The sequence below is a fragment of the Equus caballus genome, chromosome 5, assembly GCF_041296265.1.
Source record: "Equus caballus isolate H_3958 breed thoroughbred chromosome 5, TB-T2T, whole genome shotgun sequence".
In the NCBI taxonomy this organism is placed as follows: domain Eukaryota; kingdom Metazoa; phylum Chordata; class Mammalia; order Perissodactyla; family Equidae; genus Equus; species Equus caballus.
Genome location: NC_091688.1, coordinates 66,664,879 through 66,736,967, shown reverse-complemented (window position 1 = coordinate 66,736,967; position 72,089 = coordinate 66,664,879). Strand labels below are relative to the sequence as shown.

Here is a 72,089-nt window from a genome sequence, read left to right as displayed (position 1 = left end):
TGTGCACACACCAGTGAAACATAACCCTTGAGGATTAGTTACCATTCAGCATCAAAAGCTACATTTTAGGTTCCCCCTGGGGCAGATGGAAAACTCTGGATCCCTATTACTCAAACTCAAACTAAGGGAATCTTAAAAGCAGAAACTCAGATCCTCTCTCTGCCTCCTCACCATACCACCATCTTTACTCTGCTGGACACTCTCCTTTCCCTGTTGTCATAGCGTGTTCCTGAGTAGCGCTCTTCATTCACCTCCACAGAGATCCCTGTGGGGACTGGGACACCACACCCTCACTTTTGATTTCCATGACCCAATCTAGCATTCCTTTCCCATTAGAATGTTGTCTCTAGAAAATAAAATAGAGTGCCCATGTTCCAGAACACATGCCTATCTTCCCTTTCCTTCAGTTTCTCAGCCAACAGCTCTGCCTTTCACCCTTGATGTTGGACAAGAAATTGTGTCTTGTCTTATTCTTCCTGCTCAAGTGGAATTCATCCTTCCCTCTTTCCTGGGACCATACTGTCACTACAATTTCCAAACCTGATTCAAAAGGAAGAAGAATAAAAAGTATACTTTTTCAGTCAGTAGTTTTAGATTATCTTAATTATACTTAATTCATTTTCCAACTTATCCCCCACCCATCGTGCTGCCTCTGACATGACAATTTGAATACTATTAAATTTTAGATGACACCTGTATAGCAATTTTAAATTTTTCTGACTTCAGGGAGAAAACACACAAGTGTGTTTTCTAGATAGTTGTACTCGAGTCCAATGGTTTGAATTATTTAACCATTTTAATGCAAATATTTGTGAAATAAATACTTTATCATCTTTTCCTCATAAACAGATTATTAAATGTAATCTAGTTGGTTTTTTCCAGAAGATTGCTATTAAAATAAGCAGTTGCATAATAATATAGTATGGTAATATCCCAGAAACCTTTGAAAATATGTGTCAGCCTTTGTTCCTACAGTTAATGGCTATGTATTCCTACACATTTGACGTATTTGTTTTAAGCCTCTTCTTGATATTGTCAATGTCCCTGTCTATTAAATACTTTCTACTTGATAGTAAGCAGCAAAAGCAGGATTCAGAACCTTGGCTACTTGACTCAAAACCTTGTGTTTTTCTAACTATAACTGTATGTCTAAGGACCATAAAAGTTCTAAAATTATCTTATTCTAGAATCAAGATGCAACAATTTTCATGCTAGTGCATTGTAAAACGGGTTCTAGTACCTGTTGAGTGTGCTTTATTTGGATGTTATTCCAGATAAAGCAGACTTCCATATAAATATCTTCCAGATCAGTAAGGTGAGAGTTTATGTATACTATTTATGAAGGTAAATAAAGTTCATTAAATATCAAAAATTCTTATAAAAAAAGTGTTACATCAATTGCTATAATAGAAACCTTTCTGGAAAGTCATGAAATCAAGTTTGAAACTCCTCTTCTTGATGGAATCTTATTCAATTAAGTAGATATTTTATAGATGAGAGAGTAAGTAATTGAGAGGAAAGAGCCAGAAAGGTCATATAAACATCAAAATGCTACATTGAGATTCCACATGGACCATGTCACTAATTTGAACTCAGACTATTCCATTCTTTTGGAGGAAAAAATTGAAGTCTTCCTTCCTGACTAAGGTAAGTGCCCCTTCACTGTGCACATTCCGTTTCATTACCATGATTTTTAAAAATATTTATCACAATATTTAGCAAATAGAATTCTAATGATTTACTTAAATGATTTTTTCCCCTTCTTTATCTGTGAGTTGTTGAAGGCAGGACTATTTCTTTCATGTTTGTTTATCTAGTTTCTGGTAAATTTCTGGACCTAGACCATTATGCACTGAATTATTTCAATTCAGTTTATTTACAGAATATTTAAACCTTCATAAGATCTAGTGTTATTTTCTGTATAAAGAGAATTTTGAACTAATAGCATTTAAATATTATCTTTATTTCTGTCAAATACATATGTACTCCCATTATTGCCAATGAATTTGAGGTAGACCAATAGTATAAATCAATATAAGTGAATCTAGTTTCCATTCTTATTGCGTAAGTTTCTGCTCACCTCCCCACACTAATTCCACATGGTTAAGAATAAATTCTCTCTAATGTTCTAAGCGGAAATAACAAAGAGTAAATTCTTATATTTTTCTAAGTTTATTTTTTGAACAGGCCATTTGCTACAGTACTTAATAAATGAGACTATGCTTAGAGTTTTTCATCTTATATGTCATAACATAGGTCCAAAAAGAAAGTAAAATTAACATCCCAAGCACAATAATCAATATACAGCCCTGCTCCTAAAATTCTTGTTTAGATTGAATTAACACTTTTGAATGATTCCCTTTCCTTTGCCTGTGGAAGTATTTGTCTGATTGTTATTCCAACCCTCAAAATGTGGTGCCAATCGCTCTCTCCAATCTTAAATCTCTGAGCTTCCTTTCACACAATTTATAACCCAGGCAAATTCTTCGAATATTTTTCCCCACACATGCCCTGAGCTGTGCTTTAGATACAGGCTAGCACATAGAAGAAGACAACGGGGTTTGGAATTGTATTGTACCAGCTTCAAATCCTAGTCCAGCGAATTATTAGTGAAAAACTTCTGTGCTTTAGTTTTCCCATCTATAAAATGGAGGAAATCTTATTTCTCCAAAAAGAAATCTCCAACCGTTAACAGTCACTCTCCATTGCCCCCTCTCCCCAGGCCTGGGAACAACTAACTCTACTTTCTGTCTCTATAGATTTGCCTTTTTTGCACATTTCATATAAATGGAATTATACAATACATGGCCTTTTGCACTGATGCAATGAGACTTCCACGCTTTGCTAAGGGCTTTGTGTGTGTGTTATGGAACAACTTCGACACTCTAGCAATTTGCACCTTTGCCTTACCTCTCACTTCCTGATTGTCCAGGACCTCAAAATTAACCAGTCATAGGAGATGGGGCCTTCTCAATCCTATCCTTTGTGTACACACGCTCCTGCACCTGAGAATGTCCTTCTAGATCCCCAGAAATATGTCATAGCTTTTCAGAGCCACTATGGATATGTCATTTCACCAATTTTGCTTTTACGTTTTTTTCCAAATTTCTTGTTTGTATAACTGATATCGCCTCCATAGGCAGCTACAGTGTTACACCATTGCTGCTGATTTTTTTTTTTTTTTTTTTTAGCAAACCTCTAGGCATAAGGCTTTTCTCACTGAGTGGGCTCTGAGTCAGATCAAATAAAGATAAGCTCCGGAGTGGACCTCCTCCAGAGAGCTAATATACAGGTCAAATCGTAACAATTCTCTGGCGTTGGAGCTTTTTGAGGAACTTCAAACTCATTCTGCGTCCTCCAGTGACTGCTGATTTTCAAAGCTTGCTTGGTTGCATGATTGATGGTTTTCAAGTCTACCCTGGAGCTGAGGGGAAGAGGATGGGAAAAGGACAGGTTAAAATGCTGCAAAACTCGCTGTCCTTCCCAAGATTCAGTTACTTTCCTTGAGAAAATACTCCTCAGCTTATCGCAATCCTTTGGTGAATTACCAGGGTTCAAAATAAGTTGATATTCACAACTTTTGACAGTGTTTTCATTCCTTTTATGGGAAAGTGGATCTTTGGATGTCCTCACTGTGCCATTCCAAAAAGTAAAATGGGTTTTATCAGAAAAGAAGAAAAATATATCTGAAGTGTAAAACTGACATCAAAATTTTTGAAAGAAAAAAATTAATTTTACATTGGTAGATGATAAATATAAATAAAAAATAAGTCATGACGTGGGTTTTTGGAGATTAATTAGTGGTTTGAAGGGGCAAATAAAAGAATTTTCAAACTGCATTGCGCAGGCGGGGATGGGCAGTTGGTGCGTTCTAGTAACGGTGCACATCGTTTTTCTCTTTTAATTATTTTTCTCGGACTCTAAAGTATATCCCCTCATGGGTATATTTTAACCCTACGTGGTTATGTCTATACTGAGCCAAACACGTAAATGAAGATGAATTGGTTTATTTGTTCATAGAAAAGGAACACATGCCTGGGTTAATCTTTCAGTTTTAATACAACTGATCACAGAAAGCAAATCAGAACAGCACAGAGGGCCATAATGGTTTTGAGATAGTGCTATTGAACAATCAGGTTTATCACTTTTCAGGGTTGTTCATTAATTGTCTGACCTACAATACTGATGCACTATTTAAAAATTTTCTATTGAAATTTTTACCTAATAAATCTCTGGATGCCTCAGAAGAGATAAATGAATGCTTTTCTAAGAGGACTGTTTGAAATTGTACTTGTATGTGAAAGCTTTTTAGCACTGAAGTACTGTCTTTAGCCATCATATACACTAGTCATCTTGCGTGACCCTCATCACTTGCCCTGCCACTATTCAATTAACCTGTCATCCAACGCTCCAACAAAGGACACAGAGCGTTACACATCATAAACGGCTCTCAAGTGAGCTCTCTCAGCTGTGGTAAATACACTCTGTAGGCCCAGTGCAGAAGGGGAACGCACAAAGATACAGTTCCACTATACCTTTGTGTTTGGTTAAATTCCTCTCAGTCCAATTCACCGTGCTCCTCAACACGCAACAATCCCTCTGAAGGCAAAACAAATGACTACACCAAATGAATATTAGACTTCGGTATGCCGTATACCAGTCACATTTGTTCTCTTATTCCAGGGAAGCCTCTAAATGGTTACTAAGTTAAGCTATACCAATTATTTATCCACCCTTTCTGTACAACGCTTGTTCTCAAATCTTTTTTTGCTACTACCAACAGGGATCTTACATATAACTTTCTAAATACAAACCATGTCCGTTTTCCTACTCTCGGTGAATATGTTTGTCTAGATAAATGTTTTAATGCTCAGGTAATGTCGTCAGCATTTTGTTTCTTTTTATTTGAAATTTATTCCTCAACTTTACATAAGTGAAGGGACTGGGTACAAAAGTTATGTGTGACAGCCACACGTTAAAGCAAAGCCTTTAATTTGCTGAGTTAGGGGTAATTCAAGATCATCTTCTCATTGGGAATTCTGCTTGGGTAATATATTTAAAAAGCCGTCTTTTTCTTTTTTTTAAGTTTGAAGAGCTACTTTCTGCTTCATTGTTTTGCTTATGTAAATATAATTAATTCATTAACTCTTGCCGGGAAGCAATGTGACTGATATTAAGTGATTTTTCTACAAGGGATTTCAGAGATCATTTTTTTACTTTCCAATTAAGAGCCAATTTACAGCTAATCATGGAGCCATCTGTGTGCATCTCAGTGTCCTTCAATCTGAAAAATGAGGAGTTTGTACCTCATATGAGAAGGAGTAACACAGCCCATCCTTCCCTTGGGGAGGAAGCTTTGGAATCTGATAAATTTAGAATTTGAATCCTGATTAACGGTTACTATTTGTATGACCCTTACTGAATTATTTTACCTTTGTGAGCCTCAATTTCCTCATCTGAAATAGGGGGGTGATTTTTTTTTTAATTTTAAAATTATTTTACTATATATTTTTCTGCTTCTTAAGACTCTCTCACTTTCTTGTACAAAATCTCACTCACAGTCTCACTCTTGCTCACACACTTACACACACATATGCAATGTAAAGCAAATTAATAGAATAAACTATATTGGGACAAAAAATATATCTTCTTTACCTGAAAATAAGGTCCTACTTATTCAATTATTAGAATTTATAGAAAGCCTATTGTAAACTGAGTGTACAAAATAAAATAAAGTGAGTAATTAGTTGCTTTCAGATGCTTGTTGAGAAGACATCAAATTTTCAGGGATTTTGATTTTGTTTCTTATCTGTTACATTTACTATTGTTACACACACTGTCAGGGTGGAAGATCACTGAGGAATATTAATCTATGAACTACAAGCACCTACCTTTAGTTAACTCTTAGGTAAACCATGAGGAAAGTCAGGTCTAGGAAGGACTGACAGTGAAATAAGGGTTTTGTTTCTTTTGTTGTTGTTATTGTTTTAGTATTATATATTTCCTGCTGGCTATACAACTTTATGTTATCAGTTTTTATACTGTGACTTGAGAATTTAGCTCTCTTTGACAATAGCTCAGAAGAAAATTTATACAAATCGCTATTTTTACAAGTCCCTTAGCTTTAACCGTCAAGGACCCAGAGCTCCTGCACAGTGGATTCTCAGTATATAGTTGTAGAAATGCTGAGCAAATGAATGAATAAGTGAAAAATGCATCTATGACATCAAGTTCCCAATAAAACATCCAAAGCAGCTGTTCACTGAGAACAGAAACTTCATATACTCTCTGTTTCCATTCTTTGAAATTCGAAACTCGTTTAAGACTCTCTATTCTTAGTAAGACCTCTGCTAGTCATGAGTTGGTTCATATATTGAAAATACATTGCAGTTTAATTAAATGTTTAAAAATCAACAGGAAAACACAAGATGATTTTGTTTACCTAAAAGACAAACTAGTAGAATTTTATTTTTTTAAACCAACAAACTCATAGTTAAAGGCTTTTGACTTTAATATCCAAATAAATTACATTGAGGTCCTTTATTATGTAGATTCTGATTTAATAGGTCTTGGATGGGGCCTGAAATTTTTCATTCTGACCAGGTTCTAGATAATATTAGTTCTGCTAATCTGTGACCGCACTTAGAGTAGTAAGGAGCAACTCAGTCTCAGACAGAAATTGTAGTTTAACTGGAGAGGAGGGTCAAGCAAGCCCAAGATTAAGCAAGGAGGAGATAGTGTGTTATCTAGATTAAGGCGTGCTGAGCAAGGTGAGGTCAAGAATATCATGGAAGCAGGAGGACTAAGGCTCTAAGTGAGTTGGATTAAGGCAGAACAACTACACCTCCAGAAAACTAGTAACAATGTGGGGACTCGGAAAAACCAGGAAATAAGAAAACCTATTGTATGAGGCAGACAGAAGGTGAGCACTTGGCCCTAGGGAATATAGTTTCCCCAGAGAATCAACAGAATGAAACAATGTTATTATTAATTCATGATTTTTATTATTAACATTATTATTAGTTTGTTTTAATCTGGAGACTTTCGGGTCTAAATGGATTCATCTCCAAAATCAGTGGTTTTTTTCAGTCTTAAAGAACCATGCGCGATAATGAAGAGCTTTATCTCCCCAAAGTCAGAATCTATCTTCAAATATTCTAAACTTCTTCGCTGGCTGTGTTGATTTATTCATCCATTGAACATTTAGTGAAAACCACCACTTAATACTAAATGTTTTTCATAATCTGAAATTTTTAGCTAGTCTGTGAGCATCTTTTTGTCAAGAATTAGGGGATTTGCTTATTTTCTTTGTTTCATTTATATATAGTTTAGCACCTGGCACACAATTTAAAAATTTGTTTCTTTATAAAATGTTCTACAATTCAAATCAACAGTGAAAGTGTAACTCTCTCATTCCTTATTCAAAATTAATGATTATATGTTTTCTATCTTTAAATGTGCTTCAGAACATATTGTAATATCAAGAAAACTGTCTTTTGTTCTTTTTCAAGCTCAACCCTTAGGAAATCCTAGAATTAAAAAATCATCATCTGCAATCATCAAGACCACTTGTACTTATTGAAAGCCTTGTGAATAATAAACCCGCTTGTGAGCAAGACCTATCTTGATCACTCAGAGTAAACAAAGTTACTAGGTTTTTTTCCCATTGTGCAAATTGTCCTAAAATGCAAAGTTATGGCCTTCTTTCTAAACTGTTTTTCATCACTATATGAAAATGTTTTTCTAATGACATCATCAAATGCCATAATACCTAGTTCTGAATATGGAAAGCTTAGGCTCAAAATTATTGGTTAATATATGTTTCTTTATAAAATTTTACATTTACTATCATCTTCACCTATCGTTTTCGGCAATTCAAAAACCTCTGAAAAGACTAAGGTAAAGCAACTACAACAAATCATCGATGTAAGAAATGGTTAAGATGAGAAGATACATCTGTGTGCTAATCTCAGGAGAAGAATATTTAGGCACCTTAGGTTTAAACAATAAATGTGTTATAGAAAATCTTTGGAGAAAGTATCTGTTACCAAAACATACTGTTTGGGGAATTACCACCACAATTTACCAACTATTCTCCCAGTAGGAGATTTTACTGCTTTTAAAATGGGAAAATAAGATAACACTTTACAGTATATACATACGAAACTAAATAAGTAATTAGAATCTAATTTGTGTACAATAAGGAAGTCATACAGTAATGCCATAAGATTAGCCTCAAAGTTTTAAATTCTTTCTTTTTTTTCTTTTCATTTGCTAATTCCTGTTGGATATAGTAAGTATGAGGAGGATAAAAGTAAGATATATCGAGTATAATGAAATAGTCAGCTATATCATGCCAGGATAATTAACTCCTAAGCCAAGTAAAGAAAATATATACTCCAAGGTAAAAATGAATCTATAGATTAGAAAATTGATTTTGTTCTTCTTGGGAAGATATTCTTTCAAATATTTTTAGTTTAGTAGTCTTTACCACATAACTTAAAAAGATGGATTTTAATTTTTATCAAACTATCCTTAGGATATTCGATGCATACTAGGTCATCAAAGACTTGGAAAAACAAAGTCAATATGTATGTTTCAAAATCAGTAAATTGCAAGCTAATTTGGTTATCACTTGTATTTTATGTGCTTATTTCTTCCAGCACTTCATTAATCCTTTTCAATTGGAGAATAAGAGATTTCCAAGTGATAGATTGAGAATTAATGCTTTTAGAAAATAAGAAGAGGCTTTCTACTGAAAACCAAAAGACACAATTTTAAGAAAGTGGAGGTGCCAGCCAATAAGGCCATAAGCCCTGGACAGTGGTGTGGAGATCAAAGCAGTCACTGTCAGTGGAGTAGTAGAGACTGAAGTCAAACTGCACATGCTATGGGAGAAATAAGTGGTTTGGAAGCAGAAAAAGCAAATCTAAAAAACTGCCCTTAGAATATCAGAAATATAAAAGGTACCCAAGAACAATTGTCAGAATTTGATTGTAGAGGGAAAGGTATAAAATGAGAGCTTGAGGGGGAAGAGAAGTTGCTTATAGCTTGTGTAGGGAGAGGAGAGACTTACAGTTTTCCAATGAGCCATTAACAGAGAGGGAGGGAAGAAAAAAAGGAGAGAGTAATTAAAGGTAATACCAGTGAGAGTGAGAAAAATTGGGGCGAAGAAATAATATAGAGAAAGTTGGAGACAGAAGCTGGAGAGAAAACAAAGCATTTATACTATACCACGTGTCCATTTATTTGTGTTTCCTACTGTGGAAGACATTGCAAAAATGGCTCCAATTCCCCACCTCATCCTGTACCCACATCATGTAAATATGATTTTACAGCACTTTTCATCGAGAAGTGGAGTCTACTTACCCATCCTTTGAATACTGGCCTTATGGCTTGTTTAGTTAGTAGAATGAGGCTGTTGTGAAAGTGTGACAGTTCCAAGCCTTGTTCTCAAAAAGCCTTGCACACGTCCTCTTCCTGTCTCTCTCCTTTGCCTTTACCATGAGGACATACCGAGGGTAGCCTTTTCTTGAGTGTCTGCTTAGACTATTTAAACCAGCCCAGGCTAGTCTGCTGGAGGATGAGACATGATATAATGCAGAAACAAGTTGTCCTACCTGAGGTGATTTCAGAGCAGCCATTTGTTAGGTTGCTTGTCTGGTAACTACAAACACATTGGAGATACCAACTCAGATGAGCTGGTCTTGGCTCAGATTGGCAAAGCCACCCTGCTGATCTGTAGAGTAATGAACAAAGATAAATGTTCAGTGTGGTCTGCCAACAAGGGTTTGGAGGTTGGTTGTTATGCAGCATTGCTGTTGCTTTAGATAATTGATACATTCACTCAAGACCAATATATCTTTGAAACAGAGACAGTATATTGTTTATAGTTATAGCCCCAGGATCTATCATAGACCCTGAAATAATAAATGGATCTTAAAAATTATTTGTTTTATTAATGCATAGATGTTGGGTGGATGAATGAATGATGAATGAATATTTTAAAAAATTAGTAAATATCAGAAATTTCCTTCTGCGTATCGAGTAAAGATAGACTATGATTTTATAATATCTTAAATGTTAGTATTAGGAGTTGAGATACTACATATAAGATCAGGGGGAATGTTTTTATGTTTCCATTTTTTATACAGGTGTAACTTGATAAAAACATCTGTGTTATTTTAAGATTCTTACAGCAATTTAAAAAGAGCTTTCACATTTTATTGTCCTTTGATTTCATGGTAAATTTGTGTGTCAGGTAAGTATTTGAATGAATATTTTGAGGATGTTAAAAAGGTATTTCAGGGAGATAAAACTAATTACTCAGGGCTAAGTATTCTATCATATATTTTAATCTTCTCATCATACTACAAAGACTGTTTTCAGAAAATAACTTGGTAGAATGAGAGATATAGGACAATTTTAATGTGAGACATTGATTAATATTTAAAAAACAATGTGCTAAAGCAACATCCTCCCATAGGAATCTTGCATAGGAAAAACAGTGATTACATGGTAGATAATAACATGTAAATTGTCTTGTTTACTAAGTTAACTGCAGTTGATGCAAATATCATTCTATTCCTCGCCTTAGATACTGCAAATGACTAAGAACAAAGAAAAACCATGCAGTCAAATCCAATATATCCAACAGGAAAAACAGCTAATTAGTGAAGGTTTTGTTATTTTATAAAAACCTCCTAGAAACATTTTGGACATTGATATTTTGCATTCCTTTTTCTAGAATTTTATGATGTTATTAAAATCTCACTGATTTGGTATTTTTTGATATTTTTTGTTTCTTTCTTAAACAATCAATACAGTAAACAAAAGAGAAAAAGTCAATACATATAAGTGGTATAATAAAAATAAGACTTGAAAGTATGAATGTGACTGTGCCTAAATAATAATAAAATCTTGTGAAAACTGTCTCACAGCAGTAGTTTATTGAAACTTGTTACATATATTTGATTCATGTAAAGACCAACAAAGAAACTGACAAGTTACTTTTGCTCTCTGTCACCTCCGTCTTCTGTGTCCATCTTATTTTTACCACTTATCTTCCAAAGGAGCCATGAAAGCCACCCAGAATCTATGGACCAGTAATATATAAATCTATGAAGATAGTCTGATAATCTCATTGCAAGTCTCTTCAGTGATTGTTGTCATGATTATGTATTTCTCAGCAGGCATCACAGAAGTGTATAATAAACATGAACTGCAAAATTAGTTACGCTCTTACTATTTCCCTTTCTCAACTACCTGATCACCTCCACTGAAATACATTTCTTCCTAGATAGATTTTTGAAATTTATAACATATTTAGTTTCCCATGTTCCCCCCCACACACACCAGATTTTCTAAGATATCTATTACTGACAACTCCTTGGTTCTTTCTGTTCTGTAAAAGAAGATTATGCCCACCTACTTCTGGGAAAAACTTCAATTAAGAAAGGATCCTGGCTCCTCCAGTTTAATTTAAAACATAAGAATAAAATTTTGGTGAAAGAGTAGCACTCAGTAGGATGGGTAATGTAGGTGACTGACAACTTTAAGATGTGAAAAAAATGGAAGCACACATACTGCAAGACATTTCTTTCATATGTTTAATCATTCATCCATGTCACAAATTTTTAAAAAATGGCTACTCGAAGGAGATAGATTGTTATGAGATGAAGATGAACTAAGAGACTATGTTGGCTTATGGAGCATGGAATTCAGTGGAGGTTGTAAGTAAGTATAGAGGAAATAAAAATATGTGGTAAGCTTTTAATGGTGGACAGTCCCATGTAATTAGCATATATTTCAAGTGATTCAAGGAACTTTATATATATAGTATCCATAATATATATGAAACTTTACTGCATTTTGGAGAAGAAAGAACTTTACTGCATTTTAGGAGAGGACACAAATATGGGAAAAAAAAGGGAAAATTATAAATTAAAATGTATTTTATTATCTACATTAAATATCCTCATCCTTGATATTCCTGATCCAACTTCATAGGGAAATTACCTGTAATAGGTGTTCTTACATTTGCTCAAAATTAAAGGCTAGATTACAAAAAATAAATCATACATTTTGGTCTAACTTTTAAAAAGCACATTTAAACACAAAATTATTGTTTTGGGGCTCTCCTAAAATCATTAGATTTTATTCTAAACTCTTATCTTAAGAAAGCCTCTTAAACACAAATAACTGGCTAGATAGGTAGATGATAAATATACTCTAGTCTAAAGGAAGCATCTTATCCACATATAATTGACATATGTTGTAGTTGAGGAGCCTATCTAAACATCTGTAGGGGAGGAAGACATTTCCTCTACCTGCTCTAGGTTCTTACGGCTGGACAATGAATTAAATTCACATGAGACAGAATAACAGGAGAAAATTAGACAAAGCTTTATAACACGTATACATGAGAGAGACTCAGGCAAACTGAGTAACTCCCAAAATGGTGGAAGCTCTTACCTTCAATACCATCCTCAGCTAAAGACAAGGTGGACTTTTGGGGTGGGAGGAGTCAGTTGTGGGAGATTACCAGAAAAGCACAGGAAACAAGAGTGAGGTTATTATGCAGATTTAACTCCTTGCCTTCGCATTGATACGAGTTTCTAGAGACAAGGTCAATCCTCCCTTCTTCCTGGTACAGAGAGGGAGACACATTTACTAGTGGATATTTCCTGTACAAATGTAAATGTCTCTTTACAAAGGGTTAAATTCTACTTTTCAGAGTTTCCTTCATGTCTGTAGTTTTTAAAAGTAACCAGCCCAAAATAATCCTCATGCCAAAGAGGTGTATCTGGGGGTGGCCAATTCCAGTCCACCACACATCTCTTTCCTGAGCAGGAGTATGGTACAAAGTGACAACTAGGACAAAAAAGTATTCAGAAAAATGGAAGTTGAAGTACCAGCTTTAGTATTCATAAAAGCTTGATAGGAGAACAAGGCTGATGTGGCTTCTATTGAATCTGAGGATTTAGACATAAGGATTACTGAGCAGTTTCCACATATGTGAACTGTAATAGTAAAACAAAGTGTGAAGAGCTTAAAATAAGTATTTTATGATTGCTAAGAGTGGAAAGGTAGAGCTGTAGATTCTAAATTCCTCAATAACCATTTAAACCTATATAGCTTCCTGAGTAGAAATAACAGGTGAGGCAGTGCCCCAAGTTACGCAAACTGTGTTTAAGGGCACAGTCCTCCAAACGGTCAAGTCTGCCAGGACCCCAATTGTAAGGAGTTAGGTCTAAATACAAAGTTAGAGGGAAGGGTCCACACAAGACCACCCTCACTTCGAACACCAACTACAAGTTTCAGAATCTCTCAAAACCACCCTCAGGTTTGATAATTCACTAGAAATACTCACCAAACTAACTGAAAGCTGTTCTAATGATACTGATTATAGAGAAAGGATGCAGAAAATCAGCAGAGGACGAGATGCATAGGGCAGAGTCTGAGAAGGTACCAAACGTGAATCTTCCATTGTCCTCAGGATGCTTTACCTACCCTCTTGAAATTGAAGTATGACTATATGCACATAATATTGCCACTTGGGAAACGCGTCAGAGTTTTGAGTCCAGCGTTTTTTATTAAGGCTTCATTACAAATTAGATATGATTGATAGATTTGTGGCCCAGGTGGTTGAACTCAGTCTTTAGGTGGACTCATATGATGTGACCCAAAGTCCCTACCTAAATCCAATTCTTGTTCCTTTTTTCACACTGCCATCCAAAGATTATGGGGTGTGCCTGGCCACATCCTGAGTCATCTTGTTAGCATAAAATATCAGGTATGATCATAGGGGCCCACATGAATATCAAAGACACTCCTATCATGGGGGAAATTTCAAAGATTTAGGGATTATCTTCTAGGAGCCAGGGACAAAGGAGAGGCCTCTCTTTGGGTGAGGCCAAATTTCTCAGTACACAGGCAGTAAGATAAGAATGCTTAAGGAATCATTCTTCTAAAAAAAAATAGAAGTGTTCCACACCCTAACACCACCACAACCCTGCCAATGATACTAGTTATTTTTCATCACATATACACACACAAAGCAATTACATTGCTAAATTCTAAGCCTATGACCTCATATCATAGTAATGCATTAACAATAAAGTAATCATAGCAATTGTACACAGAGTAATAGAAAAGCTATTTGCAGTTATAAAACTGACCCATAACACGATAAAAAAGAGACAAATCTCCTTCATATTGTAAGAGGGAAATAAATACAAACCATAGGAGCCAGCCCCATGGCCGAGTGGGTTAAGTTTGTGAGCTCCACTTCAGTGGCCCGAGGTTTTGCAGGTTCGGATCCTGGATGTGGACATGGCACTGCTCATCAGGCCTTGTTGAGGCAGTGTCCCACATGCCACAACCAAAGGACCCACATCTAAAATATGCAACTATATACTTGGGGGATTTGGGGAGAAAAAGCATAAAAAAAAAAAGATTGGCAACAGTTGTTAGCTCAGGTGCCAATCTTTAAAAAAAAAAAAATACAAACCATACAGCAAAACAAATATCAAAATAAATACCTATGTACCTAAAAAGACTTATCTAGGTGGATGGTTAAACAAATGTTGGTGGGGTTGTTTTTTTCTGAGTGATAGACTTTTAGCAGATTTTTCTTTTTTCATAATCCCTTTTTGTATTACCTGAATTTTCTGCAGAAGGCATGAATGTCTTTGTAAACAAATTAAATGCGTAGATTGTCTGTTAATGGATGATATATGCTTAAAGGCCTCTTATACTTATGACTTGTGGATTTGTTTGCAAGAAACTGCAGCCATCATTCTTTCCTTGCAAGAATTTTCTATTTATGCATCGTATTGGAGATTTAAATATTCCTAGTTAACTTAGAAATAGTGGGTGTTCCTTTACAGGCTCGGTCTCTATGGTTAGTCAAGGATATCTTGTCTTCTTCTTCATTTACTAAGTCATCTCACAGACGTTTACAGATAGCCCTAAATGCCCAGTACTTGATTGGTTCGAAGGACACAATAGTAGATGAGATATGCTCCCAATCCTCAAGAAATTCAAAGACTAATGAGACAATTCTCAGAGTGTATCATCTCTCTTTCACAGAAGGTAGTTATTTCATGAACTAAGTTAGTTCATCGCAGGGTCCTGAGCTTTCGAACCCTGAGTCTGAATGCTAAGAGCCTCTGAATCTTAAGTGTAGTAGAAAACTTGAACCTTAAGTATCTCTTTGCCCTGCTTATGGTAGATAATTTGTAGATTTACCAGAGGCCTGGTTTAGGGTTCTAATGCCTGGGTGACTTCATCTCTGTGGACAACATCTGCATCAGAGGACTGGGGAAAGTGGAGTAGTAACATTTAGTAGGCTTGAAATAATTTCTGTTAGTTTGTATTTGTCTGAAACCATCTTTATTACAACTTTATTTTTGAAGGATATGTTTGCTATGTACTGTAAGCAAGCAGTGATTTTCTTTCAGCGTGTTAAAGTTATTCAATTGTGTTCAGGCTTCCATTTTCTGTTGTAAAGTCACCTGTAAGTCTTATTTTTGTACCTTTGCAGATAGTGTAACTTTTGTTTTTCCCTTTGGTTACTTTAAGATTTCATTTTCGTCTTTGATGTTTGGCAGTTTTATAATGATAGGCTTAGATGTGGTTGTCTAAATATGCCTCTCAGGATTCACTGACCTGGTCTTGAATCTTGAGTTGACATGTTTCTTCAGTTTTAGAAAATACTTAACAATATCTTTTTCATATTGCTTATGCTCCATTGTGTTTCCTTGCTTCATATGGGCCTCCAATTATGTATTAGCTTCTTAAATTTTGTCCCACATTCTTCTTATGTTCTTTTCCATCTATTTTTTCTCCATGTTTCAATTACTGCATGTTCTATTAAAATATCTTTTAGTTCACTAATCCTGTCTTCAGCTTTATCTAATCTGTATTAAACTCATTCAAACTGTTCTTAAATTCATATTTTTTTCAGTTCTACATTATTTGCTTATTTTTGTGAATTCAAAGTCTTTGTTACTTTCGTCCACTTGTCTATATATTTTTCGATTTTGTAAACATACTAATCCTTTCAGAGTCCTCTTACCCACCTTAAATAGCCGGCTCACGTTTGTGCATGCTTCTAGTCTATTTTTTCTTTTTACGTATTGTGCATATGATCTAGTATTCTCACATGCCTGGAAATTTTTATTAAATGACAAACGTTTTTGTTAATAAAAAAGTATTGGCTTCAGATAATATTCTCTTACCCAAATGCCAGACCTCCTGTTCTATCTGTGTCTGTTTCAGTCCTTCACATAAACTCTGCCAGATGTATCTTTCTGAAATGTTACCTTTGTTAGATTGTTTCCCCATTTTCAAAACTTGATTGCTCTCTTGTGCCTGCAGAATCAAGTTCAAATGCTGTAGGTTTTGAATCAATTAAGACATTTTCAGCATAGCACAAAAAAAAAATCTGATTTTTCTGTCTTAAAATATGAGGTATTTATTATTTCACATAACCAAAAGTCATGTGACGTTTGTCCCAGAGCTGGCTGATTCCAGGAACTCAACAGTGTTATCAAGGATATGAGTTTCATCCATCTCCCCAGAGTCCTTCAAAGTGTGTTGACTTTTTTCATGGCTAGTTCCTTCATTGTCATGCATGTGCTCCACAATCCAGGAGCAGGTGCTAATATTCCTAGTGGGGAAAAAATGGATTATTTCCTCTTATGATCTTTCTTTAGTGGGGGAGGAGACGTTTCCCAGAAGGCCCACAAAGGCAAAGTGCTAGGGCTCATGGAAGTCAAAATGGGGGCCCGAATGAGATTACCATAACTAATTTAGGCTAATTAGAATATAATCCCAAATCACATGGGAGTGGGATAGACTCAACCTCTTAAAATGGAAATTCTGCTAATATGAAAAAGGTGGATAATGTCTTTAGCACAAGAACACATTTTTTTTCAAAGCCAATTCCATAAAACCATCCACATTGTAGTCCCAAGCAACTATCAACAATCCATCCCTTATCTCCTCCTCCGCCACTTCCTCCTCATCTTTTTCTTTTCCTTCCCTGAAGAGTGACTCTCAGTGGTTAGAGGAGCTGGGGAGGGAGGGCAGGTCTGTGTCTCTAAGAAGGGTATAGTTTCTCTCATAGAAAAACTGTATGGAGGAGGGTTCAGTATGTACTTTTAGAAATCATTTAATGCAATGTATGAAATAATCAATCTTGTAAGATGAGTTACAAAAAATAAAGCCTGACACTATGTCTATTCTGGTGAACATATAGAGTAAATGTGTCAATTTAAAGAGAGATAATAGGAAAATTGGTTTTGATATATTAAATTTTGCTATATAGATAAGTGGTTAGAATGCAAACATCCCTAATGTTAAGGTGTATTTGCACTGTGAATATACATTACTGTAGATATTTCCTAGGAAAATTATCCTTATACTTTACTGGAAAATTAACCATATTGCTAATCCTTCATGCATGCCAAATTATTTCATTTTAAAAATTGTAATATGTAGTGGCTTTAACGTAAATAAACAGATTTTATATATATGGAGGTCCCAGATGCATATATATTGAATATTAAAACAATGCATAGATAGTACATATTTAAAGAAAAAGTCACATTTATAAAAAGAAAACATAGTACCTAACGTTTAACATGGACTGAGTCTAGGGAAACTTCCTTCTAACGTAGACCCTCCTTATAACAAATGTTTTGGACATTGTCCCGTAGATTCTTCAGTTTCCTCTCCTGTGAAATGAGGAGTGTTTTAAAGTCTCCCTCCATTTCTGATAGTTAAAAATAGAAACCAAATATATAGATGAAGAGATTAAGATACAGTCTTTCCTCTTTTAAAAAAAAGCAGAATCTTTCTGCCTGTTTTCCTTCCTCCAGCTCGTGGTAAAATATTCGCACTTATTTAACTTAGCATCAGATACTTTCTTTAGTCAAAGTCAATTGCTTAATAAGGTTGCCTTTAATCTCTCTAAAGCTAATTTAGCGTTCTTTTTCCTTTTTAAAATATATCCTATCTGACAACTTCTATCTCTCATTTTAATGCACACTCAGTTAGTCAGCCAGAGATCAGTGCCTTATTCCTGGCCATTTGGCAGCCCTTATCACCTGTGAGTATCTTTCTGTCTCTTCCTTACCATGCAATTACATAGTCGTTAGTGGTTTCGATTCTCTCTCTTCTTCTCAGAGCTGTACTGGCTCTAGCGTATCAGTGTGACAAGTTGCCATATTCTTTTGATGTTGACCAATAGCATGAGAAAGTTAATTCATTTAAGATCGATTCAATGAATCAAGTACTTTTCAAATCATGGTGTATATTTCAACAATAAAAAATGTTAAATCACCAAAACGCATGCAATTTTATCAATATAAAATTTAGAAAGAAAAAAGAGTTTGGTTTTTATTGAAAGAAATGATGCCATATGATTTAAGGATCTCCTTTTCACTCACTGGGAATAAGCTAGCCTAGCACAGTACTTGAATAATTCATGAGAGAGGAATAAAAGATTTATCAATAAAAACAGGGTCAAGTTCCCAATGTGGAGCTTTAAAATATAAGTATATGCTAGAACAGCATCAGAGGAGAGTTATATATTTGAATGCTCAATTTCAGTGCAGGTCTTTGTTAATAACTTAATATGGGAAATTCCCACCTTACCATAAAGCCTCTGATATTTCAGAATCACTGATTTTCAAATATTACTCTTGGGGAAAATCCTTTCATGCCTCTGAAATCATTTTCCACTATATTGGTTTTTAAGAACCACACAAGTATCCTTAGCATAATAAAAGAAGTGTTTTCTCCCCACAGAGTTACTTGTACAGCCTCATGTAGCATGGCATTGCAAAAGAGACTATCGCACAGATTTCTCGTCATCTGCATGTGATATTGTGTTTGATTCATGTATGTGTGGCTATAGTATATTTATACCACATATTCTCACATTTGATGCAGCTATAGGTGAACGCTAAAGCAAGAGCATGTGGGTGCGATTACACCGCAGGCGGACATTTATCAGGAGTGGAGGAGGAACTGTCAGCTAATGTCCCTGCATACAGCCGTCACAACCACCCTGACAGGTTGCTGCCAAGCAGACAGGGGCATTCCAGAGATAGCACGACTGCCAAAAGCAAGACAAATGCTCTTAGAATTGGTAATAAATCATATCAGCTGTCTCAATCTTCTCCTTAGTGTATTGATTATAATTAAAATAAACTAATTAGTTAGAATGATAATCATGATGCACATAGATGTTGAGCTCACAGATGAGAGGGAATTGGCACCGTGGATTCTCAGGGCAATGTTTAACAATGATAAGGTTGAACTGAATTTGGAAACCTCCCCTTTTAAGCAGATAGAGAAATTATTACAGATTTTTTTACACAAGTATTCTGACCATAACAATTTCCTACTTAAAGGTTTTTTTTTTTTGCTTTAAAATCCCTCCTCCCAGGAAATCTACCCTACAGGAGGGTATAATATGATGTAAATTTGTTGGTCAATTTTAATCACATTGCCCTAAGTGTGCCATAAACTGTCACAATACAGGCTATTTAAAAATTATTATTAATTTTATTAATAATAGTCAACATATGTATATGGATTTATAAGGTATATACCTGATAATATACTTTAAAAAGGATTATATTGGTTCTTAAAAATCACACAATGCTTTTACCACAGTAATTTTTCTTCCACATTCGACAGTTTATTGTTTATGGATACCCATAATGAAAGGCAATCCCTGAGACTAGGATTTGCTGAAGTCCCTAGAAGAATTTACTGTTAGTCTTAGCTATGATATCAGTGTCCTAACCACGGTGCAGAATTCTCTCGGAAGATATTGTGCAGTTTACTAAAAGTGAAACTGTATTCTTGGAAACAGGATACAATCATCAATGTTTATTTAGACTTCAGATTTCAATGAATACCAAAATAAATGGCAATATAGTATCACTTTGTATGACCCAGTATTTAAAAACTGGATATTTTTTCTCCTTGGGAATTTTTCTCATTAACTTACACCTTATTAGGAATGACAGATATACAAAAGAAATAGTAAATTTAAAAGAAATTCCACAATCTATCTTTCAGAGAACTGTTTTTTAAGGAACGGTGGATTGAGAAACAATGAGTCAAGTTCTCATTGTAAATAGTATTTCATGAGTTATAGCTACAAATGTTGAGACTTATAATCTTAGAATTTTTATGTATTGCTGGTACACTGTCAGCAATGAAAGAATAACAATGTTAAAAATTGCTTGACTGTAGTCAGAAATGATTTCTGAATTTAGTAGGATCTGATAATAGATATGAAAAATTCATAACTTCAACTGAGCAGTGAACTTTTGTTTATTATACCCAAGTGTATATATCTGCATTGAATTAAACTATGATGTTGCATAGACATGTATAAATTGCTGAGTTATCACTCTCCATTTTCTTAATATAAATCTGATAATAATAGCTAATACTGTACAAATATTGTGTACTAAGGACTGTGTGTGGTCTTTATTTACATATATTCTTTTTATCCCTCATGTTAACCCTATCTATAACATAGATGTTATCCCTGATATACTTGGAATGGTGTGTCTTGCCCAAAATAAAAGAGTAGCAGTGAATTCAAGAGAGAACAGGCCTTGTAAACAGAGTCTTTGGTCATAAACATAAAAGCAAAGATTATAATACATTAAGGTTTATAGAATGATATAGCCTATTATACCATTAATCCCCAAATGTAATCAAGAACAAAGCTACAGTCCTTGAATGATGAAAGCTAGGATTCACAGATGGTTTGGGGTGAAAATAGTTTTTATTAAATACATCAGCAATTGACCTAAGGGCTTCCTTATAATTAAACACCTGCTCACCTTACTACTATTACATACATGAGCTCTTGAGATTAAAACCATAACAACATTAGACTTCCTTGAAGTACTTTACTTTAAAATATAAATTCTTGAAAATGTTTAAGTAAACATAAATTTGTAAAGGGTCTCATTCAATTCAGCACGCATATATTAAGTATTTTTAATGCATAATGCACAGAACTGATCTATTACAGTAAAAATATGCATAAATAAAATAAAATCCCTGCCTCACTACCCTCAATGCAGTGGGAGAGGTGAATGAGAAAGCGCAAGACAATTTGATAAATATTGAGATAGAGGTATGGCCAGGGTACCACTGAAGCAGAAAATATGGCCCAATTTTGGACCTTCCTGTTTCAGCCAGGTTTGAGCAGAGAAGCTTAACCACTAGGAGATGATATAAAACCACAAGATAAGGTGGTCTGGAAGGAAAAATGGATGCGAGGTAGGGGAAGCAAGGGAAAATTAGAACCTGCAAGGGTGAGTTGACATCTACTGCAATGGACCGTGATGTCAGTGTCTCACCACCTCCAGACTCCAAACACTGATAATGAAGGTGATCTGTATGAAAAGTTGGTGCCATTGGATTCTCAGTTAAATAGGCACCTGTCTAAGATGTCACTGAGGCTGAAGAAGGAGGACTGGTCAGAGCTGGGAAGAATTGCAGTCCTGGCTGTTGCCTTGAACCAACAAAATGAGCCAGCAGGTAAGCGAGAAAGTCTGCGAGCAGTATTAGCTGTGGGCGATGTACCAATGAGCTCTGTGTAAAAAAGCATTCCTACCTGTTTCTTTTCTGCCTTCTATCTCTCATACAATTAAAAAAAAAAAAGTCTCTTGTGGCTTATCATAATTACAAACAAAGAAAAGGAATTCTGGGAAAGGTAATTCCAGTTTAGCTAATTAATACCATGAAAATCCACCCCACTGCCTGAATATTCAAGGGATGTTAGATATCAGAGATGGGACACCTGAATGAGTAAAGAAGACATTCACAAATTGAAAAGAGCTCAATCATGTTTGAACAATGTTTACCATTGTAGTAGAAATGTGTTAGGTGCCCATAGAGATACACAAAATATTCTTAACTTTTCTGACTTCTAACAAGTTTACTTTTATTTAGTACAATGTGGTCTCATAAAATGTGAAAAGGACAAAGTTTCTTTTCCTGGAGATGTTTATTTACAAATATCAAGAGAACGTATACTTTGATGTTCATGTAGATTTAAAACAGATGAATGAATACTCAAGATGAGGATGGTAAGATGTCAGGTATATAATAGTGGGCATTCAGTATTTTTTAATTGAAATAAAAATACTGTTAAAATAACTGTTTACATTTATGACGTAACAGAAAAGGAATCCTTTAGAAACATATATTTCTTTGAAAAAGTAACCATGTCAATATGAATTTTACAATGAAAAGCATAACTAAAGGGCATTGCTTTTGTGGAAATGTATTTCTTTTACATATGCAAGTCTTAAAATTGTATGTTCACAAACAAATAACACCCAGTTATAAAAAATAAAAATAAATTATTCACTACTGAAATGAGAAAAAAAGAAGTGTAACTAGTATGCTAAGAAAAGAGAGAAACTGAAATCATGTAAAATACCCAATTAAAACCACAAAAGGCAGAAAAAGAGTGGAAGACAAAATAGAAACAACAACAACAAGGAAAACAAATAGAAAACTAACAAATATGGTAGATATTAACCTGTCTATATCAATAATCTCTTTGAGCATCAATGGTCTAAATGTACTGATGAAAAGACAGAGATTCTCAGAATGGATCAGAATGGAAGAAACAAGAACCAACTATATGTTGTCTTCAAGAAAGCCACTTTAGGGCCAGCCTGGTGGCTCAGCAGTTAAAACTCTAAAACTCCTAGCAGATAACATAAGAGAAAATCTAGATGAACTTGAGTTCATTGATCACTTTAGATAAAACACAAAAGGCATAATCCATGGAAGAAAGAATTGATAAACTGGACTTGATTAAAATTAAAAACATCTGCTCTACCAAAGACACTATGTAGATAATGAATAGACAAGCCACAGATTGGGAGTAAAATATTTGCAAAAGATATACCTGATAAACAGTTGTTATCCAAAATATACAAAGAACTCTTAAGACTCAGAAATAAGAACACAAAAAACCTGATCAAAAAATGGGCCAAAGACCTTAACAGACACCTGGCCAAAGAGGATGTACAGATGGCAAATAAACATATAAAAAGATGCTCCACATTATATGTCTCTGAGTAGGTGAAAGGATAAATAAACTGTGGTACATCCAAATAATGAAAAATTCAGGGCTATCAAGCCATGAAAATATATAGAGGAATCTTAAGTGGATATTACTAAGTGAAATAAGCCAATCTGAAAAGTCTGCATACTGTATCACATCACCTATATGACACTCTGGAAAAGGCAAAACTATTGAGACAGTAAATAGATCAGTGGCTGCTAAGGGTTATAGGCTAGGGAAGGAAGAATAGGCACAGCACAGGGAATTTTTAGGGCAGCGAAACTACTCTAAATGATACTATAATTGTGCATGCATGACACTATACCTTTGTCCAAACATATGGAATATACAACACCAAGTGAAACCTAATATGAACTATGATAATGATGTGTTGATGTTGGTTCATCATTTGTCACAAATGTACCTCTCTCATAGGAGATTTTGATAATTGGGGAGGCTGTCCGTGTGTGGGGACAGGAGGTGTATGGGAAATTTCCTACTTCCCCCTCAATTTTGCTGTGAACATAAAACTACTCTAGGAAATAAAATCCATCTAAATAAATAAATAATTCTTTGGAGAGAGAGGTTTACACACCAGCTCCCGACTTAGAAGAATGGGCATTATAGCAGAGGGAGTAAGAGCTCATGCTGAGAAAGTGAACTGGCCTGCATTCACACCCTGACTCTCTACTGTGTATGCTGGTTTAGTTTACTTAATATCACTGTCTCAGGTTTTTTTCCTGTGTAAATAGGAGTATTGATATTATCTAGGTCACATAGTTTTTGTTCTTTTAGAGAATCTAAATAAAATATTTCATATAAATGAAATCTGTTGAGTGTTCACCAGTTACTAAGCACTGTGGAATTCTTTCAACAAGTTTAAGTGTGTAGGCTGTAGAACCTGGGGGAAGGTTAGTTTTGTTTAGATCGCTTGTTTCCTATCATCCCTCCACCCACTTTCCTATCACAAATGTTCCAAATGATGTTCCTCCAACTTTATTTTTGTGATGCACACCGATTGCTTAAATATAACACAACTTGTTTCAGCCTGTTATTTCCGTTGATGTGAAAATCACATCAATAACGACATCCAGACCCAGGGGTGGCATCATTGTTCTTCACAGCATTTTGACCAATCTTCTATTTTGTTAATTTATTTTCTTCTACAAACTCCCTGCAAGTGGACATTCTCCAGGTTACTGCTGCTGACACCATTCTTTACACATTTGGCCTTGGAGGGTCTCATCTGCACCCTTGGGCTCAAAAGCCCCTATTTGTAGCTAACTACCAAATCTACAGACGATGGATTTACATGGATAAATACATAGTTAGATAATATATGATATAAATATATATTACATATATGTATATAAGTATCTATAATTCTTTATAGCTGTATCTATAACCATATCTATCCCTACAATCTATACCCCTTTCTCTTAAACAAGAGATCTTCTTTTTCAAATAACTGCTCATTCTTAAAATATACACGTGCAATACTAAATTATATATATAAATATATAAAACCATGTATCCACCACATAAAATCTCATATGTTTTCTATTGCTATAATCCTAGATTTTACAAACCTTGATAAACTGTAGTACCCACCAGAATGATTGATTGTATCATATGGATAACAATAATTGAAACTTTACTGGATACTTGCATAGAGTAAACTCAGCTTTTTCTAAATTCTCCAAGTTTGTCTGGTGAGTCTCAGGCAGTATCTTCCTCATGCTCAAGACCCCTCTTGTCATGTTCTCTCACTCTGGCAGTTTCCTGTCCAAGAATCTACTTTAGCGGGGTAGAGGGGGTCTTCTTTCCACCCACATTACTTTAAGAATCGTGATTTTTATGCCAAGGGTTTTCTCTCTCAACTCTCCTTTGAGATCTCAAAGTGGCTCCTTGGCTCCTCAGTCTTCACTATAAAGAGGTCATTTTGGAATGCGGACAATCTGCCGACCACACTTGATGCCACTTTTTTTGTCAGTAGGACCCCAGAGCAGTGATGTTGTGGCTTCAAGGAAAAGTACTTCAGCATTTATTTGGAAGACTTCTCTCTGTAAGTTTTAGATGTAAGCCAGGGGCGTACCTGGAAAGAAAATCTTAAAAATACGCAGTCACTTCTCATCGTTCACAGTATTTATGTTCTGTAAAGTTGTGGCAAACACGGAATTAGCGAGTCCTGAGCTATTGCTCCTGGGGAAATACAGGATCAGGTGCTTGAAACAGCTGGTTCACATTTTTGTCAACTGAAATGCCATTTGTAGTATATAGAATCCTTTGGCAACGTTCTTATAAAACAAGCTAGTCTCCTCACCATTGAAAATCTGCTCTTCAACATAAGTCTTTTCCTATATAACACTTAGCAGGTATTTTAAAGATTCTTCCACAGTGTCCTGATCTGCAGAATCTGCCTTGCCTGCAAATTCAGCAGTTCCCATGCCATAGCTCCTGTGGAAACATGGGATCCAGCCAGTACTAGACAGGAAGAGTTTAACATTGACCTGATCCTGGGTAACATGACTGTAAATTTCTTTGGCTTTCAGCCTCCCAAGAGTGTTATGCATTCTGCTTCTTTTTGTCGGTCTTCCTTTCCTGGATGTACAGCATTGTTGATTCATTAACAGTGAACTCACAGCTAACAGCACTGTAACTCATGCCTGAATGAAGTTTATCTAACACACATGTATTCTCCTTAAGGCACATCCCAGTCTTCCCGCACTTAGGAACACTAGACACCACTTCAGTACTATACTTAGGAGGCATTTTAAACAGCAAAATTCCCAACAAAAAGCACAAAAATGCAAAAAATGTGGCAATAAATACATCAATGGAAGGGACACTTTATTACATTATGAAACTTGAAACAAGAAAGCAGAGCACAATCTCATTCAACCTGAAGTGGAAACAAGTGAACTGAGTGACACAAATCTTTCTCTCTTGTGAGTATGTCTGCAAATGACAGCAACAGCACCTGTGAATATTGCTTTTGGGGTTTCAAATACATTTTAGTGAGTTGGCTAATTTGCACATATAGAATCTGTGAATAGTGAGAACCAACTGTATTATGCTGTTCCCTGTATTCTGATTCTGGAGTATTTGATGAGCTTGAATATATTTTGTGAGTTCCAGGAGAAAAAGAAATATCAATATGTAACATATCAAATACTAATCTATCCATTCCATATCCATCATTGACACTGTCATTGAGTATAAATTCTGTTTTTGATTGTGACTTTTTGTGTAAATCTTTTTCATTCAAAGAGATATTTAGGAAATCTCAGATGATTAAATATGATGAAATATCTAATTTGGAAGATTTGTGGGTTTTGTTTCTTATAGCTTGTTTATTTTACAAATATATGAAATATTTAAAGGCTCATAGAATAATTCTATAAATTTTGCTTATTTATGTTCTTTTATAATATATTATAAAAAATATTTTTCAAACAATCCATGTGTTTGAATTTCAGAGCTAATAGGAGATGGTAAACAATGTTCTCCACAACAAAGATGTGCTATGCAACACTCCTGGGAAAGAATGCTGTTACTATTAAAATCGCCATATCTTTCCAGAACTCTACAATCCTCATTCTGAAACCAGTTTTCCTTTGGTAAATGAATCTTCAATGCACTGGTAAGATTTCTTGTATTAAAATGCACTAAAAAAGGGAAAAATGGAAAATGAGAATTAACCTTATGGCAAAGTAAATTCCATAAGTATTTTTTTCATCTTTAACTACGACTTCTTCGAATTACTTAAGGAATTGTTTTCTATGCACATCTTCCTGAGTAAAAGTCCATTGGAATAGCACCGAGACTCAAGAATCAGCATTTTCCCAAAAGTGTTTTGCAGAACTTTAGTGCCTTTGAAATGTTCAGTATTACTTTCCGTGGGCCTTCTGTAGTCAAATAAAGGTGGGCAGCTCTGCACACGACATCCTTCTTGGATACTCAAAATAAATCTTAAATATCTCAAAATGTCTTAGGTTCAACTTATTTTGCTTTGTTGAAGCCAGTGTTTCCCAAGTTTATTTGAACAAAAATACATATTTAAGAAAGTGTGAGTAATGCTCAGTCACAAGTTACGTTACGGAGTCGGACTGCCTGGCTCTGAATCCTGGTTTGCTTACCAGCACTGTAAACCAGGGCAAATTATTTAACTTCCTTTTAGATCAGTTTCTTCACGTATAAAATGAAGTAACAGCAATACCTACCTTCTAGAGTTTTGTGAGCATTCAATAAGAACAGTGCCAGCAAATATTAAACTCTCTCAAAGCATTAGTTATTATAAAAAGGAAAACAGCTTTCTGTAGAAGACAATTTGGGGAACATCATCAAAAAGAGCATGCAATACATTTAATACTTCTTTTTTGATTTAATTTTCTTTCAAAATTGAATTACAGAAATTTAGTCCTGGAGCTTAGATACCATTTTCCTTTGTAGACGAAGAAAGTAAATCTTGGAAAGACCAAATGACTAGCCCAAAGTCATACAACTCATTTGTGGCACAATTAGGTTAAGAAATCAGGTCTTCTAATTGCTAATTGAATGGTATTCTCTCTGCACTTGGCTGTCTCTCATATGCTCAGATTTCACATATCGATTCTCTTTCAATCTACGGGAAAAGACACTATACAAAGGGAAAGGTGTTAGGAAATCAATTTCCTATTACATTAGTCATTAATGCTATTGAATATCAGGCTTTTTTCATCACCAGTCACTCTTTATCATTGAAACACTTCAAGGTTATGGTCCACTATGACCTAAAGATTTTTTTCTGCTCCAAATTCTAGACCACTAAGCTTTATGTTCTACCAGTTTGTACTTCTTCCTACAGTACACTATTCATTAATTATTCTTTTAAATATATTTTGTTAGCATGTTATTTTTTTCTTAAGCAGGATCAATTCTAATTTTAAACTTATTTCAGAAGGGCATAAGCATCTCCTGTTTTCAGCATCTATATTTGGTAATTTTTTCCAGTATTTGACTAAATAATATGCTATATAATACGGATAATCATTAGATTATTTTGGGTTAATGTTAATCCAGCCATAGCAATGGTTTTCATGTAACATTTAAATCAGTCAATTATATGACTGATTCTTCAAAAAATGTAGATTTTATTAATTCAGTGTTGAGTATCTCATATAATTTGGTATGATAAATTTTGCAGAAGTCAGTATATGTTAAAATACACAAAAGACACCTACAACTTCACTAGAAAATGATGAATATGCCAATAGAAACACAGACAAATCAAGAAATTTTTTTTTAGAAATCCAATAAGCATGTTTAAATTATGCACTTTCTAAAGTAAGAAAAGCAAATTAAAGCCAAATCAGATTCAATGGGATAATTAATGCATGTGAGGAAGTAGCCATTTCCATGAATGGCTTAAAAAATCCATTCGTATGAACTGCTTGGCACAAATTTTCTGAAGGCCATTTGGGCATTCTTCCAAAGGCTTTCCAAAGAGTGAAAGGAAAGACATAGCTACAAGAGTGCATCTCACAAAGTTGTTTATAAAAATCCAGATTTAAAAGTTACCAACCTTCCAACATTAAAAATATTGATTAAATACATCGTGGCACATAGAACACATCAAAATGCTATAAAAACACAGGAAGATGGAGGATATTACAGAAATCTGCTGAACGATTCAAGTTTCATTTTACATGTATAAAAATGCTTGATTAGGTTATATAGCCTGTGGTGTTAACAATCCCAGTCTCTGGGTAGTGGGATTTTGAGTGCTTTTATTTTATTATTTTTTGGTTCTTAAGCATGTATTACTTTCGTGATTAAAGTGTGTCTATTTAAAATTATAACACCATGGGGGCCAGCCTGGTAGCCTAGCGGTTAAGTTCATGCTTTCCACTTTGGCCACCCAGGGTTCGTGGGTTGGGATCCCAGGCGCAGTCCTACACACCACTCATCAAGTGATGCTGTGGTGGCGTCCCACATATAAAATAGAGGAAGATTGGCACAGATGTTAGCTCAGGGACAATCTTTCTCAAGCAAAAGGAGGAGGATTGGCTCAGGGTCAATCTTCCTCACAAAAATAATCCACAAAACAAAAATTATAACGTCATAATAAATTTATACTGTACTACTTACTCATATGGAGAAATCAGAGGCATGAAAATCAAGCCATTGTTAATTTTTAATTCTTTCAAAAGTATGATTAAAAATTAGAGTTTGAAAATATGATTTTTCTATGAAAATATAAGAGAAAGACATAGGGATGTGGTCAGAATTTGTTTCAAACTATTTTTAAAATATATAATTATGAAATTAGAATTCAGAATAATTTTTATCTAAGTTAATATCTTCATTATCAGTTTCACTATCATCTTAAATGATTAATAAATAATACAGTTATGTTTTTGTTTGTTTTTAACAAACCAACTGCTATTAGGAGATACAGTATTCTTAATGGAAAAATTAGTATTTGATATTTTAAGATTCTTTAAAAGGACTACTTGGAGTAAATTAAGTGCAATCTATGCCCTTTCTCATTTCATTTTATGCACAGCATCATCATTCATCATGTGCTCTGAAAAAGATATCTTTCCCTTGGCATTCTTTCAAATATCAATGTGTATCCCTACAACAAATGCTCTGTCCACTCTAAGTCTGCATATACAAATGAAATGAGATTGTACTGGATTTTGTTTGTCCACTAACTAAATTTTTCATGATGATTTTATTTAATGCAAGCCTTTGCATGAAGAGAAAACAATTATCACTTCAGCTTTCATTCAATAAGCAGGCCATTTTTTGCAAGTGATGTACTCTTATGTATTGCATAAGCAGAGGACCTTAAAAAATCAGAAAGGATAACAGCATGGCCATTAGTCCATGGCAGGACCCACCTAGTAGCTGAGCACGTAGCGAAATTAGACATGACTGGAAAAGTGCCTTGTTTTGTGTGTACAGGGACTGATAACTTTGTAGTAATTTATACCAGTCTAAATATAATAAAAGCTTAATCTAGCTATTGTACCCGTGCTTTCCCAACTAGAATATAACGGAGCCCAGTTACAAATTGAGAATGCCCTTTATAGGCCAATGCATTCTTCATTTCCAAAAGGGCTTTGTTCTCTCTAATACTTCTTATAAAATATCTTATTACCAAATAATAGAAAAGGGGAATGTTCTTTATATATAAGTTATACTGAATACTTTCCTAAAAATGAGGTCTCTAAAGCTATGTGGAAATGTAGGAAAAGGGCAGAGATAATCTTATTAGTGTTAGCAGGAATTTAAACATAAAGGATGCCAGATTGTTCTACCTATATATAATCCATCTTCCTAGGAGTTGCTGACCTTTGGAAAGAGCACTGAGAGTTGCCTAACTACACAGAGAAAAAACATTTTCTATAATTACTCGCGTGTTACAAATAATTGGAGCTGACAACATATTTTGTAGTTCTATCATTATCTAATCTATCCATCTTAATTGTTAAAAGTCCTTTATCCTTCATATTTCCTAATTTCAGTCATATTAGGAGACTATCCTTGATCTTCATTCTCCACTGTACACACACACAGAATATATCCATTAAAATATCATTCTGATATCTGAATCTATAAAACTTCCTGAATAAATCCTTAATCATCAGGTAATCTCCTTCCAGGTAATGTTTCTTATGCTTGAACACAGTTCAAATAGAACGTTTTCTCAACACAACAACAATAGCAGTTTAAATATGGAATAGATATATGTGTTATGCAAAATATTTAACCTCTGGTTATCTTCAAGTGTTTTTAGTTCCATTACATGATAATCTCTCATAAAATATTATTTTCTTTCAAAATAATATAGTTTTCATTGCTTAAATTCAATTTCAATGGTACAGCTGCAATATATTTCTACTAACAATACTTACAAATATTTTCATCTCAAAATAAATTACTAACAGATTCCAAGTAGAGGTAAGAAAGGCAATGGGCCTGGAACTGAACTCTCACAAGCTGGACTTCTGAACCTTTGTATTCTCCATTTCGCCTCCATTCTACAGACTGTGTACTTGTAAGTCTACCTGTTGCTTCAGCGATGTCCGACATCCCTTCTAAAGTATTGATCTAACATCGCTGCAGTTTTTCACTTTGATGGCCACTTCCTCATTGTTAAATTTATTGGCAGTTTTCCAGTTTTCACACTGTACTCTCACCTTAATTCTCAGTTTCTGCTTCTGGCCTGTCTATAATTTTTATCATCAGAGCAGGGATAGTAAATATGGTTCAACTGTAAGGCTAACAGATTGACAGGTGACAACTGCCTATTCAGGTGAAGCTGCATCTATAAATCCTTCGACTATCACCTCCTAGTCCTCTCACAGAAATAGTGCTTCTTTCCATATATGCTCCATAGCAACTTGCATAAACCTTTATTATGATCACAAAACATTGTACTCTAACTTTATTTGCATGACAATCTAGTTCACTAGACAAGCTCTGAGCCGGAGTCTGTAATGTTCCTCTCTCAGTTCCCTGTTACTAACCCAGTGCTTAGCCCAGAGAAGCCACTCAAAAAAAGGTTTTGAATACTAGAATAAACTGAAAAGTAAATGAATATCTGCCAAATTATCTGGAGCTTGGATTTTTTTTTTTTTTAAAGATCAGCACCTGAGCTAACAACTTGCCAATCTCTCTTTTTCTTTTTGCTTTTTCTCCCCAAATTCCCCCCAGTAGATAGTTGTATACTTTTAGTTGTGGGTCCTTCTAGTTGTGGCATGTGGGATGCTGCCTCAACATGGCCTGATGAGTGGTGCCATGTCCGCGACCAGGATCCGAACCGGAGAAACCCTGGGCCTCCGAAGCGGAGCACGGGAACTTAACCACTCAGCAACAGAGCCAGCCCCTGGAGCTTGGATTTTTATGATCGAAAGTTTGGACAATTTGAGGAAGGATTTTGATCAGGGAAAGGAAATCCTTTTTTTTCCACTGGATACCATTATACTGATCATCAAGAACTATATTAATTTGACTTAAAAATGAAATAAACTGAAAGGCTCACCCACACTGCGATACTTCTGTTGAGAAGAACATTTTTAAAAGATTGTTAGTGATATTAGTAGCCCCCAGGACAACCTTCTGAGAGGGGTGAGCAAAAGACCTAAACTGGCACAGTGAATGTTATTCCACCAATTATTACATTATCTTTCTTTTTAAAATATAATGTTTTAAAATCAGAGATTCTATTTTCTCCTTATATATATAAATATAGCTTATAGAAACTAATATAAGTTTCCAGACACTGTGACAACTTAGAAAATACGCCAGCCACCCTCTTAGATTCATTGCCCCTTTTTTAAAGAAAAATACAAAAAACAGTTAATCTGTTCTGAGGATTTGATAATAATTGAGCGAAAACAAATGAATAGAAGAGATCTTCTCTGATCTGCTTTCTATCTTGCCAAATGGAAAAAGTAAAGTGAGATAAAACATGATACTAATCTATTATAGTGTCTATATATGCAACTCTAACTCATCTTGCAAATGCCTTTCAAAAACATAAGCCTTTCCATAAGAAAGAGAAGCATCTCTAATTATGAATTATCAATATTTATCTTCTGTAGTATGAACAAAGTTACTGGCAAAGCCAAGCCACTGCCCTTCCCCCCAGCACATGCACACACACACACACACACAAAATGGAGATAGAAGTTATGTGAACACGTGCTAGATTCATTTGGATGGTATTACTTTGGATTTACATGCAAATAGGTTTATGAGAAGTATTTTGGGACATTATCTGTATTTAGGAAGGTAGCATCTTTTTGTCCCATTCCTTTAGAAGTACAGCTCTCTAAATTAGAAACAGATAATAACCCAGTTTACTTCAAATAATTATCATGAAAACTAAAAATAAAAAGGGAGGGGCCTGCCCAGTGTCACAGCAGTTAAGTTCACGCATTCCGCTGCGGTAGTGGCCCGGGGTTCGCCGGTTCGGATCCCGGGTGCGGACATGGCTCCGCTTGGCATGCTATGCTGTGGCAGGCGTCCCACATATAAAGTAGAGGAAGATGGGCATGGATGTTAGCTCAGGGCCAGTCTTCCTCAAAAATAAATCAATAAAAAGGGAAAGCCAATTGTTGGTCTCCAGACATGATTCCTTGTAAAATTCTTAGGTTTTGGTTGGTGTATTTTATTTTAAGTTTCTGTGTATGTGCCTATTTTCGTGAGCAATTTTAGACTTGCTAAGTTAGACTGCACGTTGCATTCTATTGTTTTTGTTCTAATAATTTCACAGGAAGAAAAGATATTATAACCATCAATCACCTTTAACTTTATACATTACTATATGTGTATATTATATGTATATACTATGCATATATAAAGACTATATATATATGTCTTTATAAGAAAAGGAATTGGGTTGTTCTTTCATAATAAAATGTATTTTTAAGTAGTTCAAGGTAATTCTAAACATTTGAATATTGTGTTTGGTATTTGTGGTTACAAACTTGAGGGCCAGTAAGTGTAACTGCATCTTTCAAATAGGAATAAAATAGAGCAAATTTTGAAGCAAGTTTCCAGTGAACATGATTTTGCACATGATCTGTGGCTCAAACGAATAAAGTATCAACAAATTCAACAGAGTGAATATGATTTGGTTTTAAAACAAGTAACTAATTTCATAAATATTTATTGTATTTTATTTAAAGCTCTAGGATCACAAAAAGGCAATACAAAAGCTGCAATCTGACACACTTTTTTTTTTTAACAGAGAAAACAAAGAATGGCATTGCTTCCACAGACCTTCTTTGGATCTTAAGAATGCAGCCTTTCCAAATGGCCTAGGGTGACAGCAAGCATTTTATCAGTGATGTCGGAAGACAAGTTCTAGAAGTTATATTTCTTTTCCCTTTTTTTCTTTTGAATCTCTTATTTTCAATAGACTCTAGGTGGCAAAATATACCTACCCTTTTAACAAAATTTTCAAAAATCAAACAACTTTTGCACCTTCTTTAAATAAAATAGAAATATACACCTTTATGTCAGATGATGAATTTACTCTGATAAGATCTATTTTTAAATTAAAACCCTAATTAAAAGTCTACTGATAAATGCACACGAGTTACTTGACTTTTCTTCTACAGTTCACTTCATATTGTTTTTTCTGTTGGTTTTTACATACCACACTGTAAACTTTTTGAGAAGCTTCACTGATTTAGTGATTCAATTTTGTTGTTGTGCTTGCCTTACTTAAATTAATAAGATAAGTTTTAATGGAAGTTATACATTTAACAGATTTTAAATCTCAATTTATGACTCTTTTGGTCCCATTTTCTTTCGTTTTAATTTTCTTTTATTACCATTGGTGGTTTGCCATAATCATTTCCTTTTTGAAGTATTCCCAACAACCTCCAATAGTAGGGGATTGGTGGTAATTTCCCTCCTGTCCACTCAGGAAATGACAGCATCTTCAGTGACTGCTGCGCAGTCATTTTTCAGCTGTTTCATCTGTCTCCAATCTCCTGCCTTCCTAACTTTTTTTTTTTCCATCCTTATCATAGGATTTACTGATCCTGGCTTTGTTAATTTTCCAAAAGCTATGGTAAACTGTCTTTGAACATTCTACTTATATTGATTGCACCCCACAAGTAGCTCAAAGCATAGTTATAATTATATATTCTCACTGAAAAATATGTATTTCTTGCTCTATGGTTTAGTTATCTTCATTTCTACATGTAGCTTTCTATGTGTATTTATTATTTTTAATAACAACAATGTAAAATTTTCATATTTCATTGATTACATACAGAATCGTATTTTATCTGCACAATAAAAATATGAGCAGACTGTTGGTTGAATTTACAGATACAGGAATTCTGGTAATTGGACAAGTCAGAGCACAAACCCAAATAAAAGTAAAGTCCAGTGATCTTTCTAGGGTGCCATAGCTGTCAGCTGAGTAAGAAAACATGTTTACACCGAGTGGGATCTATATGTTCTGCTCACCCGGTAATGTGCTCATGAAAGTGCTAATTGTAGATGAGGTCCTCATAAAGGCTGAAAATTACAGCTGACACTGACTTCATTAGGTGATTAGTAAGCTGATTAATTGATAGAGAAATAATAGAAAGCTGTCAAAGAATGTAAAATGTATGGTTTTACAAAGCGTGCTTGGCGCTGTTTCCTGAGTAAGCATCTCACTGTTCCGAACGCTGAAAGGTGTGCTGCGGGGTTGAGGGCCTGGGTAACACGTTTGACTTTCCATTTGTATTTCCCGTGATCTGCTTCCCTATGTTACTGCCTCTTCAACCTCAGATAATAATTTATAGAATTCTATAATGGAAAATGACCCCAAATATCACTGTTGTTAGTACTAGCTACAGCTAATGTATGAAATTTTAATATTATTCATATTAGTAAATAATTAACTTTCTATTAGCCCCAGGAAAAAGTGTACATGTTTTCCTTAGTATAGAGACACTTTCATTCATTGGAATGGTGGTATCAACATAGTATTCTCTTATTTTCCAATATTTTCCTATTCAGTGGAGTGGACTAATACTTTTTCCTATTCTATGAATAAGTCAATAGAGTGAATTCTAATTTGAATCAACAGTCTTAGGAGTTTAGAAAGCATTAAAGAGTTATTATCAGAAACACTTGTTTTCTCAATTTACTTTTAGTTTACACAGTTACTTTTAATTTTATTTATGAAACCCTAGAGATTAATAAGAAAATGGTCCAAATTACATTTTCTTTTTAGGGAGCTGAATTATAGTTATTAATTGTTCTTTTTATAGAATTATTTCAACTTTATGTTACGCTTTCTTCATGGTACTATTCAATGCAAAGTGAGTAAAAATTTCAGGTTCTTCTCTGAAATACATAATTGCCTGAGGATCACCCATTCAACTTGTCTACATTGATATCTTTTACATCAGAAATTGATTTTATAAAGTTGACTAAATGATCACTAGTGTCAGGAGAGAAGAAGCCACTCAATCAATGTCAATCCTTATGACCAAGGATTTTGGAAGTAATATGAGTATATATTACTGTATGATATAATATATGGTATATTATCTGATACCTTATAAGTCTAAATATAGATTTAATATATAAATATTTCTTATGGATCAATAATATAAATAATATATGAATTAAATGTATGATTACAGGAACAGACATTTTAAAAAGAAATAATACCCATGGCGAATATGTATTTAAAAAACAATCCAGCCTTCTAGAAATCAATAAAGCAATTATGATAATAAAATTTTTTTTTATGTTACACATTCACACAATCATCCCCCACACATATATATTCTTGGAAAAGATGTTGAGTAACACACTTCAAGAGCCACATGACAATATGTATGCGAAGTTTTAGAAACGTTCATACTCACATCTAAGAACTCATCCAGTGCAAATAACCTTAGCGTAAGTGCCCTTAAATAATTGTAGACAAGAGTGTTCAGCATTTCATTATTTATGATTTCATAGATAAGTTTAATTTCCAAAATAGTAAATATATTAAACAAGGCATTATCTATCTATATAGAGAATTTTAGAAATCACATTTTCAAAACTACCTAAGAAATGAGATATAGTGTATAGTGATAATATAATTGTAAATAAAAAAGCAAGAAATAAAGCTTTATATAGTATGAAATACAAATTTTATAAATATACATACACATTTATATATGAGATGTGCATAGAATAAAGCACACAACATTTTTAGAGTCGATGGTGCTGGGTGAAATTTCTTTACTAAATTATATTTCTCTGTTTTTTCAAATTTCATTAATACATACATATTATATTTATAATTAGAAAGAAAAACATCACCAAAAAACTAAAAAGCTATACATTTCATATTGAAAAAAATAAAACAGTGACATGTAAAGTATAAGTAAGTTAAATACAACAGTAAGAATTTTTGATAAACTGCATTTACATCAACTTTTATAATTTAACCACTGCATAAATGAGTTTATATAAAATGAAAAAAACAGAGGACAAGAACAGACAATCCATCAAAGAACTATAAACAATTAATAAACATGAGATTATTGTTCATGATTTTAAGAAGTCAAAACTATAAATATAACCCTTATAAAGTTTTCAACTCTCAATTTGACAGAGATTAGATAAAACACATACGCATACTATCCGATATTGAAAGGGTATAAATATATGGACTGTCTAATGCATTATAGGTAGAAAACTAAAATAGTGCAATATTTCTCCAGAAAGTAATTTGGAAATGAATGCTAATGGTTCGTTTCCTGAAAAAGAAAATTATGTTGTCCATATACTGAGCAATAGTTTATCTTAGTGGTCAAGAGCATGGTCTCTGACACCAGACCACTTGGTTTCAGATCCCACTCTCACTTGATCAGTGTCCATGAGCAACTAGTTGAAACTTTCTTTGCTTTACTTAATGTATCTGTAAAATGAGAATAAAGGTCATGCTTACCTCATAGCTTTGTCATGAAAATTAGGTGAATTTACATATGTAAAATTCTCAGAACGTTTCCAGAAAATGTTAAGCACACAATGAATATTAACTATTATTCATAGTATTATTGACATTATTAGAACCCATTTTAAACATAGAGCAAGCAGCTCTATACGAGGAAGGAAGAAAAACCTACATAGGGAAGAGCATCTGTAAATGTAGGCTGGTTTTTATATGTTGCTAAAGCTGTGACATCTTACGAAAATCCACAGTCAGTCCCACTCTGGTCTCGGCTGATTATTGTTTGCCTTTTATTTCTTTGGCTAAAGCCTGCTATATGACCCTTCGTTCATTTTTCCCATGAGTACACCAGAACTATCTAGGTCCATTTTGCTTTCTAGAGAACAGCAAAAACAAAATAAATGGAGAGTAATGCAGAAATCTTTATTATGTCTTATTCTGTAATAGTTTCTTATCTATAGCTTATAGGGAGGTCTCACTTTCTGGCTTTTCTCTTGCCTCCAGGAAGAACGGTCCTTCCTTCCCTCAAGTACCATTGTATATTTTGAAGCAGAGATTCAAAAAAGTGATTCCCAAAAAATGTCTAATCCAGTCTAAGACCAGATTGCCCTCCTCCCTCTATCCGGTTTCCTTATCAGAGATCCCACTTATGCGGGAGAAGCTCACTCCTGTCTAAAAAGGGATGTCAGCTTCCTCTGTGATACCTATAGGGCAACCTAAAATATTGCACAATAAGTCTAACATGTTAATAACAACAACTCAAAAAACCACTAGAGGCAGGTGTGTTTTTTCAGATATGATCAAATATGTTTACCATAGTGTTATTTATACTATGTAAATAATTGGAAACCAGCTAACTATCCAACAATAAAGAAAGAAACTATCATGCAGCCATAGCATGTAATATAAATTTATTAAAAATAAGTTTTTAAAGAATTGGAATGCCAGAAGGTAAAAAAAGCGTGTCTTTAATAATGTAAGTGTGTCTCTGTATGATGAAATCTATTGTATCACTTGTGTGTGTGGGTGTGGGTGGACAAAAAGAGACAGGGTCAGGGTGTGTGCAGGGAAGAAATGGCTTATGGGAAATATACCATATTTTAATGGGGCTTATATTTGGTTTCTAGGATTATAGACTGATTTTTTCTCTGCTATGATTTTTGCATTTTCTAAATTATTTTTAATCAAAAATATTCAAAAAGCCTAAATTATCTACTCTCATATTTCTGCTATAAGGTTCAAATGTTTCAAATTGGCTTATCAAGACTTAGGCATAAATGAATTTAAAAATATATTGACCAATAAAAATGGTCAATATCATTAATAATTTAGCAATTTAAAAAGCATGAATGCTATTACAGTTTGTTTCTGTCAGACTGGATTATTAAGAATCTTCTCATTGCCCAGTGTATGTGGGAAAGAAAGCACACGCATACAATTGTGGGGAGTATTAATGGAGACAGCAGTTTGCAGGGGAGGATGGTGAGAGCAATGAACAATTGAACATGTATATCCTCTTGTTTAGAAATCCCACTGTTAGGAATTTGTACTTTTTCTAATCAAAAACAAATGTGTTAGGGCTGGCACAGTGGTGTAGTGGTTAAGTTCACATGCTCCACTTCAGCAACCCGAGTTTCATGGGTTTGGATCCTGGGCACAGAACTACACAGGGCTCATCAAGCCATGCTGTGGCAGTGCCCCACATACAAAACAGGGGAGGATTGACACAGATGCTTGTTCAGGGGCAAACTTCCTCAAGCTAAAGGAAGAAGATTGGCAACAGATCTTAGCTCAGGGTTGATCTTCCTCACCAAAAACAAACAAAGAAAAAAACCCAAATGTGTAAAGATAAATACATATGGATGGTGTCTCTGATTTTTTTCTAAAAGCAAAAAATATGTATTACATAATAACATGTAATGCTAGCCAGTGTAAAAATAAATGTAAAGTGGGATATAAGTGAAGATATACAACATCTTCCAAGATATTTTTTAATTAAAAAATCTGATTTTAGAATATGTAAAATATTTTTACATTTTTACATAATATCCAGATTAAGCAGGAAGATTTCAATCAGTTATAAAGTATAATTGTACATATTTTGTGTCTGAATAGACAATTTCAGAAAGAATACACTAAAAATCTTTGACAGTGATCATCTCTGGGTGGTGTTGATTAAGGTCCAGGAATTTTTACTTTCCACTGTTTTTTCCATGATATATGCTACCCTATAATAGTATTATTATATTTGCTAATGATAGGAAAACAATCATGCTATATTCTGCCATTAAAGTTGGAGTGGATTAAATTTTCCTTAATTAGTATGCTGAATCTGATATTATCTTTTAAGACTGAAAAATTATAAATGTCATCTTTTTTACCAAGGGAATAAACATTTTCACTTTCAGAATAATGACCTGTTTTGTTCAGTCATACTTTGTTACTGTTAGGTCAGATTTCACTAAATCCCCTTGTGTTGTCCAGATATTATGTAGAATAATAAACATTTTATTGCATTTAATTACTTTAGCAATTGAAAGTGATTTCGAGTTTTACTTTTTATTTTTTTCAAAATCATGATTTTTATCAATCAAAAGTAATTTTAATGAGATTTAAAAAAGAAAACCCTAAAACTAAAAATTAAAACACTCATTCTGGATGTCCAGAAGAAATTGACATTTCAACCATCAAAAACAGAGGCCGAAGCATTGGATGATAGTTAATTCTGTAGAAAATAAGTCCTAATATCACTTTCAATATTATCCAAAGACTAAATATGCAAATCATTAAATTTCAATTAAGGGTCATGAAGTAATTATTATAGTAATAATCAATTTTCTTGTATTAATTAAAACATTGAACTCAGATAATAGGGGAATACCAAATGCAGAGTAACTTTAAAATTGCAACCATGGCTATAATTTTCCACCAGCACTAATTTCAAAACAGAAAATGTATGTCTTAAAATAGTGACTCATTGTATGTAAATATATAGTACAATTACTTTGAGTGCCAAATAATCATTTTATAGGCAATATGATGCATTCCTAAAAATAGGAAACTGGATAAAAATATATTTCTATACACTAGAAAATACTACACACACACAGTAATAAATTGGTTAAATTCTCCAATTCTTCACATATGTCTGAAAAAAAAGCTACCAAGGAACCAAAGATTGTTTCCCCAAATTGAGATATCCTTGTTCGATATCTTTGACCTTACCAGTTAACCTTGCTAAGCTCATTTTACACATGAGGCTTTACACTCAGAGAAAGGGTACAGTAGGGTGACTGGATTCAATTGTTGAATTCACGCTTAGCGATTCACTTAATTTTTTTCTTATTATCATCATTTCTATAGTGCCCTTCAATATGCCCTCTTATTGTGAAATGCAATTTACTCTACACAATTTGAGAATTTCCCACCCAAGTTTACAAAGTAGCTTTCTCTTTACGTTGGACAATCTTTAAATGATCTCTTTAGGAAAGCTTAGCTATTAAGAATCAGTGGTAAAACTAGAAAACACTGTTTATTAATTTTGAGGCAATTATTAACACAACAGAAGCACATCTTATTGACATGAGACTCTCATATAACAAGGGCCCTAATCTGGGAGGGATAGATGAGGTTGATTGCATCATAAACTCTGAAAAAGCCTGCAAATTGTGTGTGTGTTTCCAAAATGGGAGTCCTAAACTTTCATTGACTTAGAAACAGAGGGGGAACCCCTTTTACAGAAGGGTTAGTAACTGGTTAAACAATCGCAAATCATCCCTTATCACTTTTTTCTCTACTGAAAGCTGAAACAATGATTGCTAGCCTCCCCACCCATAAAGAAAACAACTTGCTTTATAATATTCGTCTACATCAGTAATTGATTTCAGAATAATATTCATTTCAATATTATGTTGCTTAGATGATTTTTTAATTATTAATCAAAAGATCATAATACATGGTACTTTTTAAGCCCTTAAAAGAGAGAAGAAAAAAAAGAGTTAGTAGGTTATTTTGATGTCCAATTAACAGGGCAAGAGATGATCTAAGATGAGAAATAGCTGCAACCTAAGAGTTACTTTTTATTCCTCAATTCCATTTTACTAACTGAAAATATTGATTAGAAAATAATAAAGTTAGACCTCAGTGTCTCATCTGTCTTCTTGTGTTAAAAGGGTAGTACCAGCAGAGAAGCTCCTATTAAATACAGGTTTCATTTTTATTCCTTATACACGTCTCTCTATTCTGCACAGTTTCCTGAGGGGTGTGAAAATAAACATACTTAAGAAATTTCACAAGAACTGTAAGTATTACTTCAAAGTGATAAGCTGCAATTTGATCCTCCTTATTCCCTTTGTTTTCCTCCAAAATAAATCAGATCTCTTATTATTGTGTAACTTATTCATATATTGGGCTTTAAATCTATAATTGTGACTGTTTCCAGGACACAAATATCATAATTGTCATGAAAAGCATTTAAATGGAACAGCAACTAATGTTCGTTAAAAGTAACAGCTCCACTGTACTGAAAGCTATGTCCCATGTGTGGCAGAAATACAAGTAGAAAAATGATTAAACAGCAGTGCAAGACACCTACTCCAAAATAGTGAGGTATAGATTTGTGACTTAGAAGGCAAATAAAATGTGTGTTCTTAACTTTTAAGTGTATTGAGACAAGATTTGTATATTGTTCTATTTTTAGTTGATAATTTTATTAAATTATAATCAGAGAGTGAAATTTGTATAAAATTGACTCATTTTGGATTTTTTGTTTGAAAATCCTTTATGACCTATTACACAAGCATGAAGAGAGTGTGCATCCTCTGCTTTTCAGGTATAGGATCAATCTGTTTGTCTATCTATTGATTTATTACTCTACTCATTTTTTCTTTCTTTCTTTGTTGTTTGGCAAGGAAGATTGGCCTTGAGCTAACATGTGTTGCCAATCTTCCCCCTTTTTTCTTTTCTCCTCAAAACCCCAGTACATAGCTAGATATCCTAGTTATAGGTCCTTCTGGTTCTTCTATGTGGGACACTGCCACAGCACATCTTGACGAGCAGTGCTAGGCCACTAAAGCAGAGAGTGCGAATTTAACCACTACACCACCCAGCTGGCCCCTACGCTACTTATTTTCAATTGCTTTATCTATCAGTCTCTGAGACAGATGTAGGAAAATCTCCCACTGTGATCGTGAGTTTGTAATTTCTCCTTTTACTTATTAGCATTATTTAAAAATATTTCTAATAGTAATTTTAACAGCATCTTGGTGTATTATTCTTTTTGTTGTTATAAGCATTTCTCTTTGTTTCTATATTTATGCAAATATTCTTTTTAAAAAACGAGGGTCAACTTACATTAACTTATAATTTACTGGGGTAAACAGACAATAAAAATTAAAACTGATTACCTTGTAGTATTGGATAATGACATCTGATATAAGGAAAAATAAAGCTGGGTAAAGAGAGAGTGTGTGATGGCAAGCCTCTCTAAGGAGATGACTTTGGAATAGAATCCTTGAGAGTGCTTGATAGATCAAATCATGTCATTTACTGGGCAGACAGTGTTCCAGGAAGTGACTGGGGAAGGTAGCCTGAAAGGAAAATTCCAGTAATGGAAAGAAGGCTACTTGGCTAAACTAGAGCAAACAATGGAAAGTGTTGAATGGAACAGTGTTAGCGAGCAGGCAGCTGGTAGGCCTGGTGATCTAATAGGTATTATTCGGCGCCACCATGGCCAGGTTCGTTTCCTGGTCGGGGGCCCACCCAGTTGTCATACTGTGGGGGCTATGTGTGGCTGTGATGCTAAAAGCTATGCCACCAGTATTTCAAATACCAACAGAGTCACTCACGGTGACAGGTTTCAGCAGTTTCGAAACTAAGACAGACTAGGAAGAAGGGACCTAGCTACCCACTTCCAAAAAAGAATTGACCATAAAAACCGTGTGAATAGCTGTGAAGCAAACCCTGCGAATAGCTGGGAGCACTGTCTGGTACAGCACCAGAAGGTGAGAGGATGGTGCGAAAAGACCAGGCCGGGTTCCGCTGTGCTGTACACAATGTCTCCAGGAGTCCGAATCAACTTGACACTAACAACAAAGAGAAGAGGCAAGCCATGCAGGGGATTCAATTTGAGCTTTAATCAATTTGGTACTGAAAGTGACTAGAGTCTGTTAAATCTGCTGTAGCAGATTTCTGTTAGTATTTACTAGTCGTATTTTCTTCCATCTCCTATTTTGATATATTCTAGGTAATTTTTTTATGTGTATCTTTTAAATAGTACTTTGTAGCTTGTTGTTGTTTTTTAATTGGGTTATATTTGACATACAACATTGTGTGAGTTTAAGGTGTACAGCATACCGATTTGACACATTTATATTGCAATAAGATTACCACAGTAGCATTAACCTCTACGGCACCACATAATTATCATTTCTTCTGTTGTTGCAAACAATTAAAATCTAGTCTCTTAGCAAGTCTAATGTTTGCAATACAGTTTGTTGTCTACTATCACTGTACTGTGTATTAGGTCTTTAGAACTTACATATCTACTAGTTGCAAGTATGTACCCTTAGACATCATCTTTACCGGTCCCTTACTCCCCCCAGGCCCTCGTAACAACCATTTTACTCTCTGCTTTTATGATTTCGGTTTTTTTAGATTCCACATAGAAGTCATATTATACAGGATTTGTCTTTCTCTGTCTGACATCTCACTTAGCATAATGTCCTAAAGGTCCATCCATGTTGTTGCAGATGGCAGAATTTCCTTTCTTCTCATGGCTGAATAGTATTCCATTATATAAATATACCACACTCTCATGTTTATTAAAGCATTAATCATAGCTGAGATATGGAAACAACCTAAGTGACTGTCAATGGATGTTGCTTTTATCTAGCCTGTAATTGTTTAAATTTTTAATAAGGAGACAGAATAGAATGGTGATCATAGTTTCCTCTTTTGTGAAAGAAGAATAATTATAGTACTCGTATGATGGATTTACTTGAAGAAGTAAAACATTTAATATATGTAAAGCCTTTAGAACAGTGACTAGTTTGTGGAAAGTGCCTAGTGAGTGTTACTTTTTATTACTAAATCAATTTATTCTGTTTACATTGTAATTAGTGATTTTATAAACACATATGCATACATATAATTATTGGTAGTATATCTTATTGTGAGTTTTCTTTTCCTTTGCTTATTTTGTCTTCCAGCTTCAGGTTGGATTAACAGATTTCTCTTAACTATTTCGTTTCTCTGTACAAGTTCAGAAGCCATAAATTGTATTTCTTTTCTGTTAGTGGTTAGCCAATCAAGAATTTCTTAAAACTTTGCTTTTAGAGACAAGGAAATAAAGTAAGTAATGCTTATTTATGAGCTAGAAGTGTTTTGAAAACAAACAAGCAAAATACCAGTGTCACACCGCTCTAACCACTGACAGTGATATCTAGTAGTGTTTCGTACATGCAATTATTGTCTCATTGAACAGATCAAAGCAACATAGATAAAAGAATTATGTCCCTACTTAGTAAGTTAGCTTTAGAATTGCTTCTGTTATAATAACTTTTGTGGCATGGACTATTGAGAATTTTCAGGGAAAAAGGATTGAGGAGAAATCACAATAAGATGGTCTTTTAGTCGCTGGCTCAGGAAGTCATAGTGTGTGCCTTTCTTGTTTGAATGATGGTTTGAGAATAATTCAACTCCTTTTGCTTCCCTGGTGAAAAAAGAAGATAAAATTGTAGACACTAGCTATCTAAACCTAGGTCCAAAAGGAGGCATCTCTATGTATCCATTGAGGGAGGATCCTGGGCCAAGAGAGTGTTCTGCTTTGGCGACCATACGTGGAGTGATTATTTCTCTTGTTCTCCATAGGATTCGCCAATTAGACTGCCTTAGTTGATTCACCTATGTTAATGAGGTAAAGTAGATTAGAATACAGTTTCCTCCAGTGCTTGGGTCCTCTAAGTAACTCTATTCCAAATGGAATAAAGTCCCAAATCACCATAACTAATTTTAGTCAGAAGCTTCATTCATTAAGGAAGATTGTTTACAAGTCAGAGAAACCAGTTGAAACTAGCTTAAGCAAAAGATAATCAAGCATATTATGGGAATGCAGGGAGAGGACATGGAACCAGAGGAGAAATAAGTCTTACCATCTTTCATTTCCTCTCCTCTCTCAGCATCTGCTTCATTCTTTTCTGACTCTGTGCACTGGCTTTTCTGTGTCTAAATCTGCCTGACGACAGTCCAGTCTTTTACATCTTCTCTTTTCAAAAGGCAAGCATATATTGAAAATGAAATTCCTCAGTCGCAATTCTAAATTCCTAGAGAAATGACTATAGATCGGAAAATCTCCTTGGATCAATTAAGTGGTAAAAAACACTATAATTTTGTGTGTATTGAAAGTGAGTCTTTGGGGAAAAATTCTAGTTGGATGACATTTGGCAAACAAAGAGATATTTATCTCAGAAACAAAAAATGTACTCAATAGATCACTAATGTCAGAGAATAACCTTCATTTCTATATGTGCATTTCATTCTGGCTATTCTAGTTATGGACTTATTTCAGGGTCTGACACTTATTAGGCTCTTAGATGTTTGTTATTATTAAGATAGGTTTATATGGTTCAGCCACATTCCTGTGACTGACCTGGAGAAGATAAGCATCTTTAAATGGGAAAAACAGTTAAATATGAGGACCTAAAATATACTGCTTAATAGGTCATTGCCTCTAAATACATGTCAGGATGTCTTCAATTACATATAAAGTTTTCATATGGTCAATTCTCTATGAAATAATATACTATAGTATTATCTAAACTATTTTTCCTTAAAATAGTTATAGATGTTATGGACAAGAATCAAGACAATTAGATTATAAATGAAATATTTTTATTTATCATGGCTGTCTACTAAACTGGAGTGAGACTCAAAAATGAATTGCTAAGGACTTTCTAGGAGAATAAAAGCTAAAACTTCTTTTCCCATTAGTTCCTTCTTGCTTACCAACCTAAAATATCTCAGTTGCCCCTTCTGGCTCCTGTGCCTTATTGAATCCCCACAGCTTCATTCAGCAGCCAGACTGCTCCTGAGATCTGTGCTGGTAGGTGACCTGTGAATAAAAGAGTGGCACATTATTAAACGTTAAAATTTTCCAGTAAAATCTGCTTGAAAATATTTGAATAAAAAATGATTTCAACCCCTCTTTGAACATTTGTCATGTCTACAACTGAAAGTTTAGAAAATGAAGAAGAGAGATTCGTCAAGAAGCTATAAATTGTCATACCTGCTTAAAGCACTTAAAAGTGAAATCAAGGTAGTATAATTTCTGTATTCTTTCTTCGGCTTAAAGTGTAGCATCAGGGCCAATATTTTGAATGATGTATTATTTTGTTTTTTCCAAGATTGGCACCTGAGCTAATATCTGTTGCCAGGCTTTTTTTTCTTCTTCTTCTCCCCAAAGCCCCTCAGTACATAGCTGTATAGTTTATTTATAGGTCCTTCTAGTTCTGCTATGTGGGACTCCACCTCAGCATGGCTTGATGAGTGGTGCCATGTCTGCACCCAGGATCTGAACCAGTGAAATCCTGGGCCGCCGAAGCAGAGCACACGAACTTAACCACTCGGCCATGGGGCTGGCCCCCTGAATGATGTATTATTGACTCTAGCTAGAGCTAGGAAATTAAGTATCTGTATATAATATGTAATGTTGTAGTCAGTGAATTCCATGTTTTGATCTCTTTAATTATACAATATAAAAGTCAAAAGAAAGATCAGAGATCATCTAATAACCCACATATATAAAAGATGAGAAAACTAAAACCCAAAGAGGAAAAGTGATTCTTCCAAGGGCACATTAGTAGTAGTGGTAAAACATGCTCCAGCACACAAGCCTCCTGGTTTCTGCTTGTATTTGCACTATTTCAAACACCCTCATCAGGTAGTCTTCCTTTTACGTTTTCAGAGGTGAATTACAGGTTTCTCATTTGTTCTCATGTCGTGACGTAAGATACTTAGTGGTGGTGAAGCTCACTGTTTCTACCAGCAAACTTAGCATTGGATGAGGTGGCAGCTTTATTAGTATTTGTAAGGCTTTAGTCATAGTGCTCTGGATATTGTTGTGTTGGAGCGATTTGGGTGAAAACAAGTTGATCAACTCAAAGATTTGGTTGAAATGATAATTGGTACATTCCAAGGAATAACCTACACTTAGATACTTAGTTTTGTTCAAAAATTCCCCTTACTGTTGAACATCTAACTCCTGAATTTTATCCATAGCAATCAATGCAGAGTAGAAATAATTCCATTACGTACTTATATTTGCTTAAAATAGACAAAAATGCTGAAATATCCATAAATATTTGCAATGCCACATCATGTTTATTATCAATTTATGATTTAGGGCTAAGCTTGCTGTAAATTAAAATCGTTTCAACAAAAGTGCATCTAGCTTTATCATTCAAATCATTTCACTAGCTAAAGTGAATGTTGTACTATATTATCTATTTTCTCTACTCATAAAGTAAATTTATACCCATAAGAAGCTGTGACCCCTCATTTATAAACAAAGCATGCATTCAATGAATGTGTTGCTGAGAACAAAACAATTATTTCCATCACAATAATACTTTCTAGCAATTCATGTGGGATGAGGTTGAAAGCTGGGGACACTCAATGCCTTTTAAAGGAATGGCAGAGGGGATCTTTTATAACTAAAAGTAGACAAATTTCTTCTCTTCCAAACATAAGGAAGTGTGTTCTAAAGGAGAAATTCTTTTTTTAAAAGCCACAGAAGCACTCATTTTTCTACCTGAAATGCCGCTCCAGTTTTTTTCATTAAAATTCTGTAGTTCTTGGAAAGCAAAGAAATGACTTCAAATCATAACTTATCTTACTTTTTATATGAACTTGTAGGAGAGGAAGACATTTCCTCTACCCGTTCTGGGTCCTTCTGGCTGGACAACAAATTAAATTCACATGAGACAGAATAATAAAACAAAAGCGAAAATTAAGCAAAGCTTTATAACATATATACATGGGAGAGACCCAGAAAAACTGAGTAACTCACTAAAATGGTGGAAGCTCTTACCTTAAATACCATCTTCAGCTAAAGACAAAGGAGGATTTTGGGAATGGGGAGCCAGTTATGGGAGATTACCAGAAAAGCACAGTAAACCAGAGTAAGGTTATTATGCAGATTTAGGTCCTTGGCTTCACATTGACAAGAGTGTCTAGAGATAAGGTCATCCCCCCTTCTTCCTGTTACAGAGAGGGAGATACCTTTACAGATTGGGATTACTTTTACAAATGTAAATGTCTCTTACAGAGGGTAACTTCTACTTTCCAGAGTCTCTCTCATGTCTGCAGTTTTTTTTTTTTTTTTTTTGAGGAAGATTAGCCCTGAGCTAACTACTGCCAATCCTCCTCTTTTTGCTGAGGAAGACTGGCGCTGTGCTAACATCCATGCCCATCTTCCTCTACTTTATACGTGGGATGCCTACCACAGCATGGCTTTTTGCCAAGTGGTGCCATGTCTTCACTTGGGATCCCTACCGGCAAACCCCAGGCCGCCAAGAAGCAGAACGTGTGAACTTAACTGGTGCACTGCCGGGCTGGCCCCTGTCTGCAGTTTTTAAAAGTAACCAGCCCAAAATAATCCTCATGCCAAAGAGATGTATCTTGGGGTGGCCAATCCCAGTCCCCCACAAACCCTTTCCATTTTATTGGAAAATGAGTTTAACCTTCAGATATTCCAATAATGCATCTGCATTTTATGACCAGCTGCTTTAAGACATATTTCAGATTTATCCCAAGTGCTTGTGGTCAGTGAGGAAGGCAGCACATATTTATTCAGTATCAGATGCATGGATAAAACTATTTTAGGCACAGGTTTCATAACAAAGAACTTAAATTTTAGGAATTATGTATAAAAATATTTACTATGACTTTATAGTCTCTAGCCTTTAATATCTTAGGAAAATAATAATGTTATTAGAAATGCATATGGTTATATATTTAGTGAGATTAGTGATAATTATGATGGGAATAAAAACATCTTTCTTGGACCAGTGTTATCGTGGCTGTTTAATGTTAACAGCATTCCGGGTGGCTTTTTACGGTTAAGCTGTCATCTATAAGTCATCAATAAGAGACTCAGTTGAACAGGAATATCCCCAATTATAAACTAGCTGCTCAGGAATGTATATTAACAATTTTTAATTCTTTATCCAAATTACTTTTCGCTTTCCAATAAAAACCTACAGAAATTTTAAATTCTGTAAAAATTTTTGTCAAAATATATAAGGATGTCTCCTTTCACCCATTATATGTTGAATAACTAGGCTTTCATTCTAAAGAAAGTAATCTTATAGAGGGTGTGACCCTATTCACTCAGTAAGGGCAGGAGCAGGACTCAGAAACACAGACTCACAGATTCCTCCCAGCCTCGTCAGTGAGTAAGGACTATGTATGACATAAACCCAGTTGGGCTGCATCAGCAACACTACATTAAGCAACATATACAATTTGCACATTTATGGACTGATATGCTTAGCATTTATGAAGACTCATTTTTCTATTGCCTGAAAAGAAACAATACTAATAGTGTGTGCAATTAGGAGCTCCCAAGAATAATGGAAAAATTGGTGACCTGTAACCACTTTTAGTACTGTGTGCTGCCTTGAAAACGTAATGAATTCCTCCCTATTGTCTTTGCAGGGCATCAATGCGTATAAATAATCTACAAGACTACTGGACGAACATAGGAGATGATGGAAGAGTGGTGACCAAGGTAGTTTCTAAAGGTGCAGCCTTACTTCCCTGTGCATCTCCCATCCCTCAACTTCCTGACGACTCCTCTTGGTAAGTTAATTCAATTCTAAAAGCATTTATTAGTAACCTCCTATTTATTTCTGTAGTCCTTTGTCTCCAGGAGTAATAACGCACACTGAGAAAAAGAAACACATAAATGAAAAAGTTTAATAGCTCTACAGAAATACAGAGTTAAGGAGCAAAGTGAGTGGTGGAAATAACACAAATAAGTCAAAGAAAAATGCAATTAGAGGAAGAGGGAGAAATTGGGGCATCTTTAGAATGGAATAGGAGCTTAGATAGCTATTAATGTATGGATATAAAAGTAACGAGAGAGAGAGAGTGGATGGACAATGACTAAATGTGATGATGAGGGTCAGGTTGTCTTGGCCTCACCGTGAGGGGGTTTTATGCCCTCAGTTTAGATGTGTGGCCCCTTATCAGAAAAAAATTAACACATTAGGAATCATTACTCCAACCACAGGAGAAGACACAATAGAAAGAGCAGGTACTCTTGGGTTGGAGTGATATCTGGGACAACCTTCAAGTCATAGGGAACAGTATAAACACAGGTGTTCTCTTTCATAGTCTAGGGAAAAGAATTCTCCAGGAAAATGTCAGCCTTGCAAGGGTACAAGTTTTCTCAGATCTACAAACACCATTTCTCACAAAAATTCTTAGCTCAAACACCTCTTTATCCCCTGCAGAGAATACAATTGGAAACAATATCAGAATTGTTAGGATTATTAAAGGCTACACATTTCTACTTCCAATTATTAGAAAAAGTGCCATGACCACAACTGGGCATTGTTTTGATTAGGGATTGTTTGATGTCACAACCTTAATTCCTCTTTTGTGATGACAATTTTCTATCGTCCACTACTGTCTCCCTTGTTTCAACTTTAACCACTCTCTGAGCTCATCCTAACCACCTCTTATTGTGCTTCTATTTTCTTTTCTTTTTTTGAGGAACATTAGCCCTGAGCAAACATCTGCCACCAATCCTCCTCTTTTTGCTGAGGAAGACTGGCCCTGAGCTAACATCCTTGTGCATCTTCCTCTACTTTTGAGGGGCGGCTGCCACAGCATGGTCTGACAAGAGGTGCATAGGTCTACACCCGGGATCCAAACTGGTGAAGCCTGGGCCCCTGAAGTGGAATATGAAAACTTAACCACTGCACCACCAGGCTGGCCCATTATGCTTCTATTTTCTTCTGGTTTAGAAGTATCATCCTGGTTTCACATTCTTCCTTGTCTAAGCATGAAGTGCTGGTTTATTTTCTTAATTACTCTCTTGTGAGCTTTCTCAAGTTCGTCCATCCTCTGTCCTTTCATAGCTCTAATTTTGGATCAATCTAAACTTTCAGCTTCCCCATACCTACACAGTTGGCAAGTGTGAGTGTAAGAAACCACAAAACTATGTATATTGTCACAACTACAGATATATGTGGGTTTCAATTTCAAGTGGATCCTCAATATCTGTATTTTTATTTGTCTTGGGTCAATTCTATTTTCTGTTACCCAAATTTGCTATACAAAAACTTACTTGCTTTTAAGTATTCTACCGTAACTTTAGATCAATTACTTTCAACAACTGATACTATTTCCTATGGCATGTAGAACAATGAAATCATTATGTAGGAAAACCCTCAACTTAATGAATTGTAACCCCATGATTATCTATTTAATAATTATTTTTACTTCTTTCCTCCCTTCTCAAAAATTGTATCGCCTCCAATTTTTTTCCTGAATTCTATTTTTTCTTAGCTGTTGGTTGATTTTGGCCCATCATTTTTTTCTATATCCTCAGCATGTTTTTCTCTAGAAGAATCTTTCCTTCAGCCCATCTATTCATTTCTTTCCAATTTCTTTTAGCTATGACATCCTCTATACTAAAAATTGAAATTATTTCCTGAAATGCACATGCCAACTTTTGGGAAATCCACAATTTCCGTATGATTTATGTAGGCAAGGAAGACATTTCCTCTACCCGCTCTGGGTCCTTCTGGCTGGACAATGAATTGAATTCACATGAGACGAATAACAGGAGAAAATTAAACAAAGCTTTATAACATGTATCTATGGGAGAGGCTCAGACAAACTGAGCAACTCGTCAAAATGACAGAGGTTCTCATCTTAAATACCACCCTCAGCTAAAGACAAAGGATGATGTTGGGGGTAGGAGGAGTCAGTTATGGGAGATTATCAGAAAAGCACAGTAAACAAGGGTAAGATTATTATGCAGACTTACGGCCTTGCTTCTGCATTGATAACAGTTTCTAGAGATAAGTTCATCCCTGCTTCCTGGTACAGAAAGGGAGACACCTTTACAGATGGAGATTTTCTTTACAAACGTAAATGTCTCTTAACAAGGGATAAGTGAATTCTACTTTTCAGAGTTTCTTTCCTGTCTACAGTTTTTAAAAGTAACCAGCCCAAAATAATCCTCATGCCAAAGAGATGTATCTTGGAATGGCCAATTCCAGACCCCCACATTTATCATCCAAAAAGGGCCACAGCTGAGAAGGAAAGAAGGGCAATATTAACAAGTAAAACCAGAACTATCCAGAACAAAACGAGATGTATGGCTATCTAAATAATGAACTACCTAACCCCATCTTTGTATTACAAATGATTAGACTATGAGAGGATCCTTGGTTTGCCTTGGGGGACATGAGTAGTTGGTAGAATACTTTGAGCTTAATCATTGCAATTAGTACTAAAATAAATCCACAATGTTACCTCATTTTCAGATAGTTATTGATTAAATTGAAGAATAACTATAGGGTGACACATATCAACTGGCACCTAGAAATTCTGTATAGAGTAGTCAAGCTATTTACTCATGAGAAATAAAAACCTCATTCATTTTTGAAGAGTTTTACAATATTTTGTTTCACAAAATTTGAGGAAATGATCTAGGATGTCCTATTTGTATACTAGAATGTAAAACAATGATTAGTTCTGAAGAGTTAACAGCAAATTTTGTTCTTTTCTTTCCCTGGACGGGTAGAAAGCAAGCAGTATATAATACAGTTCCTTAATTGCATTCCATTTCTGCTTGTTCTTAAGTCTTATCTTTAAAATTGTCTTACAAATGTATAAGTTATATTTTACCCTTTAGTTTGGGTTCCTGGACCCAATTTCAGTGTGTGGGGGCCCCACATAAAACAAGCAGTGCCCTGACACCTGCTGGGTGTCCTAGAATTCCACTCAATTCTGACACTCTTTCCCTGGCAGGAGATAGCATCAGATTCCACAGGTTAAGGATTCCGTTCTACAAGACTGCTCCCCGACCCCCACCCCTACTTCAGAGGCCAGTGGCAAGTCCGAGGTGTTACTTGAACTTCTGACCAACCAGCTATAAATCAGAGGCTCACATGACTCTCTCTTTGAGTTTGATTTATTTGTCAGAGCAGCTCACAGAACTCAGAGAAACCTTTACTTAGTAGATTACTAGTTTATTATAAGAGGATATAACTCAGGAACAGACAGATGGAAGACATGCATAGGGCAAGTTCTGGAGAAGTACGTGGAGCTTTCATGTTCCCTCCAGTGTGCCACTCTCCCCAAATCTCCGTGTATTCACCAACCGCTGAAGCTCTCAGAGCCTAGCCAGCTGACAATTGATCCAAACTCCACCCCCATCCCCTCCCTGGAGGTCAGCAGGGTGGGACTGAAATTCCAACCCTCTAATCATGTGGTTGGCTCCTCTGGCAACCAGTCCCCATTCTTCTGTGCTTTCCAAATTTACCTCGTTAACAAAACAAAAGACGCCTTTATCCCTCTCATCACTTAGGAAATTGCAAGAGTTTTAAGAACTGTGTGCCAGGAACAAAGGAAGACCAAATTCTTATAATAAATGACAATATCACACCCTTTATACAAAATTTTATTTAGTATTGTTTATATAAGAAATCTAGTTTCTCAAGGAAAACAAACTGCCTCTTGTAGCAGATTTTCTAAAAAACTATGTACCTCACATACTTATTCACAAAATAATTACACACATTCAAAGAAAGGAGCAGAAGAAATTATCTATTTAAAAAATTTAGTTTATTTTTGTCTCTAATTAATCAGTATAGTCTTGAATGCAAGAAAGGTTTTTTGACATCACACAGTTGCTTTAAAATAAAAATACATATTTCACATTAATATATTTACATATGTCTTGTTGTGGTCAGTATCAAGATAGATCCACAATGTTGACACTGGCTCAACACAAGATTGACATAAAGGGAGCCATATTGTAGAAAAGAGATCATGTTGTAACTTTGAACGACCTCTGATTAACTAACCCAGCTGGATTTTCACCCTCCAGGAGGTCCACCTATTCTGTAGATTTTATGACCCCCCACCCCCCGCTAGTGTATATACCTTCCAGCTGTGATAAGACAATAACTTCATTCTTTTGAGTTCCTTAGGAATATGATGACCCCTTAAACAGAGAGTCTATGCTGATAGCCATCATCAATGAATACTGAAAGATCTGGTGTGGCAATTCCCAGTCTATAATACCACAGGGTCAACATTCCTAACCCTCTCCCCTGTAACCCACTGGCCTATATAACTGTTTCAAGATTCTGTGCCCCCCTAAGATGGTTCTTTCAGACATTAGTCAGCCATCTTCCCTCTTGCTAGCAAGCTATAATAAAATGCCCTTTCTGTGCCACCATCTTGCCTCTTGACGATTGGCTCTTGTCTCACGATGAGCAGATCGTGCACTTTGTGTGGTAACAATATTACCAATTTTTCAGGCTGGTGTTGATTAATTGCTTAACTTGAAGAACACATGCAGGGTGATATATATGTATATATGCATAAAACTATTTAAATTAGTATACGTACATATAAATATATAAGTATATATGTATTGATATAAGAATATGTATGCATGTGTTAATATATGTATATATGTATTAATATAAGAATATATTTAGGGTTATATATGTTTATATGTAAATATACTTAAATAAATATAATTTAAATTTCTCCTAAAATTGAGGATTAAAGTTGGTTTTCAGTAAACACAAGTCTAAAGTGAAAATCAGAATAATATTAGATTCTAGAGTATTTTCCCCTTAGAAAAGCCAAGTATTTACTGCTCTCCATAAACATTGAGTACTATGGTATCATTAAATTAGTAAGTGATTATTATTATTATATTGATGTTACATACTGTTCTGGGCACAGAGTGTAATATCTGGCTGTATGATTGGATTTTGAAAAGGTAATTGTTGCAGTTTAGTATGGGGCATAAATTAGATCTGCCATCAGTGGATTTTTCATGCACACTACATTAGATAGTTCAAATCTAAAGACTGAGTATTACTTCTAGAAGGTATAGCGCTTATCACAGGTGGTGGTCTATGTGAGCAGCTTTTGCTAGAGAGATAGACCATGTTATCATATGAGGGTTCAAACAGATAGGTTGAACGTTATAATGTGAGATCCTAGGAGATCCAGTTCCTAACCAAGGCAGCTGAAAGAAGTCTTTGCCTGAATCCTAGTGTGCTTTCATTCCCAAAAGCCAATAATTGCTGCTTTTTGTTGGTAGGCTGAATTTCAGCTTCACATACCCCTTTTGCCTGCATGCAGGAAGAGCAGGAAATGCCCTGGAATTAATGTCTCCCCAGAGATGGCATTTAACCAATGACTGAAAGATAAAGGTGTATAAATAGTTCAGATTTCTTGGACAGTAAGAAGTCTGAGCTATAGTATACGTTGTCTCCAAATTTCTCCTGTATTATTGAGCTACAGGTAACATTCATAAACACAGCTTAGTGAGATGCCCTTGCTTGGACTCTGCTTTCCCGGTCCCACTTCCCCATTCTCCTACCAGTTTTTCCTGAAAACACTTTCAAATTATTCTCTTTCACACCAATCCTTCTCTCAGGCTTTGCTTCTGGGTAACCTAAATTAAAATACATTTCGCGATGAAGGAAGAAAAAAGAGCACTAGTGGGGCAAAAAAGACATAACACTAGTTCTAGTGGAAGTAAAGATACTCATCAGGGTATTAAAATTGCTTAAGATAGAGAAGGTGAAACTTTAGGAATCAGATGTCAGAACTGGAGTCCAAGGACAAGGAAGAAGATTATTAAGTAAGTATCTTTAAACCATATAGTGAAAAGCAGCAGAACATACATTGAGAAACATTAATCCTGATTTTCTGTTTGAGATTTACAGCAGCAATATCATCACATTAAAAACTCATCTTTTCATGGGTAGAATGAGTAATGCTGAGTTAGAAGAGGGAAAACCTATTGACCTAGTTCTTAGCAGTGTGGACAATTTTCAATTTCAGATGGCAAGAAATATGGCTTTTAATGAATGTGAACAAAGATGTGTAAGTCTGAGTTCAGCGGAAATGCGCTTTTGGAGCACATGCAGTTCGTAATTCTTGGGGAATCTCTTTGTTTTGCCTTTGTTTCACCATTTGCAGTTGTTGCAAATATTGATAAAAAGACTCTGAAACAAGAGAAATCATACAGCCAGTCTTCCTACCACTGTAGAAGTGGTTTCTGAAATCTTGGATCAAAATGTGTTAATATTTCTGTTAAATTTTGGTACTGTAAGTTTTTACCTTGGATACAATTCAATACAGGATTTTTTTTTTTACCTTGTTCATGAAGCCAAACCCTTAGTGTGATGTCAGAAATTGTGGGAGGCAGCAGGGAGAATATAAGAAAAATATAATAGCACTGCCCAAGGGGAAGTTGATTGAAAGAAATAACACATCAAGGTAACGAGAGGAGTATTGAGTTGGTATCTGAGATTCCAGAAAAGAACTAAAATATTCTTCAGGTCCACTTCCTGATTTACCTGTAGGAAATACAGTGGCAGGAAGATTCTGTAACTCAAACTAAAAAACTGATGAATGAAATCAAAGGACTAAATAAATGGAGAGATATTTCATGTTCATGGATAGGAAGACTCAGTATCATCAAGATGCCATTACTTTCTAACTTGATCTATAGATTCAATGAGATCCCAATCAAAATCTCAGAAAGTCATTTTATGGATGGGAAAACTGATTCTAAAGTTTATATGGAGAAGCGAGAGACCCAGAATGACCAACACAATATTGATGGAGAAGAACATAGTAGGAGGACTAGCACAACCTGTCTTCAAGACTTGCTATAAAGTTACAATAATCAAGACAATGTGCTGTTGGTGAAAAAACAGACAATTAAAAGATCAGTGGTTGCCAGGAGGTATGGGGGAGCGGGGAGAAGAGATTAGGTGGAGCACAGAGGATGTTTTCTACATTTACCCTTCATTTCCCAAATTGTATCCTAAGATCACCCAGACCGGAATAGTGTGACTGTGTGTTAAATATGCAGAAACCTGGGCCCTGCTACAGACCTTCTCAATCAGAATCTCAAGTGCATGAGCCTCATAATTAGCATTTGTTTTAAAAAGTACCTGAGTGTTACTGAGACACGGTAACATTTGTTAAATTTGCCCTAGAACTCAAGGCTAGACTGTCAGGCTTTAATATCCTCAATGTGTTCATAGGATTGCACAGCCACCTGGTCACCTGGTGACCGGGCAGGGCCAGGGAGATACAATGGTAAAGAAGATAGACGTTGGCCTTAAAAACTACACATGTTTGTATTAATAACTAGAATGCAAAATGCATTCTGTCTCAAGTGAACTATGAGTTATAGTCTGACCAGCCCAATGGAGAGGAAATCTCCAGTTCCGACTTTCTGAGGGAAAGGTGAGAAAAAGTTGCACAAAGGAGTAGCATTTGAGTGGGGCTTGAATAGTGAGTGGGGTTTCAACATGCATATTTTGCTGTAGGGGAAAGGTATAGGGGAAAGGATACTATAGATCAAAGTACTAAAAGCTAACCAGGCAGAGAATGACACAGTGTACCACTGACACAATGTACATGTCAGCATCCTAGTGTGTGAGAGGCTTTGATTCAAGATGAATATTAAAATGAAGCAGGTAATATGTACATTCTCGAGTGTTACGATTGAGAGTGTAATCTTATATTGCAAGTAATAGCACAAGGGATATATTTTGTCTATCATATACATATATATATACATATATATATATATATATATATATATATATATTTTTTTTTTTTGGTGAGGAAAATTGGTCCTGAGCTAAAATCCATGCCAGTCTTCCTCTATTTCGTATGTGGGATTCCGCCACAGCATGGCTTGATGAGTGCTGTGTAGGTCTGCACCTGGGATCTGAACCAGCAAAACCCAGGCAGCCGAAGTGGAGCACACAAACCCAACCACCATGCCCCGGGCCAGGCCCTGGTTATAATATTTTATGTAGACATTGCTAGTCAACTGTCAGCAGGTTATGAATTTTCAGTTATTTTTAATAATATTGTTAGCAGTTGTGTATACAAAAATGGGGATAGATCAGATAAATTGTGGCTATGGAAGAATTATTAACTTGTCAGTATTTTGTGCTGCTTTGGTAACTTTAGAACAATTTTTTCAAAGACATACAACACATACACTCCCATTGCGATAGTTAAGAGATACAATTATGTAGCATAATATATCCCAAATTGTATTCCTCAAAAAACATGTAAATAGGTGCTATGGGTTAGATTGTGCACTCTCCTCCTGCAAATATATGCTGAAATCCTAGCCCCAGTATCTCAGAATGTGACCTTGTTTGGAAGTAGTGTCTGTAGAGATGTAATCAAGCTAAAATGAGGGCATTACGCTGGGCCATAATCCGATATGACTAAAAGGGGAAATTTGGACACATGTGAAGACGGAAACAGAGATTGGAGTTATGCTGTCACAACCAAGAAACATCTGGGGCTACTGAAAGCTGGAAGAGTCAAGGAAAGATCCTTTCTCTACAGGTTTCAGAGGAAGCATGTCCCTGCCAACACCTTGATTTCAGATTTCTGGCCTCCGGAACTAAATTAAGTAAACCAAATAAATTTCTGTTGTTCTAAGAAATACAGTCATGGTACTTTGTTATGGTAGCCCTAGGGAACTTGAATAGCAGGTATTGATGTGCTAAAATAGTTTCGTGGTCAAAACAGAGTGAGGAACATACTTTTACACAGAGCTAAACAGAACTAAAGGATATCTCAGTGACTTCCACCCTTGTTTTGATGCTCTTAGAGAGGAACTACTGCAAAAAGTATTTCCTAAAAATATTTGTTAATGGAGTACAACTTTTTCCACATTGGCCAAGTCACATGACTACTTCTCCATAGAACACAATTTGGGGAATGCAGACCTAGAGTGTCTAAATTTAATAATCACCATAATACTTAGAAAACTCAGAGAAAATCATTCTCCCCAGATTGAGTCAATGACCCTTTTCATTCTACATTGTTCCTTAGCCTAAGATATATTTTTACTAAAAGTTCTTTGAGTGCCCTTGGTACCCTTGAGGGTGAATCTCAGCCTGTGGAATTTTTGTTGAAGGGAGAGTTTACAAAACCGATGCTCTGATTGGCAAGAACATCTATAAGAACATAATACTACATTAGTTTCAAGAATCCACCTGACGGTTAAACATAAATCAACATCAAATGCAACAATTCAAATATTTAGTTGGGCAAGATTTATACTAAATATGTTTCTCCTTGAATTTTCTGTGGAATAAGCAAAATAGCCAAAATTATATATTTGAAACACTGATAATTAGGAAAAAAACAATCTTCTAAGACCGTTATATAATTATTCTTCATAATACACTGAAATATAATGTGCTTTACTAGATATTCAAATTTAAGCAGGTTTTGTGTTTATTTTGTCCTTTTCATTATTTGCTCCGTCAGAGAACGTTACCCATTTCCGCTTTTAACTGGGCAAAAAGCTGGTGTGGCCATCAGATTGAGTGCTCGCCCATGGAATGTGAACGGAAGTAATGTAAATCAATTCGAGACTTAGCCATTAAATACATATCCAGAATGTTTCCAGAATGAGCACAATTCCAGGATGATCTTGGAAACTGCATGTGAAAATAGTTGATTCACACAGTGGAAAGAGTCAGAATTCTTGGATCACCATTTAGAGAAGAACCACTGACTTGGAACACATTTATCTGACTTAGATACACTGACTTAGAACACAAACTATTACTTAGGCAGAGTTTAGTTACTGACAGTTCAGATATATCTGTTACAGCACCTGGTGTTATTTGAACTAGAATCTTTTATTTTTTTTGTGACAAACTGAGATCTATTCAAAATTTTGATGTTTCTTTTTAAATTCACATTTTTTCAGCTTATTCAGTGGTATTTATTGAGCACTTAGAGTGTGCCAGATAAATCCTTGCAGACAAAGAAATTAAAAAAATACCAGACAACAAAAATGTTCCTGAAGTTTCCATTCACTTATGGTGACAATAGATTTGGGAGAAAATATTACAGCTTCAAATAGACTGGTCATGTAAATCTCATTAAAAACATGAGAGAGGAAGGAAACTATTTAGATATCTGGAGAAAAAATTTGTGTAAAATATTAAATACAAGGGGTAAAATTTTTGAGAGGGCATGCCTGGTTCAGGATAAGCAAACTGACATAAACATAAAACAGAGTAAGTGACAGAATAGTTAAGAAGTGAGAGGAAAGCAATAAAGACTAGACATGCCAGGACCCTGTAGGCCATTGTAAATTAAGGACAAAGGCTTTTGCTCTGGGGAAAATCGGAAACCATTCGAATGTTTTGAGAAGGAAACTTTATGTCTATCTAATGTTTTACAGTATTACTCTGGCAGCTCTCTTGAGACAAGGCCAAAAGGGCAAGAGTATAAGAAAGGAGGCCGTTATGAGTCTAATGAAATATTCAAGCAGATGACGGTGACTTGGACCATGATCTTAACTGTGATTTAATAGTAAAATTCTGGATGTATTTAAAGGTTGACATAATAGGATTTTCTAACAGTTCATATATAGTGTATAAGAGAAAATAAAAGGAGCAAATGTGGAAGCAAATATGCTTCTGAAAATTAGCCTATGTCACTGGAAGAATGGAGTTGCCATTTACCAAATGGATCAAACTGAGGGAAAATCAAGTTTGATAGGGGAAGATTGGGAGTTCAATTTTGGACATGTCAGTTTTGTATGCATTAATTTTGTATCATCTATAAGACATCCAACCGATATAGTAGAAGGCATTTGGAATTAGGAAAATTGATGTTCAGAGAAGTTGGGGCTTGAGATATCAATTTGCAAGACAGTGCATAGAAGTGTTTAAAAACATGAGATTGGAGTGTGACCAGTGAGGTAAGTGCAAAACTGGGAGATTACTATATAATAGCGCACCTGTGTTGAACCCGGAGCAGATAATTTTAAGACTTTACTTTTAGAAAAGTTTTAGGTTTGCCACAAGATTGAGGGAAAGGTACAGAGATTTCCAATATACTCCCTGCCCTACACATGCATAGCCTCCTCTATTATCAATATCACTCACCAGAACGGTACATTTGTTACAAGTGGTGAACCTGCATTGACTCATCTCCCATAGTCCATAGTTTACGTAAGTGGTCACTCTTAATTTTGTACATTCTATGGATTTAGACAAACGTACAATAACATACATCCAACATTATAATATCATATAGAGTATTTTCACTGACCTAAAAATCCTCTGTACTATGCTTATTCATCTCTCCCCATGCCCTCACCCCTGGCAAGCATTGACCCTTTTACTGTCTCCATAGTTTTGCCTTTTGTAGAATGTTATATAGTTGGAGTCATACATATGTAGCCTTCTCAGAATGAGTTCTTTCACTTAACAGTATTTATTTAAGTTTCCTCCATGTCTTTTTGTGGCTTGATAGCTCATTTCTTTTTAGCACTGAATAATATCCCATTGTCTGGCTGTAGTTACTACAGTTTATTTATCCACTCATCTACTGAAGGACACGTTGGTTGCTTCCAAAGTTTGCCAATTATGAATAAATGTGCTATAAACATCCATGTGCAAGTTTTTGTGTGGACACAACTTTGCAAATCCTTTGGATAAACACCAAGAAATGTGATTGCTGGATCGTTATGGTAAGAGTATGCTCAGTTCCGTACTAAACTGCCAAACTGTCTTCCTAAGTAGCTATACAATTGCGCATTCCCACCAGCAATAAATGAGAGTTTCTTTCGCTCTACATTTGATGTTGTCAGTGTTCTGGGTTTTGGCCATTCCAATAAGTGTGTAGTCTTACCTCAGTGTTGTTTTAATTTGCATTTCCATGATGACATACGATGTGGACCATCTTTTCATATGCTTATTTGCCATCTGTACATCTTCTTTGATGAGGTGTCTCTTAAGGTCTTTGGTTCATTTTTTAATTGGATTGTTTGCTTTCTTCTTGTTAAGTTTTGAGTTCTCTACATTTTGGATAACAGTCCTTTACCAGAAGTGTCTTTTGCAAATGTTTTCTCCCAGTTTGTGGCTTGTCTTCTACTTCTCTTGACATTATATTTCTCATAGCAGAAGTTTTTAATGAAGCGTGGCTTATCTATTATTTCTTAAATGATTTGTGCCTTTGATGCTATATCTAAAAAGTTATTGGTATACCTATGGTCGTGTAGATTTTCTTACATGTTGTCTTCTAGAAGTTTCATAGTTTTACATTTTACATTTAGGTCTATGATGTATTTTGAGTTAATTTTTGTGAAGGGCGTTAGGTCTGTATCTAGATTCACATTTTTGCATGAAAAGAGCTCAAACAATTCTGATTGCTACACATTTACTCTGAGAAGGAAGGCTTATAGCTGAGTCTGTGTGAGTTGAAGGCTGAAAAGGTGCTAACTTGAAGATTAAATATAAATTATTAAAATTCTTAAACAACATAATAAAATACCTTTTTTCAGAAAAGGGTCTTGTTGATGAATTGTGGCAATAAAAGAGCATTTTAGTAAGTTGTATTAATATTTCTAACTTCTCTATGGACAATGCATAACCTTTCTGACTGCACCTGGGCAAACACCTCCTTCTTGAAAATCAAAGGTATGATGTTATGGAAGTCAAATGAACAATCAACTATATTAAATTCTGCTGATGATTAATTATAATGAACACTGAGATGAGCACTGAGAATTATCCTCTGTAATTGCCAATATGGAGATCACTGGTGACATTGACTAGGCCAGTTTTGGTTGACTGGTACAGCGGAAAGATTGCCCAAAGAAGGTTCAAGACAGTGTGAAGAAAAGGGATTAGATTCATGAGCATAGACAACTTCTGAGAAGTCCTTGCTCTAAAGAGAGAAAAGAAGCTAATTACCAGCAGGAGAGGATATAGACTGGAAAAATACTTTTAGAGATAGAAGAGATAGTGTGTTTTCATGTTCAGAGGAAATCATACAGTGAGGAGGAGTAAAAAGAGAGGAGTAAAGACAACAGGAGATAGAGAGAGGAAGAGAAAGAGAGAGTAAAATCATAGATCAAGTGGTGGATCTATTGGCCAGTTGGATAGGACTGAGTTAGCAGAGTTGGATTTAACAAAGATTGGGCTTTTGTCAATGGAGGTAATTGGATAAAAGATACAAGGGATTTCAAAGTATGTTCTTGAAAAGATATCTCATAGAGGAACAGAGGACATAAGGGCAGTGAGAGACGGTGAAAAAGTGGTAGAATCCATGAATAAATAAATACTGTACTATACAACTTTACTCCTGTTTAAATTTTTTTTTTCTTTTTTTGGTGAGGGAGATTGGCCCTGAGCCAACATCTGTTGCCAATCCTCCCCGTTTTGCTTGAGGAAAATTGTTGCTGAGCTAACATATGTGCTCATCTTCCTCTATTTTATGTAGGACACTGCCACAGCACGGCTTGATGAGCGGCACACAGGTCAGCACCTGGGATCTGAACCCACAAACCCCAGGCCACTGAAGCAGAACATGTGAACTTAACCACTATTCCACCAGGCTGGCCCCTAAATATTTTTATACAATTGAAGATTTAAATAGTGGTGGAGGTAAATTTCTCTAAAACTTAGAGGGCATATTATTTATATGGAAATAAAAATATGTAGTTCTTTTCTCTAATGAAATTTTTGTGTAGAAAAGACTCACCATTAAAATTGTGAAACACCCACTTTAAGGGAAAAAAGTTATAAAAATTATTCTCTTCTTTAAGAAACATTAAATAGCAAACCACCATTAATGCATTCATTCAAATAATTAACAAAAAGTTACTGCATTTCAGCAGGTATGCTATATGCACTGGAGACGAAAGATAATTAAGTCATCTTTACTTCATGTGGAATAAAACAATTAATCTTTTACTTACAGTAAAAGGTGCTAGGATAGCCTAATAATGTAGGTGCTATGAGAGCAAAGGAGAGACACTTAACCTTATCATATTGTAGCATTTAAAGAAAGGTTCCTGGAGAAATTGAAGTGTGGTCCAGCAGACCAAATAAAGATGGATAAGAATGTTCCAGGCAGAGGAGCAGCACAGGTGAAATCATGACAGTGTGAAAAGCACACGATGGAAGCAGGGAACAACTTCAGTGTGAATGGAGGGAGGGACACTCATGGTTGACTGGCAGGACAAGAAGCCAGCTGGAGAGTGATAAGCCTCAGTTGCTAATAAGCACAAATCAGAGAAAGCCAGTTTGCACCTAAAGGTTATAGATGATATTTATACGTCTTACCTACTGTAAAAATGGGCCAATGAACATCGGAAACATAGGAAAACATTTCTTCTAAAGTAAGGGTAGTTATCTCCATCTCTGTTTAATAGACAAAGAGAAAAAAAAAACCCAATTAATAAATACTGTCAACTATATATTATTTTTCTCTGTCATCAGAAACAAATAGATTACCACGTTTTCTTAATGAGGAAGCCACACACTTAATTCTTAGAAATTGTTATGCTTATGAATTTGTTGCTAGACAGTCCTAAAATAACCTTCAGCTACCCTGATTCCACTGATGAAAGGTGAGGGTCTGTCAGCATGTTCTCCATCGAACTGAGGAAGGCAGAATTGAAACGTTCCTAATGTGCTGGAAATCAAGGCAGCGTCCTGATTTCACCTGCTGCCAGGCAAAGTCCTTCAGTAGATTGGTGTTTGTCTTCTCTTGGGAAATCACTAGAATGCAACTGCCTTCATCAATGTTCCTTTCCTGCTCCTCTTTCCTACTGCCATGGCTTAGTGACAGGCCTCCTGAAAGATGGTAATGTAACAAGACTGTTACAGAATTAAAGCCCAGGCGGTTTCAGTGAACAATGTATTCGGTTAGATGTCCTGCCTGCCGCAGTGAAATAACCTGGAGACAAAGCACCGATGGTACAGGAAACAATCTCAAAATTGATAGGCCAAGACGCCAAGGTGTTAAACTTTGCAACCATAAGATTCTTTCATAAAAAAATAAAAGAATATGGAAATATCATTACTATTTCTTCATAGCCTGATCGGTCGTGAATCTAATAATTTTTTTTAAGTAAAAGATCACAACGTGTATTTTTTGGATTTTAAAAAATGATACTACTTTCAAAGAATGACAATCACTTATTAAATGTACTAAATATAAGGGAACAGAGAAGTGGCATAAAAACAACCCTGGCTTTAAGAAATTGTTCTTATTAACAGGTCATAAATTCAAGGAATGAAAATCTGGCATGCTCGAATTCCTCCTGAAGACTAATTGTCATCAGACTTATGTTTCTACCATAAATAAAGCTTATTAGGTATTCAAAGGGTAAAAGAAAAGAGAAAGCCAAGACAGTTTAGAGCAAATTCTGTTTTGTTTTGTTTTGTTTTGTCTCAAATCTTTATGGAAGTCCTGGGAAACAGTTTCTGACCATTTGTCCACAGTCGTGTATCTGAAACCAAAATTGTGGGAATGACTATTCACAAGGCCTCTCAGTGTGAAAATATTTCACAGGTAAAGGAGATATATGTGAAAGTAAAGACAATGGGTCAGGTCAACTTCAACTTCAAATACTTCTCAGATCTCATCCATTTATTCTGTGGACTCAGCACTTGCAGAAAAAGGTTAAACTTCCTGTGTATATCCTCTTCTTTTAGGTCGTCAGTACTTGGAAAATTATAAGGAGGCTTCCTTCAAAAAATTGGAAATGTGAATATAAGAACATCTTCTAAAAGTTAAACTGTAAAAATAATACATTAATATCTAAGCAAGTTTATCCCAAGGAAACTAACTTTCAGGTTTATGAGAATTGGCTATCCTTGCTGAATTTACATAACTAATGAAAAAATAGGAGAAGGGGAAAAGTTAGGGAGGGGTTGAGTTGATCGGCCTGCACCCTATAGAAGATGGAAAGTAAACGAAGTAAAAGTCAAAAGTTCTCAGCCAAGCCTTGACTGGGGAGGGAGCTAGCACTGACGGAGAGGACAGAGACTACAGGTTCAGTGATAATGGTATGGCTCTGTGTGTCCTGGAGACACATATGGAGATGCTGGCATTTTGAGTCTTTCCAATTTGATTGATTAGATCAGTCCAATGTGAAATCCTACACAAGGTTGCCTTATTTAATTTACCTTGCTTTGATAATATCCTCACCAGAAAAATCTGATTATCAGTTAGATTTTCACACTGGCTGAAATCAGTGTTTTTCACCCATATGACAAATGTATTTAAGACGAAATATAAACACATAAAATTTCTAGTATAATACATCAATCTCTTTGGGACACTTAATATGAGTGTGTTTCAGAAAGACAACGATTATTGAGCTTCCTAAACTGAGGGCAGACCATAGGCTAAGTTAAATAATCTTAGGTAATAAGACACTAAGATAAGGCAAACCATACGCTAAGATAAATAATCAAGGTAAATAATACAAATTATAAGACCTTTTTGTAATAGTATGCCAGATATCTCCACCAACAGCTTTGCTGTGTACAGGCACAGTTATTTAATTTTTATTTAAATAGTTGACTTTCAAAGCTCATTCAAAAGGAAAGGTATTTTTATTATGTGGAGAAATGGCAAACAAATCATTATTTCAAGTATGGAAATTTTGTTAAAAAATATGAGTGAAAGAAAAATATATTTTACAAGAACTGAAAGATTTTCAGTTGTCACCAATTACTCCCATAACACAAGATCTTTCTAATAATATAAATGATCAATTGATTCAAAATTTTAAAATTCACATATTTTAGGTTTAGATGAATTGTGCAATACAGGAGACACTGACCAATTAATATTTGGAGTCTCTTTTTTCTAAAATTTGCATTTTCATCTGGCAAGGAAAAATTACTGCTAGATTAAGATTGAGTTTCAGATTTATTGGAATTTTCAAAGAGGAGACTATTATTTACCTCGTTGCTTTGTTGCGTTATATGATAAATATTGAAAATATTTGTCCTCAATTTCCTGAAGTAAAAGATATAGTAAGTGTCAGGGTTATAGTTGTTATCATTTTTCAGTGTATATATGCAAAGACAATGGAAAATCATCAGTTTGGGGAACCATTGAAAGAAATAGCAAACAACGTATTTACTAATGTTGCGTCTGTTGTCAAGGTTCATTGGTTGAGTTGTGAAGAGTCATACAAAGATTTAGTATGCTGTTAACTCAAATTCAAGATTTTTCATGACACAAAACAAATGTTTGCCAATTATTTAATAAGACAAAAAATGACAGTGTGATTCATGTTTTCTCAGTTATATCATACTGTATATAAAAAAAACGTTTGAAGCACTTATGAAAAGGAAATCTTGTCATGGACTAGCTAGACAGGTTGAGTTATGTAATATAAGAGACACTTGAAATTGAAACCATACATAATATGATCAATAATAATGATTCTAAGCATTTTTTTCTGGCATGAATCAATATGCAAAACATTTTTCTTGTAATCCACAGAGTCATACACTTTGCCTGTAATAGCAAGAAGAAAAATTTTAAGAGACTTTTTTCAATATTGTTAAAGTTAGAATTGCCCTTCAGGTTAGAAAACAACCTTTTGTATTTGACGAAAATAACATGAAGCTAACAAAAGAATTAGGGAAGTTGTACAACTTGGACATACGTAGTTTTCAACTGGACACTCTTCTACTTCAAAGCCAGGTCAATTCTTCTGAAACCGGTTTTGTATAAAGGATGCAGATAGTAAAAGAAAACACTATTTTTTTGGCACTTGACTTCTTTTTTAGAAAACATTGAAGTAAAACATTTGGAAAAACTTGGGTGTATGAATCTACATTTTTAACTGTAGGTTTTATGAAAACTATGTTTATATCATGTATTTCCAATAAATATTCAGTCTTAATTGAGACATGTTGTAATTATAAAATGAACACTGAATTTTAAAGTTGGAGGGAAAATATATGTAAAATGTCTCAATAATTTTTATGTCGTTAAAGTGATATTTTAGATACGTTATATACAATAAAATATGTTAATAAAATTAATTTTATTTATTTCTTTTTACTTTTAAATGTGGCTGTTAGAAAAATTTAAATTAAATATATGGTTTACATTACAATACTATTGGGCAGCATTGATAGCATCCCTGTCTCTCTTCCACTCTTATTTTGAATCAATTATGTAAATTTTACATGCCACAGCCCGATTTTTGGCATTTCTGCATCTTTTATCTCCAAATAGATTATAAGCTCATGAAGGTCACGGATTCATTTCTCGGGAGAATCATGCATACTGTGCTCAATCAAACAATATTTGTTGACCTAATTGGCACAGTGGATGTGATGATCAGATTGTGGTGAGAGCCATAGTACCTAAAGGATATTAAAAGAATGGAAAATGGAAGTAGGTGAAATTTAATTTTAGCTGCAGAAGTTTTACTTATGCCAGGCATGGACAATGTCAGTGGGTCAAACCTTTAACTGGACTGGTGCTTTCATTTATTCATTAAACAAATATATATTAAACTCTACCATGTTTCCAATATTGGATATATCAACATTCCATACATCATAATATCTTTCCTTATGAATTTTATCCTCTAGCAGAGGAAATAGACAAGTAGATTGAATACAGTTTGATACAGCCATTTTAAGAGTACACAAAGGGCACTAATGAGTCACACACAAACACAAAATAATTTATTCTGAATGAAATAAATTGAGAACCTTGGGAATATCTGATTAAAGGAGAGACAGAAAAAGAGAAATTCATGGGCTGGCCCTGTGGCCGATTGGTTGAGTTCGCACGCTCCGTTGCAGGCGGCCCAGTGTTTCGTTGGTTCGAATCCTGGGCACAGACATGGCACTGCTCATCAAACCACGCTGAGGCGGCGTCCCACATGCCACAACTAGAGGGACCCACAACGAAGAATATACAACTATGTACTGGGAGGCTTTGGGGAGAAAAAGGAAAAAATAAAATCTTAAAAAAAAAAAAAAAAAAGAGAAATTCATGAGGTAGGCTAAGAAATAGTGGCCCATGAGGAAGGAGAAAAACCAGATGGTCTTGTCAAGAAAGCCAAATGAACAAACTGTTTAAATTAAAAGAATTGACAAAGTGTAAACTGATGAAGCTAGAGCAAGTTATATAAGAATTCAGATATTCCCATTAGATTTAATAACAATGAGGATTGTCTATGTTACCAGACAAGTTTGTGTAAAGTGATGAGGACAGAAGCCAGAGAGCAGTAGATTGAGGAGAAAAGAAGTATAAAAATGAGACAATGAATAAGGATAACTTTGTCAATAAGCTTAGCATGAAACAGCAGAAAGAGGAAAAGATTGCTAGTGAAAATGGGACATGAGGTTGAGGAAGAGCTTTTTTTAAGATATAAGCATTTCAACTTACAAAGGGAAAGATTCAGCAAAAATTTTCATGAATAAACAGAAGCGAAAGAAGAAAATTTATGGGACAAGATTCCTGAAGAATTTAGATATTTTGATATACATTCAGCTCAGAAGAGACAATAGAGAGGAAGAATAAATAAGGGAGTTAAAAAGTAGATGATATTGAATTTATAACTCTCATAATTAATTTAAAAATAGTAAGAGAGTGGAGAGGCTAAGATCAAGAATCAAGGAACTCCAACACTTAAAGTTTTGATGAAGGAGGATAAGGAGGATAAACCATAAAGGAGAGTGCAAACAACAATCTAGAAAAGTAAGAAAAAAATAATCAGTATACTGTGGTGTCATGGAAGTCAATGGATAATTTTAACAGGTGATTAGACACAGCTGAAGAGATAATTATTGCATTGGACTATATATTTGAAAACCAAAAGAAAACCCTGAGAATGAAGCTCAGAGAGACACAACAAAGGAAAATACAGAGGAGAGGTATAGAGCCATAGAGCATAACATGAGAAAGCCTAACACACGTATAATTAGAATCCTAGACGGAAGGGAAAGAGAGTGGCCCAGAAGCAATATATGAGTCAACAATGTCTGATAACTCTTAAAAAACCCTAGGAAGATATTAAGCCTATAAACCTAGAGCAAGACAAATACAAAAGAAACCAAACAGGCATATCACGTAAAATTGCAGAAGTCCAAATCAAGGTGAAAATTATAAAACTTGCCAGAGAACAATGATAAACTACACAAAAAAGATTTACATTGATATCTAGCTTATAATAGAAAACAAAGGAATGCAAAGACAATGGAATATACCTTAAAATGCTGAAAAACACTTTGAAAACCTGCAACATAGAATTCAGTGAAAAGATTCTGCAAAATTTGAGGGCAAATAAGATTATTTTAAGATAAAAACTGTATGTTCTTCAGGAACAATGATAATTTCAAAAGGAAGGATATGCAGAAAAGAACAAAGGGAAACAATGAAAAGAGTAAGTATGGAACTAAGTCTAAATTACCTACAAGCAGTAGTAAACATGTCTTGAAGATTAATTCCACATGGGGAATTCAAATGCAAGCCCTAAAAGAGAGAAATTGGGAGGTACATAAATAAAGTGAAACTGTGCTAAGCTGTTTAACTGTTCCTTGTATTATCGAGGAAGAGAGAAAAGTATTAATTGACATTACATTTGATAAGTCAAGGAGGCAGGTTGTTATTTTTAGTAGAACTGCAAAGAGGATATTAAAAGAGTATATTATTAACAATCGAAATAGAAGGATAAGAAGAAGTAATTAAATATGCTCAATCAATTCAGAATAATGAAAGAAATGAGAGGAAAAAAAGAATAGAAGGAAGACTCAGAAAGCAAATGCTTAGATGGTAGATTGAAACCAAAATATCTGTGATTACATTAATTATAAATAGATGCAATGGAAATATGTCTGCATTAACTTTTGAAAAATCAACTATTTGGGACCAGCCCTGTGGCGCAGGAGTTAAGTTCGCATGTTCCACTTTGGCAGCCTGGGGTTCACTGGTTCAGATCTCGGGTGCAGACCTATGCACTACTTGTCAAGCCAGGCTGTGGCAGGCATCCCACATATAAGCAGAGGGAGACAGGCGCAGATTTTAGCTCAGGGCCAATCTTCCCCTCAGCAAAAAGAGGAGGATTGGCAGTAGATGTTAGCTCAGGTCTAATCTTCCTCACAAAAAATATCAACTATTTAACACTTGGAAACTCTTAAATAATAAGAATACTGAAAGATCAAAAGCAAAAAAATGGAAAAAAGATATAAACAATTGATCAAAATAACACTACTATTATTATATTAGAAAAGTAGATTTTAAAGCAAAAAGTATTTGGAGAATAAATAAGAATGCTTCATAGTAGCACAAAGATCAAATTATCTGGAAGCTTTAATATTTATAAACTTGTATGCAATGAATAACATAGTTTTAAAATAGATTAAACAAAAATAG

The 72,089-nt window shown here is 35.0% G+C and overlaps 1 pseudogene; it reads left to right on the top strand.

Moving 5' to 3' along the window:
• Nucleotides 1-21,392: 21,392 nt before the first annotated feature.
• LOC100060099 (ubiquitin-like modifier-activating enzyme 5) lies at nucleotides 21,393-57,267 on the top strand (annotated as a pseudogene).
• The last annotated feature ends 14,822 nt before the right edge of the window (nucleotides 57,268-72,089 follow it).